We start from the raw sequence: 72089 nt of genomic DNA, 5'->3' as shown, positions 1-72089 counted from the left end.
AGCGGCATATATATTGTCTTTAAAATATAAGTATCCACTGACACGTGGTTTGTCGTCTACGATTCATCAGAGTGGATGCATCCAAGGAGATTCGAAATCGGGAACCCATCATAAGAAGCCTAAACTTTTACCAGTCGGTGATTTGTAGACGACGAAATACGTGTCAGTGGATAATCATATTTTAAAAACAATATATATATATATATATATATATATATATATATATATATATATATATATATATATATATATATATATATATATACCGTTTCCTAAATGGCTGTACCTAATTGGTTAAAGGAAACAGTATTTCCAACTGGAATTAAGGCAAAAATTCACTTCCATAAATAATTTAATTTATTCCAAACGTATCGCAAAAAATCCCACAAAAACAAATATCATCTATATATCTATATAATTATAAAACTCAAATGACCTTGTAATGGGTGGTGTAACCCCACATCCGTCTTACGATTTTCTGTTGCGCATGCGTACATAAAAATAAACCTATAACAGCGTAAACAAATAAACACAAATCCCTATTTTTGCAGAATTTGATATGCACGCTGAAATATTAACGTTATTATTTACAAATTATTTAACATTGAAAAGGTTGGGATATTTTGCAACGATTCTGTATTATAACATTACAAATATAAATTAATACCCCCATTTTTTTAAGATTACGATACAAATAAATAATCAACGCGACTATAAAACATATGTTTTACTGTGTACGTGTTCAGCGTCCCAATTGTTATTTTTCGCATTTAAATTATCCATATAAACAATTGGTGAAATTTTCTGATTTTATTTACATCGTTTATTTCCATATAACGTTTAAGTAATTTTAACGCAATTTTCTTACTATCAAATCTACTTTGACCCGTTGACAATTATAAGAGCATTTTTCAACGATGATTTACCCATCGACTTCCTTTTGTTCTTTAAATTATTCTCCATTTCTAATACACTGTTCTTAAAAAGCATTTGCTTCTATACTACTAACATAAATAAATAACCCCGATTTTTTTTTTTTTAATTTGCGTTACAAATAAATAGTCAACGTTACAATAAAACGTATTGTTCTACTGTGTACGTTTCAGCGCCCCAATTGTTTTTCGTGTTTAAATTATCCAGGTAAACAATTATTTAGCATTTCTGCTTTTTTTACATCGTTCCTTTCTGTATTGGCTTAATTATTTTTATTGATCATACATTGGCATTGGCATATAAATTAAATATTTCACCCAATTGGTCATGAATGTTTGTTTAAAATAAATGAAATAAAATTACATTTTATTTTCATTTTCTATTTAAAAAGCACTTCTTAAGATGTGAGGATTGTTTTTAAGTGTTTTGTACTTTCAACTAACAATTTTATTTAAAAAAGACGTATCAAAATTTGAATTTAACTTGAGGTATATGGTATCTGTTCAGTGCAGATGCACCTATAAGTATGGCAAACCAGTTATACATCAAGGCTGTAAATGTTTTTTTTTCAAAAATAGACAATTATAAACAGAACGACTCATAGAAATCTATCTATATCCTTTTTTCATTATAATATACTTTCAGAGTAATGTTTCTGTTATGTCACAAAAAAACTATTTTCTTTACTTCACAAGTGTCACACTCACACATTAATTTCATAGCTAATATAACATACTGACCCAACGGGTCATAAGTACTCTTGTATATATATATATATATATATGTATGTATATATGTATATATCTATATATCTATATCTATATCTATCTATAGCTATATCTATATCTATATATCTATATCTATATCTATATATAAGCGATAAAATAAACAGTAAATTATGTATGGTTACGCGCCGGACTGTAATACATAAACTCCGGAGTTCGATTCGTAGAAACAGTCAAGCTACGCGGAAGACAGGCAGAGCCTTGAAAAATGCATATCTTTATGTTATTGTTTTAAAAAAATAATAAATAAAAAATATATTTTCTGTTTACATCCAAACAAATATATTTGCGATTTCCTCGGAAATAAGATCTTCAAAGTGAAGATGCTAAGTAAAACGTATTATCGTTGAAAAATTTTCAACAAATCTACTATATATATATATATATATATATATATATATATATATATATATATATATATATATATATATATATATATGTATGTATATATATATATATATATATATATATTACTCGCCGGACTGTAATTTATAATCTATATATCGCCAACACAGTAAACACTGAGGTACCAATTAACGAAACCTCAGATATTAAATTGATATCATCATTATATTTCCATGCGTCATTACGTTTTTAAACACGGCAGAAAATTTACATGCAGATACTATTTAGCATAATCGGATGATAATCTCATGAATATTTGTGTTACTTATTTTCAGATTTTAGCGATAAAACACTGTTAATTATTATAGAAGCCTCAGCAGTGCAATTCCTATGTCTCTGTACACAAGCATTTTAAGAGCGTCTTCACCAGTTTGAAATGTTGGTTCTTTAGAGTATTGGTTATTTTACTGGTTTTATCTTAGAATTAACAAATATAAGATTAGACGTGTGCATAAGGGTGTGCAATTGCTAAACACGCATATCGTTTACTATATATGTATTAAAAAGAAATAATGAACTTATTAATAGAAAAATAAATCTATTTTTAATTATTTAAAATCATGTTCAGTATGCATATATATACATATATATATATATGGATATATAAATATATATATATATATATGTATACCTATAAATGTTTGTGTGTGTGCATGTTTATAATTAACTTACAATTCAGTTTAATAAGCTGTTATAACTTAATAATGAGAGAATATTTTTAATAAAAAATAGTTTGCTTATTCGAATGTTTAATAAAACCTGCATTTTCGCTGGAATTGTATATACTTTCTGCATTCTTTCTCATATGACTTTGTTTATGTTGTGAGAACCAATAGGATAGCGATCCGAACATAATAAACAATTGTGATACGAAATAACATACCTGTATTATTTACTGTATAATTTAAAATGAGCTTAAAAATTAATAATTCCTTACTTTTAATAATTAACTTTTATAAATAATATTTGCATTTTTCCTAAATGAATAATCACGAATCAACTTCGAGAATATTAAATACTTAATACACAAAATATATATTTTTTATAAAGAATATACTTATTTATTCGGTTCTGGAAGACTAATGATCATAAGCTACTTGTCTCTGATTGTTGACTCCAATATTTTATGAATAATAAATATCTCCCGATGCATTCATTATTTACCAAATATTTCAACTGTGCTTTCATGTTTTCTTTCACTTAGAGAAGCATTGATATATTTCTACGTTTCTGATATCTTACAAGACCATACTATTTATTTATTCTTATGTTTATCCATAATAAATGACATTGCAACACATAATTTTACATTTACTAATAAGGAACAAGAAAAAAACGATAGTCATATTTCAAAAAATTATTATGACATGAAAAGCAGGCAGAAGAAAAAATAATTTTCAAAATTATACAGTGTATTTACTTGGGCGTATATAAGTTAACGATTACAGAGGAACATGGAAAATAATCTGAAATATTTGTAGATTGGTAAATGTGTGTTTAAGCCGCGGAAAATATCCAAGATAAAAATATTCAATGCAACGGATATTGCTCCAGTTTTGTAGAAAGTAATGGAAAACAAAATAAATAAATTATATATATATATATATATATATGTCTGTGTGTGTGTTTGTGTCTGTCTGTCTGTCTTTGTGCGATCGAGTCGTATTTCCCCACTTTAATGCATTTGATACAAGAGTGAGGGGTGTATAAATGATCGGAATGGATAATGCTTTGTTTTAGCCAACACTAAGATATCAAATATGAACAAGAAATTGCTAAACGTATTATTCTTGCAAATTGACAAAATATGTAAATTCAAACATTAAACATTGTTATAAAAATGCAATACTGTTTTTCTTGTAAATGTCCCAGTTTATATTCCTCGTTATAATCAATGCATTCATCCTTTCGAAAACAGTTTTTAAATTCTTTTACTTAGATTTCGGCATGCAAATTAAATGGGCTCTGCTTTTTAAAAAAGTTATCATCTAAACTCCCCCTTATGTAGTAAGCGAAATAAAGAAAATCCGTGCGTTCAGGAGTTGAATTATTATTGGCTATATAAAAAATAGAGCCATAAAATAGACATTGTTTGATTATAATAATGGTGTGGTAATTAAAACCATGCAAAGAAAAGAAAAAACGTTATTTTGCTAGAAAAATTACATGAATAAATAAATGTTTCCTACGACTATGAAAACGATATTGTCACAATGTGAATTAGAAAGAAATGTTCATATTGCATAAGGATATTTTCCTGTTCTTTAGATACTAACTATTGTTCATAACTTTATTGCCAATATAATTTAATTTGTGAAACGAAACGATATATGTGAATTACATTTATGTGAAGCCTACAACTGTTCTGATTTTTAGTGTTATTTTCATAACGTTTCGGTTGATGTAACCTCCGAACATCTTCATAGATATAATCACGAACTCTGTGAGCCTGAGAGAATTTTACACTGCATCCTTTATTTCATCATATTTAATCAATATATATTGCATTGTCTTCTACCGTGAAACATTATAAAGTAAAAGTGTTAAGTAATTCGAAGATAAGATTCTGAATATCTACCTAATCTAAGAATTTAACTTTTAATCCCTAGAATAGTATCATTTACAACTTTATCCGGTATGCCACACGTCCTTATAACAATATTCAGAAAAAATTAAGTAAGGTAAATTTATTTAACCGATCTTTATTCATGGGGAATTTCTTTGAAAACGTGTTCAGAGTTCTTCAATCTATCATGCGTTATTTTAACATTAAAAATACATACAAAGTAATACAGAAACATACACTTTTCTCTCACGCAACAGAATATAAAGTACGTCTATCGAAGTCGTTGAGTAGTGCGAATTGTGCATAAAACATCCCATGCTGTCTATTGAAATATCTTCTTTGACAAAATACGCTTCGCTTTCAAAGCAAAATGGTTCTTTTTTATTATGTGTTCGATTTCTTTTAGTTCTCCAGTTGCAGTTTTATAGTAACAATTCATGACTGACCAATCAGTCTCCCTTGGCAGACAACCATTACTTTTATTTAGTTATTCGTTTTTTTTTGTTGTTTTTTTTTTTTTGGTGTATATTCGTGCAGTTTGCATGTGCCAGTGACGGTTTTTATTTCTTTTTTTTACCATCTCGGTAAAGTATGCTTTTCTTTTCTTTTTAGGTTATCGTGTTCAATTCAGTTACCGCATCGACAAAAGATGTTACGTCTGTCGGTCAGTCTTTGTTTAGAAATATCAGTCTTAGATGCGATAAATAAGGACTAAGATGTTATATCCGCCTCGTTCGTTTGTTTCTTTTACCCTCTCGTATCGTTATTTATTTTCCTTCTTTTTTTTTCTTTCGGATGTAGTAATTTTGCATCCGTTTACCTCTTTTCACTTAGGTTTAGTTCCTACTTTCCTCTCTGCTGCTACGTTCTTACACTCTCTCTCTCTCTCTTATTTTGTTCGTATCATTTTTACGTGAAAAGATATTCTCACTCTCTGTTCATAATCTAATCTCTATTGTTTGTTTTGCTCTAGACCTAATTTTTAATTGATTAATTAATATTTTGTTCTTCTTCGTTTTCACCACTTTTCTCTTTTTCTATGTTGTTTTCTTTTCCTTCCATTCTCATCTCATTCTTGCTGTCATTTTTTTGTGTTTACATGTGATATCTTTCTTACCTGTCCCTCCCGTCTTGTCCTATTTCTACAATGTTTTCCTTCCCAGCTTATTCGTCCTCGCTTTTGATCATTGCTTTTGAATTTTTCCCATTTAATTTCTGTGTCTAACATGTTATTATCCTTCCCTTCCCTCTTCCTTTTACGGTTTCCTCTCTTTTCCTTCTCAATTTTTTTATATTTATTCCTCTTTCTTACATCAATCCAGGCTTGTTTCCTTTATTATAGTGTATCTCTCAGTCCTTCCGTTTCAATATTGTTCCACCTTGGATATAATTGTTTTTCGTCGGTCGCCGTCAGATTTTATGCATACATTATGTCGATCCGTCGTGATCTAATTTGATCAGTCATTATTTAGTAAGCTGCACACATCCGTGTAAGGGATAATGTTTTCCCAATACTAAGTCTTTGTATCTGACAGGGAAGGCAAAAATAATATTTTCATTTCTTACTATTCCGATTGAAAGGACGTATTTGATAAAATAACAGATTTTTAAATTATTTTTACCCATCAGGATTTTTAGTGTACGCATTAATATTAATTTAAACTGTAATGTTCCTCGTATTTTTTTACTTTCTTAAGTCGATGTTTTTATCCTTTTTATTTTTCATCATTTGTTAAATTGTTATTTACTTATTTCGTTGGGACTTGAAGTGTTCCGAGTTTAGGACAACAAAATTAATGAAAAAAAAAGAATTCGTCTTAGCAAGCCAACAACCCCGTAGTTTGAGATCACCACTGACACCAACCTTACTCTGTCTGCCTCTCCCCGACCTAACCTTTCAGCCTCTTTTATACATGTCTCCCGCGTGATTTCACGTGATTTTGCGTGGCTTCCACCAGAGCACACGTTTTAAAACTGTGGGCGCCATCTTGATTTCTCCCTCTCTTTCGCCCAACCTCGCCCGACACAGACGCGATAAGACCTGTTCGTTTTATCTGCTGTTTTCCTTTCTTTTTTTTCCTTTCCCTCTGCTAACTTTAAATAACATGCATCACATTTCATAATCCCTCATACACTGTGGCGGTCGTCTTTCCCTACTTGGTCTCTGAAGTGTCTCGCTATTCTCCCGCTGCACATCGCTTTCCACCGTTTCATTTACCACTGGCCTTATATCAAGAATATATCTCGGCACTCAATCTACCCCAACGTTGTTGCTAGTATTATTCCCAGTTATGCGTCCTTTGCTCCATTGTGTGGTACATCGCGTCCCTGGGGGCTTCACCATTACTTCTTCACCGAGTTTTATGGTCCCTGTTGTCTCCATCTTCGTGGTTGCCGGCTCAACCTTCTTCCACCGGACCGCGCACTAGAAACCCCACGTCAAGGGCCGCTACTATTTCGCTACCCGTTTCAGCACGCAGCCTTTTCCATAGGGCAAAGCGCCCGGGCCACAGTCTACCATTGTCATGTAACCACCACCCCTGTAGTGGGTGACATCAACTGCGAGTCTTTCTCAGGTCCCAGTCACACTTAGTTCTTCAGCTTATTGTGTCCTTGAAGCAGGGTTAATCGACTGACACTTGTAACAAGTCCTGACTACTTGTTTTACTTGTTCCTTTGGTACACTCAGATCAACTTTTCTCACCAGGTACACTGTCCTCTCTACCGCTATATGGTGCAGATTGTGCAACTCTTGCACCCAGAAGTATCCAGATAAATCACAGCAGCATATGCTCTTTTTTTGACATGAGTCAGCTTTTTCTCACTCTTGTGAGAGCATCCGATTTGTTCTTCTCAAGGGCAACAATGATTACGCGCAGCTTCAAAGAAAACTCCTACATCAGATCAGCCAGCATCCCGAGCCTACGCTTCACTAGCATCTCTGCTGCCCCTTTCGTTGTTATTTTTTTGTTATGTGAAATCGTCGATTTCAGCCAAGCAAACACAGTGGCAGAGTCTGTTTTCACATAGATGTTGCGTAATCCCCATTTTAAAGCCAGATTAACTCCTCTGCATTCAATTCTGCTACATTAATGTCGTTAGCATCATCCTTCTTCTGTAGCCAGGCCGCATCCTATGCAACTGCTCCACCAACTTCCTATATAACCACTGTTGCAACACTGATTGCATTACACGACACGACTCCATCCAGTGTTTGCGGCACGTTTCACGTTCCCTGAATTGGGTCTTGCTTTTTTACTTTTTTATGACCTCTTCAATCAAAGCGGTCGTTCTTCCCCCCACTCTATCATGCCAACCTCTACATTCAGCATGCCTCTTGATGTAACTGCATGCTAGTCTAAGCCAGCCGGTAATGGGGTAATGCCTCATCAGCCTGACGCATATCGAAATAAGCTCCCACTTGTTGAGCTCTTCTTTAATTTGTGTGATCTCATTTCCTCTTCGAAATTCCAGCCACCCGGCGCATTTCGTTTCAAGCCGCCCTCCATCCAATTCTCCCGGTGCCTTGACAACCAACCCGAACTTCTTAAATTGAATCATGACCTCCGCTACAGTCACAAGAGTTTTATTCACTAGGATGTCGTCGATATATGAGTTCACGGCGCATTGTCCTTTTTCCATTTTTCTAGAATCTTCCTTAGATTCAAATATTAATAACTCCATTTTATTTCAGTATTTAATTTATGTATTTCTGTTTTATTAAATGCTAGCTTTTTTTCTCGTCCATAAATGTTTATTTATCTACCAAGTTGATTGCAAAAATAGATTACGAATTTGTACTCATTCTTAGTTCGTGGGAGGGAATCTATCGCCATACTTTCCCTTAAACACGTCCGTTGGACTTTTATTAAGTACAATACTTAATAGTTTTTTGTTTTTTTTTTAATGGAGAGTAGAAAACGCATTGTGGATGCGTTATCGGCAGCTCCTGTTACTCTCGCTTCTTCTTATTTGACCCTCAGTCCTCATTTTTTAATGAGTGATTTTTCTGACAAAGGGAGAAGAAAAAGCTGTTTTTTTAGGTTGGCAGTATTTTGCGCGAACAGTTGGCAGAGATGGCGGAAATTTTCTGTTTCTATGTCTATCCTTGTAGCCATGTCACTAGTAAGGGTGCTGAAGGTAAACGTTTTGTCTGGGCTGACGTTATCCGCCTGATAGTCAGGGACCCGAACCTTGGATTAACCACCAAGGAGGCTGTCCTATCAGCAGGTGCAAAGTACTGGGGCTGCTGTATTGCCATTTGGTGAATGGATTCTGGACCATGCAGTAGCTTCTGGTGGGGCCTCTCGATGCCATACTAGTGGGTAATTGTTACGGCTTTACCTTATCATTAGCTACAAATAAAAAAAAAATCTTCGTTTCTTTTTCTCTCTTAGTTTCCCCTCTCTGTCCTGCTCTAAGTAAATCTGACGACCTAGTCCACAAATTCCAAAAATTCATCATGACAAGTTTCAAGAAAAAATACACGATTAAACCCGGTTCTCCAACTTCCAACGTAGACTCCTACTACCATGTCTCCTTCTCCAAAATCAGGGGTCTACGTTCTAACCTTCCAGAGGTTGAAACCCAATTACAGGAGACTAAACCAGACCTTTTATTTTTAAGTGAAACTGGCATTGGACAGGCTATTTCCCTAGAAGAGTTCGCAATTAAAGTATACTCTAACTTAACTTCTAAATCTGACCCCTAAGATCGCCATGGGCATGGAATATGTGCCTATATTAGGGATAACTTTCCATGCGGTAGGGACATCTCCCGGGAAGATCCTAAATTACCCTATATGCGCTTCCGGGTTGCTTTAGTTCACACTACGGCATTTATATTTACTCTCTATCGCCCCCATAACAGCGGAGTTACTATCTTTCAAATCATATCTAAGAAAATTGACCAAGTCTTATCTGCTTATCCTTCAGCTAACATTCACGTATGTGGTGACTTCAATGTTCACAACGTCGAATGGTTGAGCCACTCAAACAAGACCGATGATGAGGGGAGGTTCTGTCATGATTTATCCATTGCCTATGACCTCACTCAGATTGTTCAGGAACCCACCCGTGTGCCCGACAATGATGGCTAGTATGCGAGCCTACTAGATCTTTTTCTCACAACTTGCCCTGAACTATGTTCAGTTTCTGTTCTGTCGCCTCTTGGCTCTTCCGACCACTCTGTTGTATCAATTAAGATAAAAATGAAATGTAATAAGTACCCAGACGTACCTCTCCATCGTACAGTATATCGATACACTAAGGCTGACTGGGATAGCTTCCGTACATTTATATCTGATCAACCTCTGCATTCCATGTTTAAAAAGAATGTGTCCTCTATAGAATTAGACCTGACGGAATGGTTAATTGTAGGTATTGACCGTTTCATACCCTCGAAAAAGTTTCAGCAAAAACCTAACAGTCAGCCATGGTTCTCTCCAGAATGTGCTGCTGCCATTGCGCACAGAAATCACTTTTTCCACTGTTTCCAACGTAATAGATGTATGAAAACTAAAGCCGCTTTCAGGACTGCCAGCAACCATTGCAAGAAAGTAATAAAGAATGCAAGAGAGTTGTATGCTCTATCTGTTAAGTCCAAAGTAGCTGAGCAGCGGCTTGGTTCCCACCAGTTTGGGCAAATAGCCAACAGAACCTGAACAGAAGCGTGTGCTCCATCCCAACTATTATCAATGGACCTGAGGTAATATCGTCAGCATCAGACAAAGCCAAACTCTTTGTCAAGAACTTCGCAGCTAATTCTACCCTTTGCGATCAAGGCCGCCAACCCCCAATATTGCATCCTGTATCAGAAAACACGCTATGTGATATACGTATATATATACGTGAGGTTGCCAAGCTAATCAAAAACCTTGATTCCAGTAAACCAACTGGCCCTGACGGTATTCCAATTATAGTACTCAAAAAACTTCAACCTGAATTAGCGCCCATACTTACAAAACTGTTTAAACGTTGCTTTAAGGAGAATAGTCTCCCATCTCCCTGGAAAATTTCATCAGTATGCCCTGTATTTAAGAATTCAGGTTATAGCTCATCCCCCTCTCAGTACAGGCCAATAAGTCTCCTGTGCGTCATGAGTAAGATGCTGAAATCTGTATTAAATACAGAAGTAATCAACCATCTCAACAAAAATAACCTTCTTACTGACACTCAATACGGTTTCCGTTCTGTTAGATCTACAGCAGATGTGCTTACAGTTATATCTCATAGGATTAACAAATCTCTCGACGGAGGCAACCTTTCTAGGGCAATTGCTCTTGACATATCTAAGGCCTTTGATAGGGTATGGCATAAAGGTTTACTTCATAAGATCTCTAGCTATGGTATTGCTGGAAAAGTCTTCTCAATTATTAAATCATTTCTTTCTGATAGGTTCATAAGAGTAATAGTTAAGGGGCAAAAATCACAAGCTCACAGTATTAATGCCGGTGTCCCTCAGGGGTCCATCCTGGGCCCAACTCTTTTCCTGATCTACATTAATGATCTTCCAAATCACATCCTTACATCATTTGTAGACATCTATGCTGACGACACTACCATTTATGGTAGCACATCTAAGACAGTAAACGACCAAATTCTCTCCAATTCTCTCTCCTCTGATCTTGAGCACGTAGTACAATGGGGTAAAGAATGGCTGGTTACTGTTAATGCATCTAAAACCAAGCTTCTCTCTCTACATCATCAACATTCTGGTCTACATCTGACATCAATTGAAATGAATGGCTCCCGTCTTCAGGAGGCCTCAAGTTTTGACAAACTTCTTAACTTGACCATTACTCCTGATCTTAAATGGAACACGTACATCAAATCTGTTGCCAAGGCCGCTGGAAAAATGGTGGGATCTTTATATCGATCCAGTAGATATCTCACTGCTGATGCTATTCTCTATCTATATAAGAGCCAGGTACGTCCAAGGATGGAATACTGTTGCCACATCTGGGCAGGAGCTGCTAGAAAGGACTTGGCCTGCCTTGATAGAGTTCAAAATAGACTTCGTAGCCTCGTGGGAGATGTATTTTTCTCTTCCTTACAACCTTTATCTCACAGAAGAGATGTTGCGAGTTTGTCTCTGATGTATCGCTATTTTCATGGAAAGTGTTCGAATGAGCTTCAATCTATGGTCCCCCCTCGCCAAACTTTCACAAGAAACACTCGTCTAGCTGTAAACACTATCAATAATTCCCCCCACTCTTTATCTGTGCCTAAACCTTAACGTAGATTCCATGAACAAACCTTTTTTTATTAGAACTGCACGCCTGTGGAATTGTCTTCCGTTTTCCTGCTTTCCGGCTGACTACAATATGGTTGTCTTCAAGTCTAACGTAAATAAGTTCTTGATGAGCCGTTCCATATAAGTTATCAACTTTACCAAATTTTCATTACTAATGATTACTATAATGTCCAATTTCTACTGTACACTCTATAAGCCTTATCCTTGAGTGGCCTCTTGGCCTTGATAATGTGGTGATGCCTATGTAAAAAAAAAGAATGGGTTTCACGATCTTGAGTGCCGAGTTCAGCTCGAACCCCACCCTCGTAAGGCAGTAGGTACTGCCTTTATAGCTGACCAACTGGTACTTCCAGATTTTCTTGGCAACGCGGAGTTGCAAATAGGCATAGTTTAGAATGGCCAACTTAGAGGCACCATTCATTGGCCTATATTCTCTGATGGTCTCACTGCATATATCGATAGCATCACCCCCATTATAGAACTCGACGTGTCGGTTTAATTCTCGGAAATCTAGTACTGGTCTGACCTTTTCTTTTGTTGGTTGCAGAACGGCCATTAATGGCAAGATGCCCGATTCGACGTCATTTGTCAACGGCAACAGTATTCCCCCCTCAATCCATCTGTCCACTTCTTGTTCAAAATCCTTACTTGCTCCTCCTTTGAGCGAGTTATCGTAACATGCCACCCCGTTTGTTAACGTAGGTGGTTCATTCTTCCATTCCCTTTCTACTGTCCAATGATTCCCATCGAATTCCGCTCTAAAATCCGGATCACTTATTGATATCCATTTCTTTTCTCCAACCTGTGTGATTCCTTCGTTGACCTGCTTTGTTACTGCACATCCAGCTGGTCCGAACCTGATGGTATTGCTGCCGACACTGACACCTCCAAGTTGGAATATTACATATATTCCGACAATCGGTTGGACGCCAGGACCCAGGTGATCAGTGACAACCGCATGGACTCTGATCCGGTGATCCGCGATTTCAATTGTGACAGTCCTCCTCCCTCGACATTTCACTCGTGGCCCATCGAATGCCACTACTTCACCCTTCCCTTTCCATCCTCTGGTAAGGCTAGTGTGCACCATGTTAGTGGCACATCCAGTATCGATCAGGGCCAAAGCTTCGTGTCCTTCCATCAAAATTTCACGCTTAGGCATCTGCTGTAGCGCGCCATTATTCCCAAGTCAGGGCAGCCGCTGGCACTTCGGCTCCCCCTTGACAGTTTCCCGGGCTCTTGCAGTTAACTGCCATGTGAACCCTTTGGTTACATCTGTAGCGCACAGTTCTTTCCAAAAACTTCCTGCAGTCTCTCCGCAGGATCGGGTACCCCACATTCAAAACATGCGCCTCGCGGTATCGGGTGGTTTTTGCTCATCCTTCCGTGCTGTTTCCAACGTTCCTAAGGCCCCAGAGGCTTGTCCGCTAACTACTATTCTTGCAGTTAGAAGCAGATCACTCACCTCCAAAGTCTCGATACCTGGGCCCTGCTGCAGCCTCTTGGAAATATACTCCGGGAACTCGGTAACAAATGCCTTTTTTGCTAAGTCTTGCCGGTTCCACCAATCTTTTGACGTCATTTACATACTGATCGACGAATTCTCCCGTCCACCTCTTCTCTTTTTATTTATTGTACGCCTCAAACGGCCCTTCCGCGAATGTCTGGATCAATCTGGCTATGATCGTCTCAGCGTCCTCATGTTCATGGAAGCTCAGCTCCAAATATAGGGTCATCGCTTCACCCTCCAAGAACAACGGTGTAACTGTGGCAACCTCGCCTATCTTTTGGAGCTTTTCCATTAGGTCGACTTTCTTTAACCAAGCCACCACATCGCCTTCGACACTGAACGGCTTTATAATTTTGTTCAGGCCGGTAGCCATCACCGAAATAGCGTGAAGTGTTCTTAGTTGAGGACGACCCAATTAAAGAAATAAAAAAAGAATTAGTCTTTGCAAGTCAAGCGTTATTTCGCTTTTTTCCCCCTTTCCTTCTTTAAACAACAGGCTTATTTGTTTTGTCTTTATCAAGTATGTTCTTTCTTATTCTTTTATCATTTACATTTAGTGTATTTTTGTGTGATTATTTTTATTTTTACTATGTTTCACCATGCAATCTAAAAAAAGTATTACGTAAAAGCATTTTAGTAGTATTTATGCAGTGCATTACTTAGATACAATCTCGGATCCACTAATGACAATCCAACAGTGACGAGAACTAGGTAAGCTTCACATACATGAACTGTTTTAGTTTTATATCAGTATCCATATATTCGTCATATGATATAGTTGCGAAAAGCTGTAGGGCAAAGAATTTTCTAACTGATAATCTGAGAAATGGCCTGTTAAAATACATCGTGGCTCTATTTTCGAAGCTTAACTAAAAGATAAAACAATGAGGATTAGTTCTGATAAGGGATATTACTAAGGCTCCTTACAAGATAGCTCGCGTTAGGGTTTTAGTTGTCAGAGAGAATTAGTAAAATAAGTCACTAAGGTAACATGCAGGGTTACTTTAAAGCAAACCACTCTTAACTGGAAAAAGTCAAAATCTATATAATTACCAGTCTTTCTATTTTATGTATTCCTTATCGTAAAAAAATAGCTGTTATGCGTCAGTTATTGTGAAGAATAATGTATCGTTTAATTTAAAAGTGTTACTGTATCAGTTTTCATTTGTGTATTTAGTTTGTTTCAACTCTTAGTTCGCACAATATAGAATACAACTATACTCTCAACCCAAACACAAATACTACCGGGGAAATATATGTAATTGATAGAATTAAGAGTCACATGATAGACCAATAAGTGCTGGCATTTTATTTCCTGTAGATCTGTAGTGTCATGCACTCTAACGTAAGTTACATCTCTGTGATTCGTTGAGATGAGGTATGTTGATACGATTATTCTCTAAAAAAAATAAAGTATTTAAATATCGTTTGTATTTATTGATTTGCATTTTAATATAAAATTTTGTTTGGAAGAATAAAGCTTCATTAACCTTCACGCAAAATAAAGTAGTCACAATTGATGTCAATCTAGTATACTTTAGCATTATTACTGACAATTCTGTTAATATCCAATATGTGCAAATCAGTTTATTTTGGTATTTTTTTCAACAAAACGTAAACATCATGTAACTTTAAACGGCTTTTTTGTGAGCTTCTGTAGGCTGATGTTATCCAAAGAAAAATAGAGTGATGTGTTTATTATCTTAGCCCCTAAGAATTCTGTCGTGATTAGTTAAAACAAGACTAGATAATTATTACTATGCCAAACGAACATATACTACACAACTCACAAGCAAATAATAGTTGGTATCCTACCATAACGAAACGGCACACAGCCTTGGTGTCTTGAGCCAGCTCCTTCAGAAGAAGTACGGTTTATGTGAGTATGAAATTCACAAACGATTTCCAGTGGTATTATTATTATGTTTCTGCTATTGAAAAATGGTAAGCCATATGGTACTAACCAGGATCAATGTCGCTTACCTTCAGTGATATTACGAAAATCAGTTTGTCAACTTTATTATGCCGTGTGTCAAATATCTGAAAGGCTTGTATGATTACAAACTTTGTAATACAACGCAACACCATTACTTTATTAAGAATTTAAAGAAATAGAACAGTAACCTGGAATCGTTTTAATAGTATAACTATGTGTTAAGACACAGAAGTAAAAGGATATTTTCTTGTTAGCACAGACACATTTAAAATGAAAATCCTTTACCTGGAAATGCTCCAACTAAGTTTATGCAACATGTATATTTCATGAGAGTTTTTTTTTACTTTAATTCGGATCAAGGAAACAAAGGAAAATAAACATAGACAAGCTTACTCAACTTTAACATTGCGTTTTTAAATAATTCCACGGTATATTACCCTTTTCTTGCAGTATATTTCCAGTGTAAGTTTAGAAACTTTACATGCAAATATATTATAAAAAAGGCAGTGATTGGCGTCATGTACAACTAATTTGTACATATATTAATGTATTTTCGCCACGTGATATATTGTCTGCTTTCTACTTCTTGACTTGAGAAAATTTTATTACAGCCTTCAATAAATATCTACATGTATTTTATTATTGTTATTTGTATTTGCATTTCTTTGCTTCCACTCTTGCAAATAAGAACTACCCTGGTTTATGTTGTTGGATCTTATATTTTATAGCTGTTTTAGCACATACTACATATTATGTTCTTTGTAACAATAAGAAACATTAATTGGACATGTATTAGGAGGCGCTCTCTTATTTACCGGGGTAAAACTGAATATATTACTCAGTAAAGCCATTATGTGTAACAATAAATGAAAATAAACTATTTACAATTTGTAAAAGAAATATGAAGAAATGGAAACTAATACAAAAAATAATGTAAAAACAATTCTTCATTTGTTCGTAACGTTCATTGTGGCTATGAGCGTGGTATTGTATCTATTGTCATATAAATATGTATTCTTTCTAATCTAGTCAATGAGAAGAAATATCGGTCAAGTTTGAGGCAAATTTTATTTTTATCGCCATGTGAAATGCACGTTATTATATACATCGATTATTCTCATATAAAAATCGACATTTTTTCTAATTCCACGTTCGAAGGGACAAAGGTAAGTAATGACAAACTGTTGAAAGCGAAATAACAAGTATGATAATTATTGTTTTCATAATGTAATTACAGTGTCAGTGCTCAGAAACAAAGAAGCCTTCGTAAGGCTTACACATGAGTTATAAAAAAGGTTATCATTATCATACTAATGCCGTTTTACTTCATCTTCAGATCCATCATCAAGCAGTATCTGAAACACCCCTCAGATCAACATTGAATCATGCCTCGCTTAGAAGGCAGTTTGTTCGAATGAGTGCGAGAGTCTGCATGTCAGTGCCACAAGAACACCGGGGGTCATATACAAAGCCATACTTTTGAAGGTTCCGTTTATTTTTATGGTAATCTTCGCTCGTACCCAGGTGAATGTTACCCAGTTTTTCCGGGGTGTTCTAGAGCGTCCATGAAGATAGTCTTTCAGTGCCGAAATAGCTTTGTTTTGTTGTTTTTGACTGATTCAGTTCACCAACGCACGTGACAAGGGCAAAGCTTTTACGAAATGGTAGTCGCTGCTTAGTTTCCAGATAGGAATTGCAATTGTCATTTCTCTTCCTGTCACGCACTGCCGTCGCTATCCACTTCGACGTATCTGCGGTGGGCCGATTTCGGCCAACATATAGACATATTGCAGGTTGTTCCACTTCAGGTTGCAGGCAGGTTGGTCGATTTCATGTTGCAGGTAATCATATACCCATCAGCATAAAATAATGGTTGGTTTATCTTTTACTATTTTCATTTGTCAATTATAAAGATATATCGGGTAACTTTAAGTGAATTATTAAATTCGAAAACTCAGAAATCTAGCTAGTTTCATAATACATATATATATATATATATATATATATATATATATATATATATATATATATATATATATATATATATAGCCCGAAAGAAAGAAAAACAAACAAAATAAATAAATAAGAGCATCAACCTCAGTGGCTTACCTTGGTATATTTACAAAGATATACAAGAAAATTATAATAAAAGGGCCACAACTCTGTTAACTATTTCTGTTGGAAACTTGTATTTGCCTTTTTATTACTGAGAGTTTGGTTACGAGACATATATCTATGCATATACATATACAGAAAAAGAGCAAGATAAAAAGGAAAAAGAGAAAGAAAGACTTATTAACTTAGATATACATTATCCTCTTTCCAAATGTGTATATATTACCTATTCGTTCCTTGAATCCGTTCATTAAAATAAAAAAGGAATATATATATGTATATATATATATATATATATATATATATATATATATATATATATATATATATACATATATATACATATATATATACATGTTTTATTAATTGTTCTTTTCAACCTGTCTGACCTACCATCTCTTACAGTGACAGATAGCCGATTGCTAAATAAATCGATCTATCCATCTGATATCTGCTTCATACAACTTACAAGCCTATAGACCGTGTTTAAGTCAAGAAGAGCATATAATTTTTATCCCTCCTTAAAATCCTCTCTTTGATAGAGGAAGTCAATTAAATACGGACTGGCCTTCAACGCTTACTGTGAAAATTATTTTATTTTAAAGTAGTTTATCGTGATCGGATAAAAAAGGAAACCTCAGAGGGGCACGTCAAATGGGCACCTCTTCCAGCAATATTAATGTTTCTTAAACGAATAAATACAAATCAAAAGCATCCTTAATTTTCTTGGAAAAGTAAAATTATACGGACACCATTTACCGGGAAGTTTGAAACAACAATTGTTTTTCAACATATAGACAACGGGACTATTCATTACATTGCAGGCTCAAACGGCCAAATCAAAATAAAACTCACTGACTTAAATAGCATCAACTTGCGATACACCCAACAAAAATGGACGGGGGAGAATATATTTTCATAGACCAATCACTGGAAAAGCTAGAAATGATGAGAAAAAGAATCTTGTTGGAAATCGGAGAAAAGCTAGAATTGGAAACCAAAAAATCAATTAGAAAATACAAACTAATCCGAATAAGATCTGAGCACATGGTGGACGAGCAGAGGTACTAAACAGACTGCCGCACGAAACGATCAATCTAACAGCGGAGCAAAAAAAAAGTACAATCTACAGATGAGGCTAGGACTTGAGAAGGCCAAGTTAAAGCAAGAGATTGGACTAAGGGAAATTACTCTATCGGAGGGAGTGCTAGAACCCAATAACTTTATGTTCGACTTTACGAAACAAGCACGGTTAGTACCGAAATTCGTGGAAGCAAACGCAGACGAGTATTCTTCGCAATTCGAAATACGGCAACCAACTTAAATTAGCCGAAAGACAAAGGGGCGCTACTTGTACAGACTGCGCTCGTCGTAAAAGCACAAAAAGCTTTTACCACACTTTCAGCGGAAGAAAGTGGAGGCAACGATGTAGTTAAGAAAACAATATTGCAGAGCTTCGAACTTATATCTGAAGCATGCAGGCAAAAGTTCAAAGTGCAAAGGAAGACTGGTGTTCATCGTTCAAGGAGTTTGTCAACAAGAAGGAAAAGTTGATGAACAAATGGTTCAGTGCAGAAAGAGTAGAAGATATCGCTGAAGAAGTAAAACAGTTAGCATTGATGGAAGATATATTAAATTGGTTACTAGAGGAAAGCCGGGTTTACCTAAATGAAAAGAAAAATAACTCTGGTAGGGAATTAGCAATATTAGCCGATGAATAAGCAATAAACCATAACATAGGCAAGAACAGACTTACTTTAACAGATCGAACAAACGATCACAGAGAACCAACTGTAAAGAGAGACGGTATGGTGGAAGGTCGGACGACCCCGACAAAGCAGCCGAACCACAATATGTGCTGTAGATGCGGAAAGTCTGTGCATATAGCCGTTAACTGCGCGTGGACCTGAGATGGGAAGCAGGAGAGGCCAAACCGCAAAGAGTTATATCGTCGACGCATGAAGCTAAGATTCACTAACCCTTCACAAGACAAGGAAATATTGTAGATGAAACAGGGAATAGCACCCCCGTGACCATATTAAGGAACACCGCCGCTGCACAATCCTTAATTCTAGAAGAAAATTTATCACACACTCGGACGGTAGTCCTCTTAGCAATACAAGGAGTGGTAGAAAAGACGATGAGAATTACCCTGAAAGAAGTGAAACTTATCACAGGGAAAATAAATAAGAAAACAATAGTCGGGGCAGTGAAGCAATGCCCTATAAAGAATATAGCCATTTTAGTGGGGAACGAATCCCAGATTGAATTATCCCAGTGAGATGCGCAAGACGGGCATACATATAACCTGTGAAGGAGAAACAAAATATAAGTGACAACATTCCGTTGCATAATAGACCACATAAGCAATTGAAAAAAGCACAGAAGTGCGACAACAGCTTAAAAAAGCTATATGAGAGAGTGGGAAAACCGACAGATGAAAAACACACTCATCAATATGACATGGAAGACTTAGTAAAAAACTTGGCCACTTATCAGAAAAGGAACGAAATGAGTAATCCGAGGTCATAAAGCAATTTCCAGGAATATTATCGGTTGTTCCTAGGACAAGTGGCATATTTCAAGACATTGAATAACCCAAGGATCAACCCATTAAGCAACACTCATATCGGGTGAACCCCAGAAAATGGGAGGTAATACGCAAGAAAATCGAATATATGTTGGAAACAGAATAATCGAACCCAGCGAAAGCCCGTGGGCGTCTCCTTGTGTATTGGTGGACAAACCAGACAGCTCTGTTCGATTTTTCACAGATTACAGAAAACTGATCAACGTCACCAAAGAAGACTCCTATCCAATCCCACGAATGGAAGATTCCATAGAGCAAATTGAAAAGGCAGAATTTATTACCCCGTGGGATCTTCTGAAAGGATACTGGTCAGTAGCTCTGACAGACCAAGCTAAACTTAAATCCGCATTTGTAGATCCGGGCGGAACAGATCACTATAATGCGATGCCCTTTTAGATGAGGAATTCCCAAGCTACCTTAATGCGTCTAATGAATAAGTGTTTAGCGGACATCCCAAATGTCGGTGTTTATATAGATGATATTATCATCTATAATGAAACGTGAGTAGCACAGTTGAAGAGCATAAGACACATTTTTAATTGCTAGGAAGAAGCAAACTTAACTATCAACTTGGAAGTGAATTTTGGAAAACAGAAGTGCATTACTTATGCCACATCGTATGATATGGATACGTTAGTTCTAGTAGATTTAACGTAAAAACATAAGGGAATATCCAAGCCAAGAAACGTAAAGGGAGTCCGAAGAATCTTCGGACTGGCAAAATATTATCGAAAATTCTGTCAAAATTTCTGTGACATAGCAATACCTTTGGCAAATCTTTTAAAGAAAAGAATAAGATTCCAATAGACACGGAGATGTCAGAAATCTTTTAAGATGATAAAAGATATGTGGAGTAACGAACCTGTGCAATTAGAACCTGACTTCGAGATACCGTTTAGTCTACACAGATGCTAGCGAAAATGGAATCGCCGCGGTATTATCTCAATATGAACAAGACGGAGAGGTGCGATCCGTCAGTTATTTCTCCAAGAAACTAAATTATTATCAAAAGGCCTATGCAACAAAAGAAAAAATAAACAAAACATTAGCCCTTGTGCTGGCAGTATAACATTTCGAAATTTACATAACCCAAGGATAAAGTCCGACTCAAGTACATACCGATCATAATGCAACAGTTTTCTTGAACAGAATGAGGGACAAAAACAGACGGTTACAGAACTGGTATCTAAGTCTACAAGAATATAACTTTGAGATAAACTATGTGAGAGGAAGAACCATGGAGCGTATTGCCCATCTAGATACCATGAAAGCGATTCGGAGAAATTGAAAACTGCCCAGATTGGATAACAAAAACTATACACTGGATCGAGATGGAGATTTTGAACTCCAGAGACTGGAGTAAAAGAAACAAATAATAATTTTTATTTTTTTTTATATGTGTGAGGGTGTTGCAATATTGAGATTTATCAATATCGTATTAATAAAAACATAGAAAAATAAAATACGCATTATATACGTTTGAGGCCAAAACAATACAATATTTCAAAATGAACAGGCATTTAGTTTGTTTAAAATTAATATGGCAATTCATAAATATATTTCGAAGATATAGATCATCAGCAGCATAACTTTCTTTCTATTTTTTTGCCACGATGTTGTTGGATCAGCGAATGATCAACATGTAGAAGTCCGTTTGTTTGTTTTTACAGTAGTTTTTTAAATGTCGGACCAGTGCGTTGGTCACGCGGAATTCAAGTTAAGAATTTTTGTTCCTTAGAGGCGCTGCTGTAGTTTGAATTTTAATAAATTTAATGGTTAAAATTCCAAGACGCAAAGGAATTAGAACGATCAAGTAAACCGTTAACATGACAACAAAGACGACGACCGCGAAGAGAAGAAATAGAAGGAGAAAAGAAAAACGATGATATATTTAAAACTCAGACAAATGTGTTCAGCGTTTTTCGGAGAAAGTTAACCGTAAACAATTTGAAACGAAAGTTAGTTGCAGAAGGGATTCAATAGAGAGAACCCATCATATAAGCAACTCCGCTGGTAAGCTTAACATCACAAGAAATATGAAAACACAACATAATTTATGTCCATCAGCGTAAAATAGTGGTTGGTTTATCTTTTACACTTTTCATTTGTCAATTATAAAGATATAGCGGATCACTTTAAGAAAACTATTAAACACAAATACACATAAATCCCACGAGAGTTTGATAATATATATATATATATATATATATATATATATATCGCCCGAAAGAAAGAAAAACAAACAAAATATATGAATAGGAACATCAACCACAGTGGTCTACCTTAGTATATTATACTAAGACATGCAAGAAAATTATAATGAAAGAGGAACAACTCTGTGTATTATCTCTGTTGTAAACTTGTCTTTGCCTTTTTTTACTGAAAGTTTGGTATACGAGACACATATCTATACATATACATATAAAAAAGAGCAAAAAAAATGAAAAAGAAAAAGACTTATGAAATTAAATATATATTAGCATCATTAGAAATTTGTATATATTACCTATTCGTTCGTTGATGCTGTTCATTAAAATAAAAATAATATATACATGCACATATATATATATATATCAAACTATATACATATATATATAAATGTTGAATTCGTGACTTTCATGTTAAAAATATATGCTGAAACTTCTTTGACCAACAATCATTTACGATGATAGATAGATAGCTGCAAAAAAAAACTATTTTTCCATCTGATATCTGTTTCATACAACTCACATTAAAATCAAGAAAATCACATAATTGTTATCCCCATTTAAAATGATCTATTTATACGGACTGGCATGTAGCACCCTATTTAATACGGACTGGCATGTGGCACCCTAGCGGTCTCCACGCGAACTGAGAAAATTATTTTCTTTTAAAATTAATATTATCATAGTCGGATATTAAGGCAAACCTCAGAAAGAGCATGTAACAGTATGTTAACAACTTTATGAACATTTGTATGAATTTATATTTGGTTATTTTTAAGTCGTTTGATTAACTTGGAACGCATGTGTCCTCTGCATAGGTGTAATGGCCGACATTAACGAATGTTGGCATGACAGTTGTGTGTACACATCCACACACACACACACTTACACACACACACACACACACACATATATATATATATATATATATATATATATATATATACCAGTGTATGGGTCTGAATTGCACCTTGTAGGTGGGCGTTCTTCTGCGCCCTCAACCTGCGCAAAACCGTCCGATGGTTAATAGTGTCTTAGGTAGCCGTAGAATCTAGGAAAAACATACAGTGGCAACTCTGCCTTGGAATCAAACTATCTATGGATTATAAAAGGTAAACAGGAATAACATGTTTCTTTTTAACTATAGCACTTTGTTTGATCTCAAATGCAGAGTTACTAAATAAGTGATAGCCATTTATTTACTTTTCGGTCAATGACCAGTTTACTATGTATATTATGCCTTTCTTGTAATTACTTCTTCTTTCCGGGTTCCATGACAATTCATGTAGTCAGTTAAAGTAACCAGTATCGTCATATTACTTGAAAATAAACCATTTGGTAATAGTGAAATATGCTCTATAGAAGCTAATGTTTGGCCTAGTAGCGTATGTCCTTTGATGTTCAAAAATGTTATTTTGAACATTGGTAAATTTTACATGTTAGGTGACCTATCAAAATGCCGTGTCGTACTGACAAAACATTGCGAATAAAGACCTTGGACATTTAAGTATGATCTATAGTATGCATAAATGCCCAATAATTTCTGATTTAATCGAAGCGTGATTTACTACAACTCTCCCGGAAAAATCATATATTTCAATTTTATTTTTGGTTTTAGCTTTGTTGAGTGAATCTACCGGATACTAGATATACAGCAGCTATTTCAGATATTGGCACCAAGAGGTTTTTTTTTAATTCTAAGTATTCGGTTACATTTGAGTATGTGTACGTGTGTGTATGTGTGCAATTAGCTAAATATACAAATGCGTCAAACAGCATATTACATATTAATTAATTTTTTTTTTATTTCAGACTATTATTCTCATCTTTATTAGTTGTTGTTTTCTTCTTTATTAGTTGTTACTTTTACGACGTTACCACCTGACGAAGGCTAGAGGAATAGTTGGCCGGAACGTCGTGAAAACAACAACAAATAGAAATGAGAATAATATTCCGAAATAAAAAATAAAGTAATACATATAATGCTCATCTCAAAAATGAATTCCAATTAAGGAATAATATATATATACCAATCGGTACGGCCTCGACTATGGAAGATCATATAATAAACAACTATTCCTGATATATTATTTAATTAGAATTAATTATTGAGATTAGTATTATTTATGAATTTATTTATTGCGGACTATAAGCCTTCGGGGCCCGTGACGCAGTGCATAGAGACGTTGAATCTGTACCGTTCCAGGTGAGCATTGTTTGAAGATAGCGGTTTAAATCCTATTCAAAGCATACTCGAGGCTTACTTGACCTAAAACGTGGTGTGACGACAGCAAGCATGAAGGCAGTAATTGCTGAGGATGCAATTAGTAGATTCGGAGTTCCTATCCCGTCGCGGTTAGCACCTGACGATGGCCAGAGGAATTGTTGGGTGAACCGTCGTGAAACCAATAAAACCATGAGGATAATAGTTCGCAATAAATAAATTACTATTAATTATGAATAAAGAACACTATGAAAGGAATATCTATATATGATTTTTTATTCACCTTTTTTTATAAGGAGGTATGCATTATACACACAACTACACACATGCGTGTGTGTGTATATATATATGTGTGTGTGTGCGTGTGTGTGTGTGTGCGGTTGACTTTTTTATCTAGAATATCAGTTTTAACGTATAATTTACATATTGATTTGCTTCATGAATAAAATAGAATTTCAATTTAAGTCGAAAGATTTAAGTCTTTGCATTTAAATCGGTTCATTTCTCTGCTGATTTCGTGTCTTGTCAAAAATGAACATCTGAATTATGTATCCCAGTCTTTCTTTATCGGCTCTTGTTCTGCATTCACACGACTATTTAAGCTGCTTAGAGTGAATCATCTTACATTGATAAAGATATTCAGTTGCTATTTTAAGATACTTTCTATTTTAGTCTACATGTATTATGCAAAATAAGCTGATCTGCAAACTAACGCTATTGTGTACTTTCATTTCAATTCGAATAATCGTTAGATTCAAGACTTTATTGAGTGATCAAATCCCAATAACGAAAGACAGGATATATAATTTTCATGAATAAATTATTTTGCCCTGGAAATGTATAGTAAAGTGAGATATTACAATTTTAAGTAATGAACCATTATATATACTTCGAGTTTCATTATATATGTTTAAAATATATTAGCTTTAGAAAATTACACATTTTTGTATGTATAATATTTTTTTTTATGAATGACACAGTTTACATGATAGTAAGAAAACAACGTACACTACGTTTTATACATGAAATAAACTGGCTTGGAATATTTACATTATATTTATTTATTATTATTATTTACTTATATGCTAATTTATTATTCTTATAGCTTATGTTTTCATTCATGTCCTCAATCATAAATAAAAGACGCCATGCGTCATCTATAGTTGTTTCTCATGTTAATGATCGAATCCTATTTTTTTAAATGTACAACTAATCCAGTTCCTAGAACTTCAGAACAAACAAGTCAATAGTTTCTCATCACCAATACGTCATGTCATTCGTTCATTTGTTAGAAGTTAAAACTCGGATTAATGTTATAATGTGAGTTATGTTATATTTGAATCCATCATAATAATCTTTTCGTATGATTCATGTTTTGGACGATAATACACTTATCTTTGCACATCAATTCGAGGAGTAAAACTCACTGTAGGCATAACCCACATATCTTTGTACTCCTTAAATTAGTGTGCATGGCCGTCACAACCCTATTCTGAAGGCAATACACAAGAAAACCGCAAAAATGTTGTGGAAGATATGCCAATAAAGATCACAGATTACTTAAACCATATTCTATGGTCTGATGAGACAAAATTAAATTTGTTCGCTTCTGATGGCCTTAAACATGTGTGGCGGCGATCAGGTAAGCTATACAAAGACAAGTTCGTGATTCCCACAGAAAAGCATGTTGGTGGGAAAACCAAGGTCTGGGGCTGCTTTAGTTATGCAAGTATTGGAGAGTTACATTCCATTGAGGGGAAACATATACTCCAAGATGTGCACTGAAACCGCAGCATAGCATGACCCCCTCCCTCCAGAAACTGGGGTGCAGAGCAGTGTTTACGCATGACAATGATCCAAAACACACATCCACGACAACCATTACATCACTGAGGAGGTTGAGGGTATAGGTGATAGACTGGCCTTGCATGTCTCCAGACTTGACCCCAATAGAACATTTTTGAGGCATCCTCAAGCAGAAGGTGGGGGTTCGCAAAATCTAAAATATCCGCCAGCTAAGCGACTTTGTAATTGAAGAGTGGAACAGCATTCTAGTGGCTTCATGTGAAGCTCTGGTAAACTCCCTGCTCAGGAGAAAAAAGGCAGTTTTGGATAATGATGCTGGCCACACATGATATTGAAAATTGACATGTTGTATATTAATATTTACAACATTTCTTAAGGGGTGTACTAACATTTGTTGCTTCTAATAGATAATAAATTAAAATTTTAATATATGTTGGTGTGATCTGTGTCAAAAAATTATTTTTAAGTGTTGCCCTATGAAAAAGTTTTCTATAATATTTTAAGAAATGTGAGAGGGTATTCACTTTTGTGATACACTATATAAATATATATATATATATATATATATATATACATACGCACATGTACATATATATATGTGTGTGTGATTGTGTGTGTGTGCATGCGTGTGTGTGTGTGTGTGTCTGTGCTGCCGGGGTTGGAATCACTGGAATGGCGTTCATTATTACACCCTGAGCTGATGATTCTCGAAAGGGTGAAACACTGCTGTATATAGGTATTTAATAATTATTATACTAAATAATAATAGTAGTAGTAAATATAATAATAATGATAATGATAATAATAATAATAATGATAATAATGATAATGATAATAATAATAATGATAATAATAATAATAATGATAATAATAATAATGATGATGATAATAATAATGATAATAATAATAGTAATGATAATAATAATAATAATGATAATGATAAGGATAATAATAATAATGATAATAATAATGATAATAATAATAATAATGATAATAATAGTAATAATAATAATGATAATAATAATAATAATAATGATAATGATAAGGATAATAATAATAATGATAATAATAATAATAATAATATATAAGTATAAACACTAGTGTCTGTTTGTATTTAATGCGATTATTAGTACATTCCTGTATATCTCTCGCTATCAATGCGATACTTTAAGGTATAATAATTGAGCTCTGCTATGTCGCAATTACGCTATTTAAATGAAACTTCACGCACTTTTGGTTTCAGATGGGGTATTACAACTTTGCTAATTTAATTTCAATTCCTGTGATGATACGTGCCATTACTGAAAATCCATAGATTAAGGAAAAAAACAATAATTTTCTTTATATATTCCTTTTTTCAAACAATAAATTCTTAACTTAAATATATGTGTATATGTTTTGATTTACAGAGTTTAACTTTAATCATCAAACTTATATATATATATATATATATATATATATATATACTAGCATTTCATCCCGGCGTTGCCCGGGTGTTTGGGTGTGTATGTTAAGCAAAAAAAAGTGGTAGTAGTAAGGCACGCTCGAACCCGTACAGCAAAGGAGTAAAAGAACGGGGTAAAACCTAAAGTTTACGCTGTTACGACCACGGCCAAACCGGAAGCGACATTTTTTAACATTAAGGCTAGACAATCTAAAGAAAAGGAAAATTTTAAAAAATATCGGCGAAAAAAGTTACCCCCCACTGTAGACAAGTGGCTAGTTGAAGGGGAAAATATTAATGTTTTTAGCCAATTTTTCGATATTTGTAGTATGAAATGTCGAACATTAAGACGATACTGATCTTGGGAAAATCCGTCGCGTCTATTAAAAGTTAAAGGCAGACATGCAAACATACATACATACATTTATATATTTGTAACTAAAAATTCTACACCAAAACTGATGAAAAAGCTTGCCCTATCACTGAATACTCTTTATGTAAAATTTCAAATATTTAGACCAGAAATTGTCTGAGTAATTTGGAAGAGACCGCACAGCTCAATTTTTTAAACTTTTCCCCTATTATGACCTCCTAAAATCCATTGTTTTTTAGCTCTAATAAAGTTATTAAGTAAGATCCATGTCCAAGAAACTTATATCTAAATTTGGAATGCTTAGACCCAAAATTGGCGGAAGAGTTTGGTAGAATTCTCAAAGGTCAACTCGTTCAACTTTGACCCCTTAGTCAAATCGATTTTCCCAAATCTCAGGACCCTGTATATGAAATTTCGAGTCTGTAGACTAAGAATTGACAGAGTTATTGCATAGGGAAATGTACAGAGACACACACAGACGCGTTCACTTTTATATATATATATATATATATATATATGTGGGTGTGTGTGTGTGTGTATGTGTGTGTGTGTGGCTGTGTGTATCTGTGTTTGTTGTTGATAAAATAAATAGCCGTTGTATAATCCTAAAGGTCATATTCTTGGGTCCAAAATTTTGCATTATTTTTCTATGCGCCGGTGAAGCCCAATGGTGTGTAAATGTGCGCTCTCTGGTAACCAATAAAATAAAATAAAAACTTTTCAAAAATTAGTACATTCTTGTATATCTATCGCTATCAACGCGGCACCTTTAAGGTATAAATAACATGGTTCTACTATTTCACTATTGCGCTACTCAAATGAAAACTTAATGCTCTTCATTCATATAAAATCTGCAATCAAATTAGATTAATTACATATAAACTTATATATATATATATATATATATATATGTGTGTGTATATATGGGTGTGAGATTGTCTTTGCGTGTGTTTTATTAAAACGTATATCAACATAAAAATAGACATAAGAACTGCTGTAAAATTACAATTATCATTTTTCCCTATTTGAGATATTCGATTATCTGTTGGAGTTCATGGCTTTATACTAACAACTTACAATTTCTAATTCTCTTGTTGACTATTTACATGACTCATATTTCTCCTATTCGGTCCTGTAATTAAGAGATAGAAAGTAGCAAATGGGAATATTTCGAAGAAAAATCATAAGTATAAAAGGTATGTCAGAATATTATCAGCAAAAAAAGAAGACATGATACTATTTCCCAATGATGAAAACCGTTTTTTTAATTTTTGTTGCAGACCATCTATTAATTAGTCAGTTGTGTACAAATCCCATCAGCAATAGGAGCCTTCTATTATGTTTAAAAGTGGCACAATATTCAACGTGCGATATCAGATATGCGGCGCTGTAAAACTCGTGCTTTCTACCGAGAAAGTTATGACATTAAGACCATTCCCAGCTTCCTCAAACTACAAATACTGACGCTTGAGAGCCCAACTGAAAAAAGTGTCTGGCAACTGTTATAGATTTTTTTGTGTTTTCCAGGAAGGGCAACATCCTACTATATTATATCTTCAAAATCGGTTTGAGAGTCAATATGAAAGTGTACTTTGATGTGCTGAAGAATGTGGTTATCCCCTAGTGCAATCGGATGGCCACTGGCAGACTGAGTGTGGCAGCAGGACGCGGCATCAGCCCACAAATACAAAGAGGCCCAAGCTTGGTTTCAGATGGAGTATTACAACTGTGTAGCCCTTTCTCACTGGCTCCTTCCTTCCCTGACCTGGGCTTTGTGAACTACTTCATTTGGTAATACAACGAGATGATCACCAATATGACGCCATCGAAACCAAAACCAGTGTTATCCCCGCCATCCGCCGAGTATTCATAGAGGTTCCTCTGGCTCTTTTATAATAGGCATGCTCCCAATTCCTGGCTCGTATCAAGGCGCTGATTGAGGCTGAAGGCGACAACTTTTAATAGATTTCAGCTCTAATACATAATCAAATTACCTTAATTTGTTCATTTGTTATCAAAGTTTTAAAATCAATCTGTAGTGGTGTTATCTTAAGGGGGACAAATTAAGCGCTCCACACTTCATTGTGTATAAAATCAAAACTTTATTCAGGAATACTTCACAGAAAGATATATGAAGTTGTATTAGAGCTGATGCTGACTGCTGCATGCGAGTGAAACATAATGCCAGTGAAACATTTTCAGTTGTGAAGATTGCATAGAACAACTGAAATATGAGGAGCATTTCCGTCTAGAAAAATCATCCACTTACTAGTCAAGTAGACTTTTAGTTCAGTATTTAGTATATTGCTGAGTTCGTCAACTAAATGTCATTTCTTAAAGTAGCGGCCAAAAATATTGAATGTGGTAGAGTGCTTCTTCTTGTAAATCATTTTCACTTGGATAATAACTTCTCTCTGCCCCTATTTTCTAATCAGCTTTGCACATGCTTTTCATATTAATCAGGTGTATTTGTTATTTTACCTCTCTTACTGAAATTTGAATAGTTTTATTACTACATCCAGACGAGTCCACTGTAATCTGTAGTCACCGGAATCTATATTTCTCTCTATTAATTTTAAATTAAAGATTGGAAGATGAGTCTAATTGTGTCAAACTAGCTAAAAGCTATATGTATAGTTGAGATGTAAGTTTCTTCTCGATAGTAAAGAAACTGTTTGTTTTCATGCTCTTTCTATTTTCCCAGATAAACGTTCATGTTTTCTGCATGGTTCACCGTAACGCGTCCTAAGAACGCCCTAAGAGACTAATTCCGAATTTTAGAGCAGCAAACTCATCTACGTTTTTTAAATAGAATTAGTAAGCTAGGACAAATGTAATTTCAAAGAGATGCACACCTCTATATAAAAAAAACTCACTATTATTTTAGATTATTTTCTGTAATAAATTATTTAACGTTTTAATGCTTACTGCTGTTTAAACAAATAGTCAAAGAAAATTTGACAGCACATGCGTCTGAGTTCAATTCTCTATTGACTCCTAAACGTTTGGGCCGATTTAGAAAAATCACAAAAATATACGCTATGTGCCTGGCAGTGGTCTTCGATAGGGTTTCAATCGAAATGTTTTCGATAAATAAGATATTCGATATAAAGAATATATCGTAAAAGATAAGCCAGGCGATTTTGCCTAAAGTTTACGTCTTATACAGTTTAACATAACAAGTGTATTCGAGAAGAGTTATTGCTGCACAAGCAGAAAGTCCCGGCATATAATAATCAGCACTGAATCTTTTAATATGACACTTACGTGTTTGAAATGAATGCTTAAGGTTAGTGCCCAATTAAACCATGGTGCTTTTTTTTGCATTGTAAGCTTTAATTCAATCCATTATATAAAAAATAAAATGTTCGTAGTTGCGTATGAAGCTTCATCTTTAACTAAAGCAGGAATTAATCGATTTAATTGAAAAATGGACGACTTCACTGATTTCGATTACGATAACATCCGAAAGGTTGAAATATTCGTTGATCCTTATTCAATCCCGGGTAACGGAGTGTGTCTCTGCTAGTCATTGAATTGAAGAGACTATTTCACTATAATAGGAATAACGTTCTGTTTACAAATTTTGATATGCCTTTTTAGTTAGCTATGCAATATTTGTAGTCTAATAACCATTCTTATATTTGTTCACTTGACACAGATCGAAGTTTAAGTTTGACCCACTTGCAGTAGAAATGTAAATGTATAGCTTAACAGAGCATAATAAACAGTACTGAGCTAAAAAAAAACTGTTAGTGACTATTATAAGATTGGAATAAGTGAGATGGCATCATGCGACAGAGAAAACACGGATTCGAAAGTAGGGCAATGCTTTTAGAGACTACACGCATAAAAAACCTGTGTTAGATAAGTATACATCGATTACATTATCTATCGCGGTATAGTTATACCAGTGAAACACCTATTTATGATTAGAGACCTTCGCGAGGAAATTAAGTTTTAATCTTAGTCACAATTCCGAAGAGATAAAGAAGGTGATAATCTATAAATAATTCTACACACATTCTTATATGTTAATAAGAGGGAATATGTTGAAATGCTTAAACGATAAAAGACCAGTAAAGTTCATGTTTGAGTTTGCTACAGTAGGTTATCTTGTAATCCTTTATAATACAATTATCTAAGATATACAATGTTAGAAGACACACAAATACAAAAAATGGAATTATAGAGATTACGCATTTAAGAAAGCCTAGAAATCGTATTTCAAAATAAATTAAGAGACATTTAAAAGTTATTCTGATGATTTAATGTAATCCCTCCTCTTACCATTTATGAAGCTTTATCAATCAATTAATTTCTAAGATAAGTCATCAATGTTCGTCTAAAACAGCTAATTTTCAAATATTAATTCATGGTTCTAATAATTTGTTTCATTCGCAATGGACACGTTGGAAACGCTTTAGTTCTAGATAATATTTTAATAAGTGTCTCATGCGACTTCTAACACCTTGCATTGAAATATAATTTTCATAAGTTCGTTAAGTGTAATGTTGGGATATTGTTTTTTGTACTAAAAATACAAAATTTGGAAAAAAAATGATCTGGTACGTTTTTGTTTGTAACGAAATTATATCCAGACGCTGACAGTAAAAGTTTGCATTCGCCTGTTTGGGAAATGACGGTGACAAGTAGTCAAGAATACAGGCTGAGCACTGAGCATGCACAATCTGAATCCAATTCGATCCACACACTGAAAAACTCACACATACATGTACACGCCTTAATTTCACGTTCTCCATTCTGTACGTACCTTATATAATTTTAGAAAAACAAAAGAGACATATCTGGGAAACCAATGCAACAAAAGAATGCCCCAAATAAAATGGATGAAATCACCCTTCTGTTAATTTTATATTTGATAAGGTAATACTTCAGTTCGGAAAAATACAAATTTGTACTTTACGTTTGATTTCCAATTGATTTCCTTTGAGTTGGAGCAACATGCTATATCAAAATGAACGGGCGAAACATTTTTTAGACTGTCATTCATGTTGACATATACTAAGACACATATTTATCGATCGATGCCTCCAATCAGTCTCAAAAGACCAAGGATTCCTCCTGTAGGGCGTGTGACTGTGAGGAAAGAGTTACGCACTCTCTAACCATACCTCTTCTTAATCAGCTTGAGTCCAGATTCAAGGAGAAGATCAGGACGACCGGAAGCAATGCTGAGATATGCGGAGAGCACATATAGCATCTGGAAGTCCAAAATTGCCACTTATTTTGTACTGATTAGGTTCAATGTTACTTACAGTCGGTCGTTCAGTGGGAACTGGCGCGTAATATTTATATCCAGCTACATTTCCAACAAGGTGCTAACTCTTGGGTTGATGAGCAAAATATTTGTCGTCAAGATCGTAGAATATGTCAGCGTGGCTATTTATGCATCAATAGTTAGCTGAAAAATACTTTATGAAGAATATTCGGCGTTAATGTCATTATCTCATTCTAATAAATATGCATAGGCAAAAAAAACAGATACAGCTTGTAATCTACAAGACATCGAACTTTATGTTCAACATTTCATTTATTTGTGTAACTCATTTGGATTTAAAGATATATCATCATCTTAAGACTCATTATTAATTATTGTATTATTATCCCTAGCCCCTCCATTCTTATTATTGTTATTAATATTAGTAGTAGTAAAATAGAAGTAGTATGAGAGTATTATAGTCGTACTCTCATTATATACATCAATCAAATTAAACTCTGTAACAAATGTTCAATAGTCTGTTCTGAAACAGTTTGAAAGAAATGAATTTTCACTAATTAATATAAACATATAAGCAAGATGTTCTTGATTATATGTAAACTGTTTAAGTGATTATTTTATGAAATTTTGGCGCATTAATATAACTTTTTTAATTCAGAAGTGTTACGAAGGGAGATGAGAAGCAAGATGTCTGATCACATCACACTTGCACTTCTGCATGTCAGTACAATTGGGAAGGCAGAATCCCGGAATAAACTTCCAAAATCTAGCAGTTCTGGGGAAGAAATTGTTGGAGTAGAAGGCTTTCTAACACCTAGGCATATATACTTTGAAATGGTGGGATTAATCTGCTTGTCGGGTTTGTACTGGGTATTCACATCGAGGGGGGACAAGTGCCTGTAGTTCGTCAGAGCATTCACCGTTTAAGTACTTGTAGAACAGGCAGAGGGATGCAAGATTTCGTCGATGGGACAGAGGCTGGTCTAGATAACAGTTCAGGACATATAAAGTTGGCGACCATATTTTGAATCCTGTCAAGGAGTGAGAGACAAGTAGCAGATGCAGCAGCCAAATGTGACAATATTACTCAATATATGGACGAATAATACCCTTATAGTGGTACAGGATACTTTCAGGTGTAAGTATTTTCTAGCACGGTGGAGAGAGCCCACCTTCTTCGAAGCAGCCTTGGCAATGCTCTCAATGTATTTATTCCAGTTCATGTTCCGTGTAAAAGTTAGGCCGAGGAGTTAAAAGGAGTACTTTCAGGTTATGTGGTCTTGGTCATTGGTATTGGTGGTAGAGAAGGTTTCTTGTAATTATTGATGGAGACAAGCTTAGTCTTGGCAGCATTGAATGTGGCCATCTATTTTTGTCCCCATTCCACTACAGATTTGAGATTATCCTCTAGTGTTTCTGCCATTTCCTTAAGTATGTGTTCATTTGTTTTCCCCTTGTACCTGTTATCGAGAGTGATGCCATCAGCAAATATACCTATCTAAGAAACAATTTTATCAGGGAGGTCACTTATGAATATCAGGAATAATAAACGTCACAAGGTAGACCCCTAAGGTACTTCAGCATGTATATCATATTGTTTAGATGTACGACCATCGCGGACAACGTGGACTCTTCTCTTACTTAAGAAGGATTTAATTACATTCTGTATTCTTCCAGTGATACCCTATGATCTAATTTTCCCTATAGACCATCGTGCCATATTCTGTGAAAAGCCTTAGATATAGCGAGGGCTACCGTCTTACCTTCCCTATTTTGTCCAGTTTCAGTATATACGTTCAGAGATTACAGTTAGGATATCTGCTGTTGAACGGGCTTGCCTAAATCCATATTGTTTGTTGGTCAGCAGTTGGCAAGCTGTAGGTGATGGACTAAAGTGTACATTGTGTGGCTTGTTTTACTGTTGTTATTTTTCTTATTTAATGTAAAGGGAGATATTTCTTTTACATCTTATAAACAATGGGGCGTAACGAAATGAATGTGAAAGAAAGAGGAAAAATCATTGAGGAAACGGATGAAAGGCACCTTCCTTGATATATATATATATATATATATATATATATATATATATATATATATATATATATCGATATATTTGTTTGAAAATTGGTCGCCATGGTTGAACTAAGTAAATCGTTCTCAAGAAAGAAAAACTAAGAGGCTCACTTATTCATACGTGTTAGGAACAATGATTTGATGACTATTGTTTCTTAACTCTATACAAAACGTAGAAAATCAAGTAAATAAATATTCACGCAGATGGTTCTCAAATGTACAAAAATTTAACATGAAATGCAATTCTTCAAATAATGATTTCTGTGAATTTTACACTTAAACGTTTCGTCTTATATGACAGAACCCTGGAGTAATATAATTCACATTGATGAAAACCGGTCAATGAACCTAATTGCCAGAAAAAAGATGGAGTTATTCCTGCAATAACAGTGCCGATCATTTGTGTTGAAATCAAAAGGAGACATGAAATGAGTGTCTTTCGTCGCAGATTTTATTACTTCTATACACAAACTAAAACGATAAATAATTACATATATTACAATCTCATAATAGAATCTCTGATAACAAAATCGCTAGATAACATAAAACATGCTCTACTGAACAATTCTGCTTATTTTTCACAACTATTCTTATTCTAACACGGTCTATACCAATAAAAATATTTTGCAACTAAGCGTAGCACATTACAAGGCTTGGGACCTGACCTCTGTGTTCTGAGGACAAAAATGTATAGAAAATATGTGGTTCATCATGGTAATTCAAATAGACGACACTTTCCGTTTAAAATGTACACATGGAAAGCAGGTAATATTGAGGACAGAAAAGTGCCCTTTGCAATCGATGAGCTGATTGAGGAATATAGAATATAACACATTTTTAAATCATAAATGCTAATAGTGAATATGTGATTAAATGTGGAAATTTATATATATATATATACACACACACACACACACACACACATATATATATATATATATATATATATATATATATATATGGGAATAAACTCTCGTACGACTAATTCGATTTGTATATTCCTGTATTATTTATGCAGAAATTATAAAAAAGAAGGTAAATAAACACTTATGTTAACGTCATAATAATACAGCTGAAAGATTATCGCGAATAATTTAAGCAAATAGAATAAAATATTAACGAACACACACATGAAGTAAAATATTTTAAAACAACAGGATCTATGAGGCAAACAAGATAACTGCACAATAGAAAAGAAACTGAATATATATATATATATATATAGAGAGAGAGAGAGAGAGCGAGAGAGACAGAGAGAGAGAAGCTTATGTAGACCGTATGTAAAACGTATACACCGCCAGAAAAATATATGGGTGTCGCTTTCCCTCTCTGGCTACCCTTGATGTTTTTTTATTGTTCCAATTCCTTGTTGTGCGTTTTTCTCTCCAATCTGATTCAAAGGTTAGCAAAAAGAAAGATACTTACGTTTTGATATTATTCAGTCTGTTTCCTCAACCAACAGATTCTATGAAAAAGAAAAGTAAGTTCTTTCTGAATTCATTTTATCCACAGTGACTATGATCGCATTTTTACAGTTTTGATAGCATTGTTTCAGACTAAGAGTTGTATATATATGACTATAAGGAGGAACATGCTTTTAACAATATATATATATATATATATATATAAATATTATTTTACAGATCATATACCCCTGTGCGAATTATTTATCTAAATGCATAATGTACATATCTATAGCACCATAATAGATTCACCTGTTTTAGTTACATACGAATGAACGAAAAATATTAACTGCTTCGGTAGTAAAATATGTTTTATTTACTGAGATCATATAAAGCCATATTGTCATACAGTCTTCTATAATTTAAAAGAATCTATTTCATATGAACATTCACACAACCCACATATTCTAAAAATCGATACAATTTTACGGAAATTTACTGCGTATAATATCTTACTAACATCAAATTTCTATAATAAATCGAAATAGTAAGCACATTTTCTAATTGTCTTGCAGCCTGTAATTTATAGTAGTTGTTTAATTTATCTATACTTTCCCAGAAATGTATTTGATTGTATTAAAGAGAGTAGAGTAACGATGATGAGTTTTTGTGTGGAATTTCAGAGTTTGCGTAAATGTGAATTTAAAGTATTTCTCAGCACAGGAGATGAACGATACAAGGCGAACGAGTTTCGTTTGCTTTTTTGGCAATAGGCCATGCGAAGCACTCTCAGACTTAATCCGTAAACAGGACTTTCGATTGAATTGAATGCTTGGTTTTAACATCAAAAGATTCGGCTTAGACTTCGAGCCAACACTTTTATAAAAGTAAGGTGTCGGTATTGGAAAGTGTGCTTCGGTGTCGTCTGGTTATAATGTTGAATAATGCATACACTTGATCGTTTTTTTGTTTTTTTTTGGCATTGTCTCATAGGCATTAATAGTCAACATTCTAGATGTTTATGTAAGTGCAATATACGAGACCCAAAAGACAACAAATAATCCATAATATATTACTGTGTTATAATAGTATGCCACATATAGCATATTCATTCTTTATTAAATATATAACAAATAGTTACACCTGATTAAATTAAGCTACCTCATAATTCAGAAAAAAAAATTAATTCGAGAACGAGGTTTAATCATATTTAACTAAACTATTATATTTAACTTTGTTCATAATAAGTTCAAATAAGTTTTAGTGAGGGTGATTTTTACAAATTGCTCTTCCATTACAAGTAGAGCGAGATAGTTTCGGGGTTTAAACCGATTTGTCGAGAAACATCCAATAACTAAACTGGCGTTTTAAATGTTCTTTTTGTAACAGTGATAAAGATATAAAATATATGAAACAACATCTATCACAAATAAGGTGTGCTGTATCTAGTTTACTTATTTGAGTGTAACTATTTAAAATCAAAATTTAAGACCATTTTAAAATCTTTAAAACGAAACCTAATTTATTTGGATAGATTTTAAACTCCTCCTATATAAGGTTACTTATGCTAAAACGAAAAAGTTTATGGAAGACAGCTACGTTCCAAAGATTTAATTCAGAAATTTATGTTATTGTAAAGTGAGGGATATTACACAAGATCCAAATTATAAGACCGCGGGTATAAATGGTTTGTTTTTTTTTTAATTCAGTTAAACAGTGCGTTGGTTGATATGATAAGGGCGCATCAAAATGAACGTTTCTGTTTAGAGCACAGTGGATGCACAGTGGATGCTTGCCACTTAAGCTTTGATTTAAACTTTAATGCAAGTCATTATATATGAAATGATTTTATAAAATCCACATTTGTTTCTTTACAGCGCAATGTAGACTTCAATATATTGTGAAGTTAGTCAGTGCGAGAGGCATGTGAGGTTTCTACAAGTGCATTACGATGGGGTTCCAATTAGAGCAGACACTCAATCAATTTGGTTGAAAAATAAGTCAATTTCGAGGACAATAAAATAACGTTAGTGTGAAACAAGCTTTCATCATCATTTCATACTGGTCGACATAGGTAACGTATTCTGCGTGATGTATTTTAAATGATGACATAAAATGCATTTTCGCTCAGATAATTAATGCATCTTTTGCAACAGTGCAAAATTTACTATCTAAAAATCTATGAAGAACTTAGATGTAACTTATTTCAGCAACAACGATCGCATGATTCTTTTGCATTTGCCATTATTATTGCAAGAAATTTCTGCCTGATATATACCTACAATGTCAACAAACACGCAGTTAATCGAACAGTTACTAATAGAATTTTCAGAATGTTAGAGGTTATATAATTATTTTCACAGCCAAACAACGTCGCAGCTCACAATTATATACTCCCTATATGTGAGAGATAGGCTTGGATTATAGTTTGGTTGGATAGCCACATTCCTTGTTCGAGACAAAGTAGGTTTGTTCCATAGTCGGATTTCGTCTCGCCTTGCTTGACCTGTGTTAGTTGATACACTTTCTTGTGTGTGGCGCCTTTGTTTAGGTGGCAGAGTGCTCACCTAGCATGCAATAGGTTCGGGTCTCGAATTCCAAGTTCGGATATGACTAGCTAATGAGTTGAAATAAGGGTGAAACTCGAGTCTTGCACTTCCGGTGGGTTAGCTGCAATATCTCTTGTGAGCTGCGACGTTGTTTGGCTGTAGTAATAAAGATATAATCTCTGACCTTCTAACAATTATATTACTAACTGCATTCGAAGTTAGCATATTCGACCACATCGTCCTGGCGTGTATAAAACTTTTACTTGTGAGGCATTGGTTTGGCTTGTAGCTTCGTTGGATGAACATATTACTTGTTCAAGACGAAGTAGGTTCGTTCCATTGTCGGATTTACCGGCGATTAGCTTTATCTCTGTAAGTTGATAGACATTCTTGTGCCTGACGCGTTTGCTAAGGTGGCAGGGTGCTTGCATCGCATGCAAAAAGCTCCGGTTTCGAATGCAGAGTTCGGATATGTCTAACTGATTAGCGCAAATTAGGGCGAAACTTGAGCCTTGATCTTCCTGTTTGTAAACTCTTGTGTCATGCTTTATATATATATATATATATATATATATATATATATATATATATATATATATATATATATATATATATATATACTTTTTCTTTACCAGCTTTTCATTATGTTGTGACTTTAGTATTTCTAAGTTTATATGTTTAAAATCTTCACTAGGTAATAATGTAATTTTCCAAATTGTTCCCTAAATTATTATTTGATAACATGTTCATCTACTATTTATATGATTCGGTCATATTACTGGTAAATCATGTTTAGATTCCTCGCTATAAGAACTATGTCTTATTTATCAGTTCGTAAAAGAATTAAACGCTAACCTCATATATTAAATAAACGTATTTTAACTACGCTTGCCTTTGTTTTAAATATTTTGCTAATGTTGCCAATTTTTATATCTATCGCTTTAATGATTTAATAAAAAACTGAAGTTCCATAGTGTTTTCTTTATCAGGCAAGCCTTTTATAAATCCCGTCCTATTTTTTTAAGTTGTTTTTCGCAATTCTCGGTGTTCTGTCGGGTTTCTCTTGCATGAATTCTCATCATTCTTGATGGCATCCGGTTCCGATTTAACTTCAAAGTCTTATAAAACCGTTTGTATTTTATGATATAATAGCAATATTGAACAGCAAAAAAGCGAAGATCATTAAGCGTGATTATCACTCTCATGAATAACGACCTTTAATGATTAAAGTTTCTCTAGTCATAGAGTGCAACACAACCGATAATTGCAATGCTTCACAAAGCACACGCAAGCTCACTGACAAATCGAATATAAAGAGCAGATAAACGACAGCTGTTGATTCTGCCAAGCAAAATCAAAAGCGAATTCATTCGTCGTCATTAGATTTTACTTTTTTTTTGCTATCTTCCTATTATTGTTTTCTTATGTGTTTTAATTGAAACTTATCCATTTTTAGTGAATTTAGTGATTTTAAAGTTACACAGGTCGTGTAATATTAGATAAAATACCTGTTAATTCGGTTGTCTTTAGAAACAAGAAATCTACTCAAATAACATAAGTGTTGCAGTTGTCTGACTACGTCATCTCTGAAACGTTGCATCCTAATCTCGTAATCTTATTTGAAATAAATAATAATGACAATTATCGAGATATAGCTTATCATCATTATGATTCCTTTAGACGTAAGCATATACTTATTGTCTTGTATGCACATGAAAGAGATATTAGATTAGATGTTTTAATTATATATTTTGTATGTTATATGTCTCTTAGTTATTTCTAAATAATATTATCGAAAACCTTCTCGATATCCAATTATTCATGGCTACGCCAAAGTTAAATTTGAGAAATAATGTCTAAAAAACAAAGAGTTGGTGTTCGTATAAGGAAGTGGCTTACTCTGAAAAGGAGTATATTAGAAGTTTAAAAAGTTTATATATGAAGTCACGCCGAAAAATACATACAATACTTAAAGAAAATGTTTAAATTACCCAGTTACGTTGTTTATTACGTTTTCTGATTAAAAATATTTTTCTAGTATATATTTACATGAAAATGTACCCTTTGTTATCAGCAATTGTTACCAACAATTATATTTAAACTAACTAACTAACTATATATATATATATATATATATATACAACAATTACATGTAAACTAACTATATATATATATATATATACAACAATTATATGTAAACTAACTATATATATAGTTAGTTTACATATAATTGTTTATATATATACATATATATATATATATACAACAATTATACATATATACACATATATATGCACAACAAATGTATGTGTGTGTTTTTGTCTGTGTATAGATTGCCTCAGTGTTACAGGTTCCGATTCAGTCTCTGGCGTCCTTGTTTCTTGCTGGGCTATGTTTAGCCACACTAAGAAGTGGTAAACAACTTACATGTGTTTTTGAATGCGTAGATGTGAAAGAATATACATACATACATACATACACACACGCACATATATATATATATACATATTTTTCTATGAACTTGTTATCTTCATAACTAAGAAATGTATCATTACTTTGAATATATACTTTAGATAATACATATATGTCCGATGTTAGTGAAATCATTCAATGGTTTTACAATTACAGTTGTCAAAGTGTTTAAGTGTCATTAGAATGAGAAGAGTTCCCATTAAACCAATTATAACTTTTTAGCATTGCTATTTCGCATAATAAACGCAATTCTCTGATGTTTTACGTTTTTATAAACTGTTTCAGCTAACGTATATATATATATATATATATATATATGGTGCATTACATGTAATAAATTTTCATAAAACCTGCAATATAGACGTTTAACATAGGAATTAGTATGAAGATAGGTTTATTCTAATCTTGACAACCGGATATAATTACAAAATTGCCCCGGGTGGAAATTAATTATACCGGAAATGAGACCCGGACTTCCGAGTAAACTTAAATATTTCGATTGAACAATTAGCATCATTATTTCTATTTGAGTTCATAGTTACGCGTATATCTTTAAATAGTCACTGCAAATAGTATTTTAATATGCGTAGGTGCAGGGAGATTACAACAAATACATAGATTCTTTTATCGCTGTTAAAGTTTTCAAGGTTATACGTTCTATTTGACATGTCTGCTTAGACACTGCAGAAAAAGTATGTGTTTACAGTGAGTGGTATTATTTGGCCTTTTATTTGAATGTTTTCTATGCTCATTTACATTCCAACGTACATCTATTAGCATTTTCTAGAGGAACAATTCAATGATATATATATTTGGTATATAAACACTCAGCGAGTTGAAAAGTAAAACATTGTGTAGATATACAATGATGCTATTCAGTTAACGTACTACGATAAGTAGTTAGAGAACAAGATACAAAATTACAACATACCAAAAGAAACATAAAATAATTAATGAATAGAAACCCCTAGGAAATGAAAATACCATAAAAACTTGCAAAAATATTGATAGTGTAGAGTTATGTTATTTTAAATGTTGGTTTACTATTATTATATATTGCTTTTTGAGGAGTCACTTAACGTTTAAATATCACGAAGGTATTCGATAAATAATAAGTCTGTTATTAAATAAAGAAAACGGTGGCAGTATTATATCACTGATAAGTATAAATACTACAAATAACTTTACCGAAAATTGATAAAAACTAGTTTAGCCTCATGACACAGGATTTCTTTCATGAACCTTAAATGGCTACGATGCCGAAAGAAAGTGAAAGACTTAATATCCGTAAAGATCCATTGTTTTTCTGTGAGTTTCCTTCCAGTTAGTATTCTTTCTTCAGTATTTAAATCTAATATAGCTATGTTGACAAGAATAACAGGGGTGGCCATGTCGATTGTTATCTCTCTATTGTGTCACATCTCTCCCTTTAACGATTCCGCATCTGAATAAAACTGTGCCGGAAGTTACAGACGGAATGGAGCCTTCCGGATTACATGTGAGGACTGGCATTATTAGAATTTTGAATACCGATAAACATTGCAATATGAGAAACACACACGTTGTATATTATATAGATTGTATATATATATATATATATATATATATATATATATATATATATATATATATATATATATAACACTGTAAATCCAAATAATATGCTACACAATAGAATATTTTATATTTTACCTAAAATTGGACATTTATTTATAAGAGACTACTGTCATCTGATGTACGTCTCACACTTCTACATAAAGTTTAATAATATCTAAAATGATGATAGACACTTAATTGGCAATCTGATAACATGGGGAGTAAATTGTATATCTCGCATCTATCAACAAAACAGAGTGTCTGTATATACTGCCTTTTAACCTTAAATACACTAAACATTATTGTCATTTGGTTTACTTTTCCTGTGAAGAACACAATCAGGTTGTGGTCCTGGATATGACCTTAAACTATATCCGATAGTAAACCCCCAGATTGAGGGATTTGGGGGATGTAGAGCAACCCTTTAGTTGCCATTGCTCCCAGGTCCACTCTGACCCGGAGGCGTAGTACCTGTTAGGAACCCAACTATGGGTTAAATAGAAACCGACTTGAAAGAAATATAAAGTCTATTAAAAATATTCTTCAAAATACTGGATTCGGTATTAAATAACCTGAAAAGGGTTGATATGCCATAAAACAAAAATAAATAACCGACGATCAGTTGGTACGAATTAAAAAATAAAAAAAACACTGCAAACTTTCTATAAAATAACAAACCAAACACCATAAATAAATATTTTAAAATAGAAAGACAATTCAGCATGAACAATATTTTCCGAAATTACGAGTTTCGGCATCGTTCATGTGCCGTAAAACAAAACACCTAATCCAAACTACATAAATAAACATTAGAAGATATAAAAATTTTCAAACAGAAGTCTTTTTTTTTAATTACTGTATTCAGTCATAAATAAACTGCTAAGTGTTTATATGATGCAAAACAAAATAATTAAAAAAAAAAAGCTCCAGAAATAAATATTTGAAGAACTAAAAAGTTGAAGCTTAACACTATTTTCTTCCAAAACTTATTGATTCATCATTGAATAATCTGGAAGTGTTGATATACCATAACATAGCTACACGAAATACGAGGGGCGCGCAAGAAGTAATGTCCCTGCCCCACTTCCCATAGCAGAAGAGCAACGAAACTTGGAACAGTTATTGGTCTTTCTCTACTTATGAACACTCAGAGTCATGCATTTCTCCCATCGTTTAATGCGGCTCCGGTGACCGTTTTGTAGAACACCTCAGGTTGATGCTCTAACCACGATGTGACTTCAGAAATCAATGCTGCATCATCTGGGAAACGCTTTCATTTCAAAACACAACTTTATAACTGGGAAGAGGTGAAAGTCAGAGCGTGTAAGGTCAGGAGAGTAGGGAAAATGGGAGTGGATTTCATAACCACACACCCGTGCTTCTGATCTGGCGACATGCGAGTTTTGAACCGGAGCGTTGTCCTGCAGGAGGAAGGTACCTGTGCTGATCTTGTGCAGCCTCCTCTTGATTTTGATAGCTTCCCTTAATTTCCTCAAAAGTGAAACATTATAGGCTCCTGTAATTGTGGCACCCTTTGCCAGGAAATCTGTCATACCTACTCCGTCCTGGTCCCAGAAGACTGTGAGTATGACCTTGCCAGCGGATGGCTGCACCCTTGCCTACTTTGGAGGTGGTAAGTCCAAGTGCGTTCACTGCATTCACTGGGCTTTGGTCTCTGGATCATAGTGATGGACCCAGGTTTAATCCTGTGTAATCAGTCTTTTGAAAACTTCGACTCATCTTATTGGCACATCTCCGAATTCATCCTCAAGCACTGGACGCGTTAACGCTTCTGGAATGATGTGAGCAACCTGGGAATCCATCTGGCAGACACCTTATCCATATGCAAATGGTACTGAATGATAGTTTCCACAGACTTAGCTTGATATCTTGGGCTATTTGTTGAATAGTAATGCGCCGATCTTCCAAAATGGCAGCCTCAACTTGACGGACAGATGCCTCATCAATGGCAGAATGGCGACCACGTTTGGCGCTGTTTCCACGGACTTCCGGGCATGTTTGCATTCACGATGCCAGCGTTTTACAAGTTCATATGGTGGGACATTATCATTATAAGTTTATTTCATTTAATCAAAAGTCTCCTGTGGTGTGCATCCGTTCAAATATAAAAACCGGATCACTGCTCGACATTCAACAGGCTCCATTTCACACCTGACTCAGTTCAAACCCCTGTAAAACAGAAATCACAATTATTTCTGATCTATAATTTGCCACATAACCCGTAGATATATAAATCATTGCACATGCAAAATTTCAGCTCGATTAGGCAACTGAAAGTGGGCCATTGGCATTACTTATTGCACGCCCCTCGTATTTCTATAAATAAATTGTCATTGACTTCACTGTAATTATAACGTACATATGCTTATGTCTTTCTGTTTTCGGGTTTTAATTAGCGGACTCCTGTTCCTTTGCAACACTAATTCAAAACCAATATGTTTACTATAGACCTCTTATCTTCCTGTTTAATTATCATTTAGCATCGCGTAATGAATAAATTTTCTCGAGAAACCAATTTTGTAGAGTGGAGGTCACATCTCGAGTGTCATCTAGCCATTACATATGAATCAGATAATTCGATTTTTTGCATGGGTTTTCCTCATCATTCTTTAGTTATTAACCTTTCTAGAAAGACATCGGATACTCATAGTAGACACAATATTTATGTTGCCGGCCTCTTGAAATATTGACTGAAAGATTTTCTGTGGGAAGGACTAGATTGGGACTTGATCCACCCACGTTTTCATTCCTTAATAAATTAGCAACCATCTCGTTCCTCTTTGTTCCTGAAAAAATCTATCCAATTAGAATCTAATTTTCTTGCCTTATCTATTTATTCTAGTATATCTAGTACACTGAAAAGTTTTGTGTGTGGAGGAACAATACTCAACCTATGTACTCAACGATTTTTTTATCTAAATATTTTTATTTGGTATATAGAGTATTCAGACGCGTAGAAAAATTTTAATCGGGGTTTATCTGGAAAAAAGGCTGCTAGAGTGTCACAATTGTAAAATTAGTACATAGGGTTATCAGATTTCTATCTTTTTGCTAACGGTTTCACGAATGCGCACGTGTGAATCGAGCACATGGCCACTTCATTATGCTTAACTTTCATATACTTAAAACAACTAGTAAAAACGTGTCATGCTGGCCTAATGATTATGATATTTGACTCAATGTCTTTAGGTTTTGTTTTCTTTAAGCTGAAACATAATTATCAAAGTATAATTACGCAGATAGATATGAAAATTCCTTATTACAGTCTGTGCGTATTTCCATTCTATAGAGGCCAGGCGCGAACGCAGACCCCGCAATTTCATTATACCATCCCTATTTAAGTTAAAACATACTTATCAAAGTATTCTTATGTACATCTTTATCAAAAACACTTGTACACTTTTTTTTAAATTTTTTAATTTTTTGTTTCAATACTTTGCGGATCAGGCGCGAACGCAGACACGAAAATTTTAATGGGCCACCAGTCTGCCAGATCAAACATACCCATTCCTGTGTCTCGATACATCTTCTATCATTATATGTAATCAGTTTTTTTTTTAAATAGTCAACCATATAGGAGCCTATTCGTGACCAGACACACATACACACACACAGACATTCAGCTTTATATACATATATATATATGTGTGTGTGTGTTAATTTCCTCATATTAACTTGTCGATATGCAAAATTCAAATTTCACGATTCATTTAAGGTACACACATACTTAAAAAAAAATTGAAATGTAAAATATTGGTTTGTCTATTCTTTCATTGTGTTAAATATTTCAATACATTTTGCGTCCATTAGCACTGTGAGGAGACCAACTTAGAGAAAAGGAAATAGTTTTACATTCTGAATTACGTTTGCTATAATTTTCTGAAAAAATGTATTTTAACATTTATTTTTAAAAACTTTGATTTGTTCCAAATAGTACTTTTCTGTGAAGTATTAATTCACTTCTCCGTACGTCCAGTGCCACAAAAACATCATCATCGCAAACATTCATTAATTAAAGACAATTTACCATCCTTTGTAATTGATCCTTGTAAGTTACAGATAATTAAAACTATTTCCTCTCCAAATATTTTCCAAAAAACATGGTTCTGTTTACTGTTTCGAATTGGCTAGTTTATTTCGTAATTTTAAGATAATCATGTTGTGAAGATGTTTTTATTATTCTGTCCTTTGTAAATTAAAAAAAAACATGCAATAGAATTGAAATACGTTCTTTTATCATTTACAAAAATATTCAGTAAAAAAAACAGAACAAAGTAGTGTGTGCTCAACTTTCATAGGAGAAAATCTAAGATTTTATATCAATTATTTTAGCTGAAAAGTTAATAATAAGTTTGTAAAAATGTTTTAAATGCATCGTTTTTATTTCATTTGTATTCATTTTTTCTATCTACCATCATATTTCCAAGGGTCCTGCTTTTAACCTGATTTGAAGCGAAGTTCATGATTTAAGGCGATTGGCATCTATTATGCTGAATAGGACCTCTCGCGTCCTAATTACTCGAATTACTGTGTAGTGATTTGTGATTAAGCTGATTTAGAAAGATGAAGGGTGTAAACACTGAATATTATTGTTTTCGGGTTGAGTCAAATAAAATGTCTGATTAAAAATTGATTTAGTAATTTGGTAGGAATATTAATTGAGCTGTATTTTCGGTAACGTGTGTCTCGCATAATTTAACACAGTAATGGAGACCAAATAGATGCATTTAATTTATTTGTATGTTGTTACCGTCTTATCGTTGAATTTTCACTTATTAAGCAAGTAAAGGAAATGCACGGATACCGAAAATCAGTGTGTTATTCTTTCTTTTTATACACATCCGAGATATATGAATTTTTTTATTACGCAAGCTGATCGTTTTTTTTTTCGTTTTTCTTTTACTTGGAGGGAAATATATTCTAAACGCCCGAGGGCAAATTCTAATTTTAACCCGACGGTTAAAGTAATGGTGACACAGCATGATATTTAATGATGGAATTCGGTATAATTGGCTTAATTATTCAAGCAAACGGCTCAGAAGGGACTTATTTAGATTGTAAAATGACCACGTTACAGACAGATGGAAAGAAGCCCCACGGAATTGGGTTCCACACCGAGGGTGGGAAAGATCAAAAAACGCTACCTATAAGATTTTAGTTTAGTTTTGGCTACAGTTTCAGTCCTTTTAGAATAGTACAATGAGCCTAATCTTTGATAGATAAATTCCAAATTACTAAGAAATTATATATTTTTGAACGTATTTTAATCTTACTTGTGTTTAACTTTTTATTTATTTTCTCTACTCATACCCATACGATTTTTACATTACATCGTACATGTTTGTCGCTTCTTTCTTGTTAAATCCCACACAATTTATTGTTATCGTTCGTTTATTTTACCCCATAAATCCATTGTTTCTTTAATTTTTATCTCTGCTTTTCTTACAACCCTTCTGTTCTTTTATTCATTTTCCTTGCTCTTATATAACCGCATCTTTTAATCCATTTATAAAAATCGAAATCATCTAATCATTTAACAACCATCCTTTTCTAAAAAAAAGGTTTGCAAGATGTTTTCATTGATGCAACCTTAAATAATCATAATAATAATAAACACTGTGGTTCTTAATGATGGTTGTATCTCTATTGAGCATATTATCAGATATTTCCCCTTCTTCAAATTGCGGGCTTACTGTTCCTTCATATAAAGATTATTATATTATCATCCAACGCAGCAAATAGATAGTTTGTAAAACAAATCAAACAAATAACATGTACAGTTGTGCAAAGCAATATGATAAAAAGGAGAAAAACGTAATTGGATTCAAATTTGAATTAAGATTTCTAAGGGGATTATTCAAGACTTGCAAACAGCTTAAACATTTCATTCTTTCACAAAATAAAACAACACCATATTTTTTATCTTTAATTACTTTTTTTAGTTTGAATATTTTAATCACAAAAGAATTTGAGCGCAGATGCGGCTGGAACGAGATCAGTTTAAGATATTAACCAAAATAAAATAAATTTAACATTGGGAGTATTTTATGTGTGATGTGTTGCCTGCCATATCCTATTATTTATGCACACATATTAGATGATTTTAAACTAAATACGTAGTTACTAAGTGCATACTGAGCGCGTCTAAATAAAGCTATTATTTTGTAAAAAAAAAAAAAAAACATTATTAAAATATATTTTAACTTGAAACGACGAATTGACAGATATTGATACCGGGATGAGGATTTACATGGGAGTAATGCTAGAAAAACAGTTATCTGCACATTGCACAACACCGCTCATATGGATTTCTGATAGTTATATTACAACGTTTTTCTTTCATTTATCACAGAAAGTTGACTATGAAATCTGCCAACATTCTCGGTCAATATATACTTAAACATAATGCCAATGAAATCCTGATTAAACATTCACGACTATGACTTAACTAACTGTATAGTTATGCAATCCATTCGAGTTTTAATTGATTGAATTTATTCTGAGAAATGTACATTCGACCGAATGCATGTTGTATTTCTCTGAATTATTTACAAGTTATTTCGAAAAAGAACACGAGGATTACAATTTAATATTAAAATATTTTTCTTCTTTTGTCCCTCTTGTGACAAACATGTTTTCACATTCCATTTTTAATAATTACTTTTAATGTAAGTGTTTTAATACTCTATGCTATTCAACATAAGGTACGAACTTGCAATTTGAGGGGTGTTATTGTTAAACAGTGAGAATATGTCCATGGGGTTACGTAATTGCTTAAAAACTCAAAACAAACTTAGTTTGTTTTGATTAAGAAATTGTACAGAACATTAACATTATAAAAAGATACTCCTTATTAGATGAACTTTTACTGATAATATCGTATATTAAATATGTCGAAAGTTTTATTGATTGTTCATTTTCTGCATTGTTTACAAAATAGTATGAGTGAATGTAAGTATAAAATATTGACCGTACATAATGATAAAACATGACGCCATTTTATGATAAAATTCATCGTTTACCACATCTTCTATAATACAAATCTCACCTGTCTGTTTAAATGTATATATGCATGTATGTATGTTTGCATGTCGGCCTAAAACTGTACACGGAGTCGACGGATTTTAACGAGATTGATATCGTCTTGAAGTGCGACTATTTGGACGACAAATATTGAAAAATTAGCCAAAAACATTAATTCCTTCATCCTCATCTGGACACTTTTCTACAGGGAGGGATCGCTTTTTTGCCGATATTTTCGAAAATCATCTCCGTTTTTAGATTGGCTAGCCTTTATTGAACCCTTCGCCACTTCCGGTTTCACGACGGACGAAAAGGCTACGGCATCATGTTTTTCCAGGTTCTTTTCCTCCTTCGCGGTACGGGTCCAGCCTGCCTGCTTGCTACCACGTTTTTTTTTTGCTCAACACACACCTTCAATCACCCGGACAACGCCGGCCACTCAGACTAGTATTATATAAAAAGAATATTTGAAACTATTCATTAGTTGATATGACTATGATTCGGAATTATTTTGTATGCAACATCCACTTCGCCTTTGTTCAATAAACGCAGTTTTATCACTCCACAAACGGAAATCCCTAACTTCCACAGGTCATGACATTATTAAAGTAATTGTGTTTGTTACATAGTCTGATCTACTCATGATGTTATGTAACCTACTTTATTTTATTTCTATATGAACTATTCTAGAAACTATGTATAGAGCAGACTACGATGAACGGCTGTCTCTATCGCCGCAATCGTTCCGTAGTGCATTATTCTATACTTCTATAATACGCTTTAAAATATATGGCTGTAGAGTCATATTTATTGCTGTTCTTCAATGTTAGAAAAACTGCTACCGGAACTCGGATTTATTCAGCCACAATATAGCCTGGTCGCATGTGGCAAACTAATAATAAAAAAAAAAAACTTCGACGCATGTAAGCTGCAACGTAACAGTTAATACAGCCGGGTTTCTCAAGAAAATGACTAAGAGGCTGTGTTAGCGCATTGTCAATTGAATCACTAACAACAGGAAGTGGTGCACAGTTTCTGGAAACCGACTACACTATTATCTTTTATATGATACTTGCTTGCCCGGTTCCGGACCGTTGCATGTATTGCATCTGGTCAACGGGACGCATTTCATGTTCAATGAATTTAAATCACTCTGTCAATTCTTAATAGAAAAATATAACACGTTCGCACGACAGGATGTGAGATGTTATTCTAAGGCAGAAAAGTACTTGCACCCTTTCAGAAAAAACGTTTAAGAAAACTCGGAGTACCCATACTTAAATGATAACTCAATGCACTTTTGTAAGAAATTGAATGACCAAAAATAACATGTTCCATCTTCTATGAGCCCAAAAAAGCCAATTTGTTTGCAAGTGACATTAATGCACCATCCTATATAACGAAAAAAGAAGGTTTCAAGAGAAATGTTTCAGATGTTAAGAAAAAAGGTTATATCTCGTATTAAATTATATACTCTGAAACAAAAATTGCAGCAAAACCTATTGGGAACAAGTATTACGTAACACGAGAGTCCAATGTGTCCTACAAAAGCCACAAAGAGACGGATATTCAGATTCTGAGGAGAATAATTCATCAGAAGACACCTAGTGGTTGACCCATTTGTGATAAACATGTTTGGACAAGTAAAGATAAAACCTAGATAGGTCGGATTCTATTATAAGAAAACGTAAAAAAAGATTTACTGTTTGAGAAGCAAGGCTAAAAAGGCATATTATATTGTGGTGGCTAAGTATTCATCTAAGAACATATTTTAATAAGCTTCAATATGATTCTTTTACAGTAACATTTAAAAACTAGTAGAAAGAAGTCAGTTTATATTTTAATTATTAAAATGTAAATATATATTGTGCATAAAGACGAGATTTAAACGTCTATTTTAATATGGTATATTCGACATTACTTGATAGGCGATGATTTCACAAACGGCTTCTATGGCAGCGATATCGGGCAGTGTTATAGAGCATATATAACTACTGAGCATCCAGGCGTTATTTCCTGACAAATTTATATGCAAAACTCCAAGTTGTTGAGCTATTTTTATCTTACTGAACTCATCATTATACGTAGCAATAAACTTAGAAGAAAAAAATAATGATGTTAACATCTCTTCAATCACGCGTGTTATTCGTATTATTTGGATTCATCAGTTACTATTCTCATCTGGAGTTTCATTTTCACAACGGTTCGGTCAATGTAATCTTAGACCTTTTAAGTGTTTCTTTTCGAACTCGGAAATGTTTCTGTCTAACTTGGGAATTTTGACGGAATTCCGAACGAAATCCTTTATTTACTTCACGGGGATAGCACGCTCTATTTCCTTTCGTCATGACTGGATAGTGGTTCTCAATAATTCTCAATTGTATTTTCTGTCGTCCAATGCAATAGTTAAAAGACTCTGAAAATCAATTGTAAAAATGATATTATGCCGAAGGTTGAAGGTCGGACTCTAAGTGTGTGCGACAGAAAAATAGAATTGCGAATTACTTAGGACCTCCATCCAGTCATGGCTAATCGAATGAAAGCATGTTCACCACGTAAAATAAGTAAAGGGTTCAGTTTGAAATACCCGAGTTCGGCAGAAACATTTCCCAGTTCCACAAGATACGCCTGTCGGATGTTTCATCGACCGAAATGTTGTGAAAATGACACTCAAGAACAGTAGTTCGATGAATTCTGATTTAGATTGCGCCTTTACCTTCATATATATATATATATATATATATATATATATATATATATGTATATATATATATATATATATATATATATATATAGAGAGAGAGAGAGAGAGAGAAGAGAGAGATAAATAGATATATAGATAGATAGATGTTATTTGTTTATGTTTTGCAATACTTTTTGAATGAATTCAATTTTATATACGAAAGTGCAGTTTTACCTAAATGCAAGTTGGGAATAATTTTCCCTTTTTGTAACCCCAAAGTGGGCGCGGCATATGTATTATTTTTTAAGTGAATTTATATTTATATATATATATATATATATATATGTAAGGAAACTATACTCTACTGTATATATATACAATATTCCATAAAGAATTAAGCAGGTCAACGATATGCATCTGACTGTTGCTCAACAGGCGACATTACTTACGTTGAATACGTCTCCTATTCAAACGGAATACGTTTATTCTCTTACACGCTGTTAAGGAATAGCTTTGGGTAATCGCTTTTATGAACAGATCTAAGAGAAAGGCTTTTATCATCTAACAATGAGCGGTTAAAGCCATTTTCTTTGTAAAATTCGCTTGTCACTAGAGTTATAAAAGATTCTAATTCAATCGATATGCAAAAAGTCTCTCTCATAGAAGCATATGTTCCAATGTTTAATAACAAATCAGTCCATTACATATTCTATAGTCTAGAAAGCTTGCAAAGGACCTAGTATGACAACTAGAATAGTCGCTCATCATTTAGCCAGGCAATTATGCATTCGGTAGAAATAGCAAATCAATTGCATTCGTAGATTGGTTTAGATTCGTTTAAACATTTCTGTAGGAAATTGCATTGACCTAATAGTATGTAAAGTGAAAAGTTTGTATTAATCTTATTTTAAATACAAACATTGTTTTTACCTAAAACTTAACGTTTAAATATCGTTTATATTGGCGTGCTAGAATGAAACAAATTTCGTTCATCTATCAGGTAAAATTTATTAAGTAACATCGATTCTTTTTTCCTTCGCTTCCATACACGCACAGACATACACACATACATACACACACACACACATATATATATATATATATGGTCTTAATTGCATGTTTTATACACATGTATTCCTTTAATATATATAAATATTTATGAATAAAATATCAATACGAAAAATATATAAATGTCTATATCTTTTCTGTATTTATTTCATATCTGTTGACATGTAGAAATACAGAAAGTATTTTAATTATTACGAAACAATCACTTCATAATCATAAAATAAGCAGACAAGGGCGGAGCAATCCCATCATACACACTAACGGTTAACTAAGAGAAATAGACACACAACTAGCAAACAAGGAATTCTACAAATTACTTCGCACTGGTCCCACCCTCGTATTCAAACCCGGACTTCGAAACATATTAAGTAATCTAGACAACAGCACCAGAACCACGATCGAGAAATTAGTGCTCCCACCCCAACCCCTCTACCAATTTTTCATAGGGACTCTACAAAATAATGCAATTCTTGTGATTATGGATGCGTCCTCACTATATTCCAACATCCCACATGCGGAAGGAGTATCCGCGTGCAGGAACCTCTTATACGCGCAAAATCTATAAAACACGAAAATTAATGATAGATGCAACATTATACAATTCATCTTGACATACAACACCTCCACATTCAACAACCCACACTATCTACAAATAAAAGGCACAATATTGGGAACAAAAATGGATCCCAGCTATGCCAACATATACCTGCGCATATTTGAACAGAAATACACTCACACTTATCACATAACATCATTACTCTATTACAGGTACATATATGACAGCTTCCCTATTTGGCCACATGGCGATGCGGCATTGATGGACTTCTATCAACACATCAACAACTGCCACAACAGCATAAAATTCACGACAGAACACTCCACCACACACATCCCATTTTTAGATGTTTAAGTAAACATCACATCCAAAAATATCACCACATAGCTTTACACCAAACCCACCAATGGCCATGATTACCTTAACTTTAATAGGTGCCACTCTATCAATAAAAAATATTATATACAGCCAGTGTCTACATTTCTAAAGAATCTGCTCAGACCCGATCGCGTACGAAAGACAAGTAGGAATTTTGGCCAACCACTTCCTTCATAGATATTACCTCGCTTAGTATAATTTTTAAAAAATCATTAAGGAAAGCAGAACTTAAAAATAGGCTAAATCTACTTACAAAAAACGCAATATATATCTCCCTAAAAATACAAGTGGTATTTGATTACAACGACAACACAGACAAACTTCGCAAACATATCAAACAGGTATTCAGACAACTGCAGCAATACTCCACCTTCAAGAAAATATACAACACGTTTCCACTCAGTGCAGGAAGGAAGCCCCAGAAACTACGGCAACTACTAACTTCCACAAACCTACATAACACTTTCGCACCTCAAGGAAAAAAAACAAGCAACAAACCCAGATTCAAAATTTGCAAACAAATTAATACTAACGACACATTCACACCTCCAGGCACAGAAATTTAGCTTTAAATCCCCCACGCTCACCTGTGACAGTTCCAATGCAGCCTACCTAATATATTTCACCAGATGCACAAAGGGTAACTACGTCGAAAGTTGCGCTTACAACTCAACAATCGCAGACAAACAATTAGAGACACACCCACACAACAAACAATAGCAATGCACTACACCCTTCCTGACCACTACAAAGGCAGCATAAAATGAACCTTAATAGCCTTCAACTTTCGGTCACAGCAAAAAAGGAAAAGCTTACATAAAAAGAAACTCATTCTGAGACTTAGCACTCACATCTCCGGTCTCAATAAATATTTATTAGTATGTTTTAAATTAAATCTAAACCACCAAAGACTTTTACTAACAGGGCACAGGGTAGAGTGAGTATACACGGTGGAAGAACGGATTAGCATTCCTCACTAGGAGTTAGTTTTTGTTCTCGCAATCCTTTGTTATTCCTTTTTTCGTTTCCACCTTTTTTAATTTTCAACATAAATTTAATTCCATCTTCCAAGCACGCATACGCGCGTATTCAAATCTACAGGTGTTACATGGGTGCATTAACCATCGCCCCTCACACACCATATTTACTCTAGTACCCCTCTCTGAAGATATACTTGATTTAATTTATTATTATTATTATTATTATTATTATTATTATTATTATTATTATTATCATTATTATTATTATTATTATTATTGCTGTTTTTGTTTTTGTGATGTTTTTTTTTTTGTTTTTGTTACAATTCTTTAACTCCCTATTTAAGCAGTACAATATATTTACCTTTCAGTTTTATTTCCAACATTATATATTATTAACCCCTGATTTCTCTAAGCGGCATCTCGAGATTTTGTGATGACTTCTAATTTAAAAACAATGCTTTTCCCCTTATATCTGTAATTTTCGTATGTACGCATGTATGTATGTATGTGTATATGAGTATAGATGCGTATATACGTGTGGGCATGTGTGTGGCAAAAGCAAGGCAGAGACATATGGGCACACAGTTAGACAGAGAAACGTTATACATACAGCAGCGCGAAATTCAAGAGCTTTACACTGATATTTTAATATGTTTGAACAAAATAGAAATAAATTAAGTAAATAAAAATTAACATAAAAAAGAATATTCTTCGTTTATTTTTTAAACATGATATGTGTGTATATATCAGTTTATGAGCGACACTAGAATCTATAATAAGCGGTTGGAAAAATAAATAAATGTGCGTGTGTGTTTGTGTGTGTGTGTGTGTGTGCGTGTGTAGACAATCCAGACATGCGGCCTTTCCTTTCACTTAAATTTATGATTCCAAGCTTTTGGTGAGAGGTGTCCACTTATCCTCTACATCTGTTGTATGTACGTCTATAAATGTGTATGTGTGTGCGTATTCGGTGTGTGTCTGGGTACATGTAGAAGTATATGTAATAGTGTGCGGATATACATGCGGGTATGCTTACATATGCGAGTGTGTTCGTGGAGTAGGTGGATGCCCTTATTCAAAGTTTTATGAAAGACTTGGGTTTGAATAGAGGCTACACAAATTGCTGGACATTCCAAGTCAAAAATATTCAGATAGATCTTAACGTTATTGGCTACACCCGTGTCCCTCTTGCTGCTAACCGTGCACGCAAATCACTAATGGTTTTATCATTTACACTGAGAAAGACCGAAGGATCGGTCGAAAATATGTTTTTTTTTTAAAGAGACATTTTGTTTTGTTTTTTCAAAAGACTTTTTGTATTCCTACACGTTAACACAGAGGAAATAAGTACAGAAAATATATAAATATTTATATATTTTTCGTATTGATATTTTATTCATGCAGATTTGTATATATATATATATATATATATATATATATATATATATATATATATATATATATATATATAGATAGATAGATATATAGATAGATAGATAGATATCCAGAAAATCGGAAAAAAGTAACTCTGTCGTGTTATATCAGACAAGCTTGGATAATAACTTCTAAATACCATTCCTCCCGATGTGGAACGCTTAAATTAATTTTTTTCAGTATATATTGATTTACTATCGCACAATATTTTCACTAATATGTCTAATTTACATATTAGTTAGAGTTCGTATTTTAGAAATTAAATATGCTGTATGTCAAAACAATTTTTTTAAAATACTGTTCAGTTCTAGAAAGTCTAAACTTTAATACAAGCACATACTATTTTATTAATATACGCTGAATGGAATCCTACAGAGAATTATTAGATCTTTTGCAGAAATGAGCTGTCTTTTCTAAGTGAGCCGGCTTCTAAAAACCACATTTGGCTTTTTGTTATGTCTAAGGAAGCAATAAAGTATATATATATATATACATATATATATATATATATATATATATATATATATATATACTTTATTGCTTTCTTAGACATAACAAAAAGCCAAATGTGGTTTTCAGACGATGCTCACTTAGAAAAGACAGCTCATTTCTGACAATATATATATATATATATATGTGTGTGTGTTTGTGTGTGTGTGTGTGTGTGTTAAAAATATATATATGTATATAATTTGATTTGTGTTAATAATATATATATATATATATATATATATATATATATATATATATGTATATATATAAGTTTATCATTTAATTGTGTTAATAATATATATATATATATATATATACAGGGGGATCCAAAAAACAAAAGCTACATGGAGGCCATCGAGAACATATGCTGTAGAACGGAGAAAAAAAAGGCCAAAGACCCCAGTGTTTTGATGTGATGGTTTGAATATAATAAACTAATTATGACCAAGTTTCATGCCATTCGGACAAAACACTGTTTTTGTTTGTTTTTGTTTGGTCACCCTGTAGTAATTTAATGACTTGTGGGTTTTAATAGACTGTGAATATAATGATAGTTAAAGTCATTATATAATTTAATTAATCGTGAAGGTTTATGTAGGAGTTTAACACATAGTAGGGTTAATTATTTTCCATCTAAAGTCTATAGGTATCCTTGCTTTTAATAAATTGTCAGGTTTAACATATGGTTTTTACCGAGTTAAATGTCGTAAACTTGATGATACAAGATATTAAATATTCGCATAAACATTGTTAGTTTCAATTTCCTTGTTTTTTTTTCAACGTTTTATTTTTTATATTTCTAGATATGCTTACATAAGCTTATTGTATATGAATCTATCTACCCATACTTGTTTAGTAGCACTAAGGTATGTTATTATTCGAAGTAGTTGAAGTCTTCTAATATTTCAGCTGTTTATGTTCAGTGCTCTGTATGTAAAGTGCCGGTTCTTTATATATATTTACGTATACAGATTTTATTACATATATTTCCTGATCTCCTAATAATGAAGCATTTATAAATACGATACGGTCTATAGAAGATACGTTTTATCGACTGGACATACAAAATCAGTGTTCCCCGGTTGTATTTATACTTTCATTATATTACTCGTTTTCTATAAGCTTACATGGAGTTAGTCCAAACAAATTAAATAAAATTTATACATTAGAATTCATAGTTATGTTTCCCTTTATAGATGTTGTTTCTTTGGAAATAATTCAAACACCTTAGTGAATATTTTCTGAAAAGAAATTATATTAAATTACATTTTATTCATTTAATAATATACTTCTATATTACATAAAATGAATTCGGGAAACAAAATATATAATTGCAATAACGCTATATATTATTTAATTGAGATGAGTATTATGTATTAAGTTTATTTATCACGGACTATTATCCTCAAATGTTCTTAGTTGTTTCACGACGTTTCGGACAACTATTCCTCTGGCCTTTGTCAGGTTGTAATCTGAATCTCCTGACTGCATTTATTGCAATTACTGTCTTCCGTAGTTGTTGTTAGCTCACCATGTTTTGGCTAAGTAAGCCTTTGGCCGGCTTTGGGTAGGATTGAATCCGATATCTTCAGACAATTCTCACCTGGAACTGTAGAGATTCAACGTCTCTATCAACTGACCAACGGAAGGCAGTAATTGCCGTGAATGCAGTCAGGAGATTCAAAATTTCTATCCGTCGCGGTTACTACCTGACGAATGCCAGAGGAATAGTTGGCCGAAACGTCGTGAAAAAACTAAGAAAAAATTAGGATAATTGTCCGCAATAAATAAAATTAATGCAATAACGCTGTTTTATAACAAAATCCCAAAAAGATATTATTTATTTTAAAAATAAAATGGATAATAACAGAAAGATATCAGAAGGATATACTTATAATTTTTTCATTATGTTTATTAATCTAACTAAAGATAAAGCAACTGACAATGACATAAATGCATAATATAAAATATAATATACGCGTCAAATGTTTACCACGAATTACTGATTTCTTACTGCCTTTTATTCGTTGGTACACAATATAAAATTTCACTGGTTTAAAATGGGAACTTGATTGTTTTTTTTTTACTTTTCTACTAACAATTATTAATTAAGATACGACAAAAGAGACGAATCATTTGTCAAAGTGAAACGACATCACAGCTTGATGAGAGAACATAAACTAAAGAAACTTGTTTTTAAACGATTCGAAATTTACGAAAACATGTGTGAATAGGTGGGCTTTTCAATTAGAAATTTTAATTAAAAGTCAGTTGTTGAAAACAAAATCTTATATAAAATAAAGCCATTTAACGATATGAAGTAATCAGTCTATAGTTACAAACTTCATGAGATTGTATTTTTAGCCACTCATTGTAGTTTATCTATTTCTTTTAAGCAGAAATTAGAAAACGAACATAAAAATCAAAAGCTTAAATAAACCGAGTTCATATAATTTAATTACAAATGACATTACGTCATGTGTATTAATAGATGGCATAACACGCTTAAATCATGATAGTTCTAATTTCATCGCGGCAAGACGACCGAGTGACTCAGTGTTTTCTGTAGCTGCTCCGGCGCATGTAAATTTGGACGCATCAATATGCGCTTTTCGAAAGTATATTGCTATCTTAATATATCTTTACTAATTACTAACTACATAAAGCTAGTAGAGGATAGTAGTTAACAATATGGATAGAATGTCATCTGAATAATGAAGTACATTATAAATGGACTGCAACTCATGTAGCGGAAATTTGATTATTTATGAAATTTCTATTACTCAGATGTATCTATACTGGATAATATTACGGTCAAATTGTTTCCACGGGAAAATAATTCCATAGGAATATCTTCTATATACGAAATCTTTCTGGAAACAAATTCTGTTTACGGCAATTCCGTTTGTTGTTAAGTAGATAGATAAAGAAATAAGAGTTCTTAAAGTGGTGCTAATTAGATCACGTCTTTATAAGGAAGAAGATAGTTGGAGTCATTGAAGTACTTTCCATGAAAATTATCAAGAACAAAGAATAACGATTAGTATTTAGTAATATAGAAAATATAAATAAAGTCAGATTATGTTCGAATCACTGCATAGATGTTTTACATTGTTGAAAGATGAGAGTGAGCAGATGAGTAGTTTCGCATAGGCATCGCATACATACTGTTTATCCCAGCCATTCTTAATTCAAAATAAGGGTTCACAGTTATCTACTATTAAGTATTTGTTTTAGATATTAGATATTAGGGTTTTTTTTTATTTTGAATTTGAAGTAGTACAAACTATATCTATAATATACTTTCGTACTTTTCGAATATATCTTATCATATCTTACTGACAAGGTTTTGCCTTTAAGAAATATTTCTCCTTTAACTCTTATAATTTGTTTCGTACCTTGTATGGAACGATTCTAACAAAACAACTAAACCTATTGACTATAAAATGTCTCGTTTCGATATAGAATCGTATAAAGAAGATGAATGCATTAAAAATCAATGAATTTTGTTTTGTTGTAGATGCATTTTAGAATGTAAATAAATAATATGGTAAATCGCTTGTCGCTTGATCCGTCGCGTCTTAGTTTAGTGTGTGATTTTTTGTGTACAGCATCATTTGTTTTAAGTGTATGTCATCATTAATCTATGGTCATAAGGCCTCTGAAAGATAAGGATTAATAAGTATTAGGTAATTTGTGAGACAGCTAAATAATCATTAGTAATGGTGAAACTTAGGTAGGACTTAGTTATTTAAGAGGATGCCTCAACAAAAACATTTTACATTGCATTTGAAAACAACAAATTTTTAGTCAGCCGGTAAGCAGCTCCACAACATTTTGTTCCACGGATTGACGATTCTAGGAAACAAACTCTTCTCGTGGATTTTACGTTCATTTTTAGGCGCAGATAGAGAGTAATGGAAATTTTGAGTGCAGCTAAATGAGAATCTGTGTCAAATATTTTACGTGGGGTGACTATGAATTTTTCCACAGTCGAGCACCTATCATGAAAATAACAATTGAGCAGAGATAGACTCGCACCATATCTACTTTTAGAAAAAGGCAATAAAGAAACTGATAGGTCCCTTATCACTAATGTCCAAAGACGATTTATATTCTGTTAAGGCAAGAGAGGGTAGTCGTAATAGCTCTTCCAAAAAGATGGCAGCTGTATGTCCCTCTGGGTCGTATTTGATTTTTGTACAGAAACCGGAAAACATCGATATTGAACAAGCTTATGACGCGGTAGAATGATCCCGCTATTTTTTGATGATTCAGGCGAGAGAACTGATGTTAATATTCCATAAAAGATCAGAAATTAAATTGTTGCAGAAGTTTATCATAGCTTCCTTAAGATGACAGCCGTTTATTTCAAGGGGGGCATATAAAAGTGTGAGCATGATGAGGTGAAAAATAGAAGTTTTGTTCTGAAAGAATAAATGTAACTAAGCATTTTTACCCTGTTGTAAAAAAACTATCAAGGTAAGAGTAGAGAGATTTAGAAAGATCACGGTCATAGCGAGCAATTGAGGTTTTGCCATATATGATATTATCGTCTGCATAGATGTCGAGGAAACATATCAGAATGTGATTTGATATATTGTTTATGACGATAATGAACAGACTTGGGTCCAAGATGGATCTTTGAGGTACGCCGGCGTTAACACTCTAAGCTTCGGATTTTTCTCATCAACGACCAGCTTAATAAACGTTTTGGAGAAAAAGAATTTGATAATTGAGAGGATATTTCCAGCAACACCGTAGATGGAAATCTTCTGAAATAGACCTTTATTACAAACCTTATGAAATATATTAAGTATGTCAAGAGATATTGCTCTTTAAACGATTCACTGATACTGCTTTACGTTAATGTAACACATGAACTGTTAATCTCTAAGAACGAAAACCATGGTGCATGTCGCTAAATAAATGAGTTTTGTTGAGGTTGATGACGATTTTTCTATTCATCACCGACTCAGGTTATGTACTCATGGCGCACAGAGGACTAATTGGTCTGTGTAAGTAGAACGATGGTCTCTATTTTTGAAAACAATGTAGACTGTCGAGAAGCAAATGGACGGAGTCATTGCATGCTTCGTTTATTAAAGCTTTGAAGACTGGCTACGGCTAAGTATTAAAAGATATGGACTTACAATCTAAGTGTGCTAAGTTCGAATCCAGTTACAGAAGCACCTTCACTTATGATGTTAATAGCCTTCGACCGTTGTCTATTGAATTTCTATGAAAAATCTAAATATGAAAATATCCGAGAAAACGATCCAAACAAGAGAAACATCTGATTTATGCTGAATCGTTCCAAATTTATACGATTTGGCATTGCCATAATTGGATTAGTCACAACAAATCTAATACAGGTATGAATGCGAATTTCGAAGGTTATATGCATAATCATATTTTATCTATCAGTGTATCTAATCAGAAATGAAATGTACGTTTAGCTTCGCATTATAAGAAAAAACAGTCTCGTAAATAACAAACTGACGAAATCTGTATCTTTTCACAAAAATGATGTAATTATTTGCAAGTTTTCTTATGTTCTCACATAAAGGAACACGATATTTATTCTTGACGCTAATATGAGAAATTAGCAAAACATATATTCCAAAATAAAAAAAAAGTAACGCATCCAAATACACATATTTTTAACTTGTAAAACCATATAATTGCATTTTATTTTACTTCATTGAAATCATTTCGATCTTCGCCTAGTTATACTTAGTTAAGATATCTATACGAGGGGTGTGCAAGAAGTAATGCCCCTGAATCACTTTCCATACCAGAGCAACGAAACTTGCCACAGTTATTAGTCTTTCTCTAGATAGGAACCGCCCAGCGTTATGCATTTCTCCCATCGTTTGATGCAACTCTGGAGACCGTTTTTGAAGAACACCTCAGGTTGGTCCGACAACAACACGTGACTAAAGAAATCAAGTTGCATCATTTGGCAAAAGCCTTCCTTTCAAAAACAACTCCATGCCTGGAACGAGATGAAAGTCAGAGGGAGCATGTTTAGGAGAGTAGGGAGAATGAGTAGGATTTCATAATCACACGCCCATGCTTCTGATTTGGCGACATGCGAGTTGCGGACCGGAGCGTTGTCTTGCAAGAGAAGGGTACCTTTGCTGATCTTGCCCCACGTCTTGATTTTGATAGCTTCCTGTAATTTCCTCAAAAGTAAAGAATAATAGGCTCCTGTAATTGTGGGACCCTTTGCCAGGAAATCTGTCATCACTATCCGTCCTGGTCCCAGAAGACTGTGAGCATGACCTTAGCAGCGGAGGGCTGCATCCTTGCCTTCTTTGGAGGTGGTGAGTCCAAGTGCTTCCACTGCATTGACTGGGCTTTGGTCTCTGGATCATAGTGATGGACCCAGGTTTCATTCTGTGTAATCAGTCTTTTCAAAAACGTTAACTCATCTTCTTGGCACATGTCCAAATTCATCCTCGAGCACTCGACGCGTTCTCGCTTCTGGAATGGTGTGAGCCACCTGGAAATCCATCCGGCAGACACCATATGCATATGCAAATGGTCATGAATCATAGTTTCCACAGACCCTGTCCTGATCCTGACATCTTGGGCTATTTGGCGAATAGTAATGCGCCGATTTCCCAAAATGGCAGCCTCAACTTGACGGACAGATGCCTCATCAATGGCAGAAGGTGGGCGACCAGGTCTAGGAGATGTTTTCACAGAGTTCCGGCCATGTTTGAATTCACGATGCCAGCGTTTTACAAGCGGATATAATGGGGTATTATCACCATAAGTTTCTTTCATTTCATTAAAAGTCTCCTGTGGTGTGCGTCCTTTCAAATACAAAAACCGGATCACTGCTCGACATTCAACAGGCTCCATTTCACACCTGACTCAGTTCAAACACCTGTAAAACAGAAACCACAATTAGTTCAGAGCTGTTATTTAAATCATATCCCCTAGAGATATAAATCATTGCACATGCAAAAGTTCAGCTAGACCAGACAACTGAAAGTGGGTCAGGAGCATTACTTATTGCACGCCCCTCTTACTACTGCATAACATCTGTGTGGGCGTGAGTTCCTTTCTCATAGTTTCCGAAACTCTTTTTTGCAAATTTCACACAAAGGTAATACTTGTCTGACAGTTTTCTAAGATATCTTATGTACATAAATTCATCCAATGTGTATCGAAAACCGACGAAATTAAATATTAAAATAATCTTTTTTCTCTTAGAGATAAAAAGAAATTTTTACAAGGTAATATTTTACATTACACCGGCAAAGTTAAATATGCAATGTTGGCAATATTTCGGTTGTTAAGATTTCGTTTGCAATACAGCAGATAATTTTCTTTATTTAACGGTTAGCGTGTTTTATCTAAAATATCTGCGGACATTTAACCCTCCAGAAACTTGGAATTTAAGCTTACAAAATAAAGAAAAGCGCTTGAAAATCCTTTAAAGCATCAACTAAACTCATTCAGGTAAGGCGCAAAATAGCATTTATAAAATTTTCAAAGAATGAATTCCTCAACGGTTATGCGAAAATCAACCGGATATTTGTTGTAAAGACAGCTAAAGGCAATACTATAAAAGAAACGTAAAAACAATTTAAGCATGTATATAAGATACTTGAATTTTACTGTATTTGGTATACGGTAATTGTTGATTTTTGTTATAGTTTACAAGTTATCGACTAGTAACTATCCTGCATTCAAACAAAGAGCAAACATTGATGATTTTACTTATTTTTACTAACGATTCGCACGTTTATTATTACATTTAATTCTCAGCATGAACCAACTTTTTTAAAACGCTGCATATGTTAACAGCTCAGTGAAGTTTATTGCGTATGTTGTTAGCAAACATTAAAAAGAGAAAAAAAGTTTTCCAACACGTCCAAGACAGATAACTTGCCTTTCTACGATGGCAAAAGTAGATACAAGCTCAGATGTTTTTGTAGTTAAAAACACGCTTCCCCCCAAAAAGGGCATTAGGGATACAGGCAAGCTTTTTTTTTTTCAGTCGTTAAACTTAAAAGATGTCCCCTTTATTTACACAGAACAAAAAATGTCAATCATAATACCAGAGCAGATACTGTAAAAGTAAAAATAAAATATCTTAACCGAAAATAAAAAAAATATTGGAAAATATTTTCATTGTAATTATTTTTTTTGTTTTAAAAATTTTAAGAGCAGACAAAATATACTCGATTGTGAATGGTGGTGGTCAAGATGCTTGCTGTACAATTAAATGCACAGTAACACCTTTATTTCGAAGGCATTTTGCCGATTTAGGATTAAAGACTGCTAAGCAATTTTTTGTCTCGGTAAATTGGTCGCATTGCGTATCTTGTGACGTCTTCTTCTGTCCTGCTTAAACAGCATAATACATTGCAAAACGAGGCTGAATTATTACAAAGTTGGTAATGAATAACAAGAACATACATTTGTCGATTTAAAATTTGCTTTCTCTTTAAAGCTAAATTTCTCTGCGCAAACATAAATGAACATATGGAGTTAGGGTTTTTGATCTAACTCAGTCATAATATATATATATATATATATATATATAAATATATAAATAGATATACATATATATATATATATATATATATATATATATTATTCTTACACTGCCAAGACATATTTTGTCTTTATAGCGTAAGGCATATTTTCTGTTTTACTACAGCGTGCATAATGGTTTCCGACACAGGCTGATATCCACTATTTCTTCTTCATTTGTTTCTGAAACTAGTATCAAGAATGTCCTTTGATTTATAATTATATTTCATAAACCTTGACCAACAAAAATAAACTGTCGCTTTAGTTTTACAGTAGATATACTTCTGCTTACAGTTCGCAGTCCAGCGGTATCTACCAAACGAACGAGTCCCTTTCAGTGCTAACATGATTCAATTTTGTCATTTCGAGTGTCGTAACGTCGTACATTCGTTATAGCTCGATTGATTAAAGCGTTTCATTCCTGTGCATCTCCTTTTACAAGTAACCTTGAACATTCGGTCTTTGTCTCTGCGACAATTTTTTTTTACTCCTATAACGGATTAGACCTGCTATTTACCTTGTTTTTAGGGCGTGGATTTATTTTTTTTTCTATAGTTTGGAGACACACAAACAGGTCAAAAACAAAAAATAATTGTTTTTCTTATGTCACCATCACTTCATGTACACGAATTTCAAACATAATAAATTGTTCGGGCCTATTTTCCAATATTTATTTCCTTTAAAGTATATAATCAATATTTATTTCATAACTAATACAATAATTCTATTGCTGTTTTCAAATTTAAAAGGTTTACCTTGTTTGAATCTCATAATTTTTTCTATTACTATTGTTTATAATAGAAAGAATACTGTGTATATTGTTCAAAATAAAAAGGCACTGATTAATATTTAAAGAAATCGCTCTGTTTATACGCTATATTTTTCTATTTACTTCAAAATGTAAATTTCTGCAAACAGTGTACATTTTTACATGGTTACCTCCGAGAGTTTTTTTGTCGCCTTTAATCCAGTCTTGCCAACAAATGTACAATGCCTTGAAATATATCATGGACAATATCCTAGACAATACTCCGAACCATACTCTACACAATACCCTGAACCATATCCTGCCCCTAGTTTGTCCACACGAGCCAAACGACTCTGCACACATTCCATTCAAAAATGTCGTGTAAATTTCAAAGACCGTTTTTTAGAGTGTCTATTCCAAAAACCGTTTTAAAAATGTAGGGGATTGGGGGGGTAGCCAACAAAATAAAACAAAACAAAAAACAGTCGTGCTTTAAATGTTTACGCGGGGAGATGCATGCTACCACCGGGCAACACCGCATAGGGGTACTGCTAGTTTTTAATATTTTTAATACATCTTAGGAGAAAGTGAATTGACACATCTACTCATATATTGCAAATTTGCATTACATAAGGTCTACAATCAATTAAGAAAAGATTTCTAAATTTATTTTTCATATCACTAAAGCATAAGTTGTACATTTTAGATGTGTTTAAGATTATCAAGCTTGTGGTTGATAGTTAACGAAATTTAAATTTTTGTAAGATGTTGCATCAGATTATTTCTGCTAGGTGGAAAAGGTTAATAATTACGATCTGCATCTATTGATCATTATTTTAGGTAATGTGGTTTTAATAGTATCAGAAGATCTTAGAGTAATTATTCACTCATTTAAAGTTCGCTTGTGCGCTATTAGGTCTGTGCAGAAAACAAACATCACATATGTTAGACCAATATCGTTTATGTGAAATAATTTCCCATAGAAATATAGACTGAAAGAAATACCGTCATAGGAAATATGATAGAGCGAAAAACATAGACGGATGTTTTATGTTGAAATAACGTGGCGTACTCGACATGACTAAAGTACCCATTATAAACGAACGGGCCATGTATCAGATTCTGTATCTTCCATATTTCTACTCGTCACTAGTAGAGTAACTATCTCAAATCACCGTATTCTACACACAGAGTAACCAACTATTTCCTATATGTACTTCCAACTTCATTTTCAGATAAAAATACATAAACGCGGTAGGTAATTATAAAGAGACGGGGAAGGGGTAATATTACATAGTACGTCAACAGTATTAGTTGAGGGTGAACAGTGAGGATTTGTGGTATGATTAAATTTTACTCTTTTGTGCGAGCCTTTTCTAGTCTCACAGAAAAACACGCGTCCACATCTCAAGCCATATTTCTTGTCATATACATACGCACACACACACATACGCGCACGTCAACACACGTACATATATTTACGTTCGCGTATATACACTCACATTCACGTGTATACACACACATACACGCGAACGTACACACATGCACTCACATACGCGCACACGTACGCACACATGGGCAACGCCACTTCCTCTTTCAAAGGAAATCCAAACATGCGCAAAAGACCAACGGAAACAACTATAAAAGCAAGAGCAATAAGCAGATTTTTTCTTTTCGGACCAGCTTCTGAGGTGAGTGGTCTACGGACCAGCCGCCGCCGTTTCGGTAGGCGCGCGCCTCACGCCACTTGCTACCATGTGGGGCAAAAAGCTAACAAACAGTACGTACAATTTATACGCTTTCTTTCTCCATGAACTGGATTGGCATTCTCATTCTCTCTATACATATACAACTTGTGCCAGAGAACACCTTCGCGTAGCTGACTGCTAACATGTCGCACAGCTTTACTGATGTCAACCCTCTATCTTTGTCTTTGTCTACACGCTGGACTATCATTCCCATTTCCACTACATTACTCACTTCTCTTCCTACGCGCGAAATCACGTTAGTGACCCGAGCGTGAGATGAATACACATTTCCTTTTATTCTACACCACCAGTCCCGCAACAAACGATGGTTACACCTGAACGCGGACATGAACACGTGTTATGCCTAAAACATTCATTAAATAACAACAGTAAATAAACGACACGTTTATTTTATCCAGCAATTTAGTGTTTGTTTCCTTCATTCCATTCGTTTCATTTTTTCTTTTGTAACGGGATTAGGATATATATATATATATATATATATATATATATATATATATATATATATATATATATATATTTACCAATGGTGAAAAAACCGGACCAGAGTGCTCAATGTGTAGTCAGAGCAGTATATAGGAAATTTATTACTGTGAGTCCAGAATGAGTTTACAAATTGTTTCAGCTAGAGGAAAATCCTCAAAGAGAGGAAAAATCCATATGCATACCTCCTCATAAAAGACCATAAAGAACACTTTCGTACCAGGCTTATCAACCCCACCAGACCCGAAATTGGCAGAATCAGCAAAACAATTCTTGAAAGAATCAATAAACAAATCAAAAATAAATTCAACCTAACCCAGTGGATTAACACCGAAGACACCATTAATTGGTTCAAAAGAATACCTAACAAGAACAAGGCTGCATTTATTCAATTTGACATAGTTAATTACTACCCTTCTATTTCTAAACACCTTTTTGACACTGTCTTGGATTTTGCTTCTACCTTCTCCGATGTTCAACCATTTGAAACTGACATCATTCTGAAATGCCGTAAAACTGTCCTACTAAACCAGGACTCTCAATGGACTAAAAAAGACCAACCTACCTCCTTCGACCTTGCGATGGGTGCTTTTGATGCAGCTGAGGCTACTGACTTAGTAGGCCATTTCATCCTATATAATCTCACAAAATTTATCCCCAACAACAACGTGGGACTTTACAGAGATGATGGCCTTATCATTGTTGAAAACGCAAGCGGCCCAAAGTGCGAAGGCATTAAAAAGAACATCATCAGGGAACTGAAGAATATGGATCTAAAGATTGAAGTAACTTCCAACTTAAAAACAGTAAATTTTCTAGATGTTACCTTTAACCTCCCTAATAATACTTATGAGCCATACACTAAAAATAATACATACCCCCTATATATATATACCCTATGTCCAACCACCCCATACACATTATTAAATATATCCCTAAATCAATAGAAAAAATGCTTAGCACAAACTCATCTAACTCCAGCATTTTTAACCTACACAAACCCTTCTTTGAACATGCTTTAAAGGAATCTGGATATTCCAACCCTAATATTACATACTTGGACCCTAATAAACCCAACAATACAAATAGGAATAACAGATCCCGCAAAGTCCTCTGGTTTAACCCTCCCTATAATAATATGATAAAAACTAAATTAGGTAAAAAATTATTCATGCTTCTTAATCACCACTTCCCCCCTAGTAATATTCTACATAAAATTTTTAATAAGAACACTATTAAGCTTAACTACAGTTGCACAAATAATCTAGAAAATAAAATTAAAAAACACAACAATAAAATACTAAATAACCACAACTATAATAACAATGGTCAAAATAACTGTAACTGCCTTAACAAACCCCAATGCCCGCTCCAGCAAAATTGTCTCTCAACATATGTGGTTTACAAAGCAACTATTGCCCCTGCTGAAGACCCACAAAACAAAAAAAATTACATTGGCCTCTCAAGCACCACGTTCAAAGACAGATTTAGAGTGCATAAATGCTCCCTAAATAACCCCAACCACCCCAATAGTACTTCATTAACTAACCACTATCTACTACTTACCCGAAACAACCTCACCCCAATTATTAGCTGGGAAATTCTTAATAGAGCTAGTACCTGTAAATCACTAAACTCCCCATGTTATTTATGCTTAACTGAAAAATTACAGATTACTAATTTTAGAGATAGAGATAAACTTCTAAATAAAAAAACTGAAACCTCACTTAATTGTAAACATTATAAATCCCACCTCTTTAGCAACTTCTCACCTTTCTAATAATAACTATAACCCACCCCTAAAATCTAACACTAATGAATTACACACACCCTATTTACAACCTAAACTATATAGTCCCCCATTCAATCTAAAAGAACCCCTCCACAGAACCCCCACCTATTTATCCCACCATTTTTTAGCTGCATCTCTCTTTACCTAACTCATTTTTGTACCCTCCCCCTTTGCCTTAATCACTCCTTATGTCATTATTTAAAGGTTCTCGCCCCATAGTTTCTTATTGGCTATTTCCATAGTTAGGTCTCGATTTCTATTATTTCAATTACGTACTTATCACAATTGGTATCCTTCGACTTGCCTCTCGGTCTATTATCTACTTGTTAACAACTAATCATTTACTTACCTTCTATTTTAATTAATTATTTAATTTACCATCTACATATAATATATATAATACACTTTTCTCTTATATTTACCTCATACTAATTCTTTCAATAATAATTATCATATTTTTAACACGAAGCTTATTTACATATATTTCGTATTTGGGTTTGTACATATACTCAAGCACATGCTCCTCCCCCATTGATGTGTGTACTTTTTTTACATGTGTACTCATGTGTATGTATTTTTGTGTTTTTGTTATCTACTTACGATTACATTTTATTAATAAGTAT

Source organism: Euprymna scolopes, chromosome 13, assembly GCF_053919585.1.
Source record: "Euprymna scolopes isolate OS-2025 chromosome 13, ASM5391958v1, whole genome shotgun sequence".
Classification (NCBI taxonomy): domain Eukaryota; kingdom Metazoa; phylum Mollusca; class Cephalopoda; order Sepiida; family Sepiolidae; genus Euprymna; species Euprymna scolopes.
The sequence above is the reverse complement of the archived record's forward strand: the minus strand, read 5'-3'. Positions refer to the sequence as shown.